At 46.2% G+C, this 72,089-nt stretch overlaps 2 protein-coding genes across 2 annotated transcripts in view; both read right to left on the bottom strand.

Annotated features, from left to right (window-relative positions):
* Window positions 1-7,586, bottom strand: part of phf12b (PHD finger protein 12b) — an 8,209-nt gene extending 623 nt beyond the window's left edge. The window contains exons 1-15 of the mRNA XM_068745787.1: window positions 7,521-7,586; window positions 7,043-7,224; window positions 6,027-6,099; window positions 5,482-5,926; window positions 5,257-5,377; window positions 5,034-5,166; window positions 4,794-4,958; window positions 4,505-4,645; window positions 2,883-3,954; window positions 1,728-1,832; window positions 1,488-1,634; window positions 1,298-1,393; window positions 886-968; window positions 652-790; window positions 1-519 (exon numbers count right to left, since the gene is read on the bottom strand). The exon at window positions 1-519 is cut by the window's left edge and continues 623 nt beyond it. Of these exons, the coding sequence (XP_068601888.1) occupies window positions 98-519; window positions 652-790; window positions 886-968; window positions 1,298-1,393; window positions 1,488-1,634; window positions 1,728-1,832; window positions 2,883-3,954; window positions 4,505-4,645; window positions 4,794-4,958; window positions 5,034-5,166; window positions 5,257-5,377; window positions 5,482-5,926; window positions 6,027-6,099; window positions 7,043-7,224; window positions 7,521-7,586 (3,390 nt within the window). The 3' untranslated portion in view covers window positions 1-97. The remainder of the gene's footprint in view (window positions 520-651; window positions 791-885; window positions 969-1,297; window positions 1,394-1,487; window positions 1,635-1,727; window positions 1,833-2,882; window positions 3,955-4,504; window positions 4,646-4,793; window positions 4,959-5,033; window positions 5,167-5,256; window positions 5,378-5,481; window positions 5,927-6,026; window positions 6,100-7,042; window positions 7,225-7,520) is intronic.
* Window positions 7,587-12,409: 4,823 nt separating this feature from the next.
* On the bottom strand, window positions 12,410-57,951 carry sez6b (seizure related 6 homolog b). Its single transcript, XM_068745786.1, has 16 exons — window positions 57,909-57,951; window positions 57,297-57,773; window positions 53,251-53,384; window positions 37,776-37,965; window positions 31,914-32,099; window positions 30,352-30,520; window positions 28,137-28,303; window positions 24,811-25,005; window positions 23,892-24,030; window positions 18,672-18,868; window positions 18,336-18,530; window positions 16,657-16,848; window positions 14,412-14,606; window positions 13,081-13,192; window positions 12,669-12,768; window positions 12,410-12,439 (listed from the first exon to the last, which is right to left on the bottom strand). Exons 1-16 carry the CDS (start codon window positions 57,949-57,951, stop codon window positions 12,410-12,412), a joined length of 2,721 nt encoding a protein of 906 aa, XP_068601887.1.
* Between the last annotated feature and the right edge of the window lie 14,138 nt (window positions 57,952-72,089).

Raw genomic sequence — 72,089 nt, 5'->3', positions numbered from 1 at the left:
ACTTTTCCCTGTTGACCAACCAGCTGTGCAGCTTTCCCTTCATTGTAACTCGGAAGGTGCAAATCAAGAGGAGTGAGGGCGGGACTTCCTGCGTGGGTTACGGAACAGAGTTGGTTTGCAGTACGGGCACTTGGGGAGGAACGGCGTCGCCGTGCGCCTCATCCGGGCGGGAGGGGCTGCTCACTGTGGCAGTACTGAGCGGGGGGGTGGTTCTGGTGGGGGGGGTGCTGCTGGTGCCGGTGGGCGTGGCGACCCGCTCTTCTTTGGGCTGCTTGCTCGAGAACTCCGTGATGCTGAAGACAAACTGGAGGCACCCCAGTTTGATGTAGCTGCCGTGGTGGAGCAGGGCGGTGCCCTCCCAGCCGGCGCCGCTGCCCCCGATCAGACTGGAGCTGCTCGCCTTACAGCTGCAGGAACGTTCTGATCCGGCCTGAGCCTGGCTGCTCATCACGCCGCCGGGAAACGGCAGACCCGGAGCGGCGCCGGGACCCTGGTCGTCCTCGCGCTTCCTACTGCGACCTGCGGAGGACAGACAGCGTTGGACACCCGTCAGGCTGAAACACGAGACGGGCCCGGGTTCTGTGTCCACTGTTCAACCTGCAACTCAAACGGAATGGACGGATGGTGTTGGAGAACCGAGGTTCCACTCACGTATGATGCCTTGGACTTTGGCCACCAGGCCACTAGGCGGCGACGGCGACGCTTTCTCCGAGAAGTCGCAGGAGTACAGGACGTTGTCCACCGTGGTGCCGTGCTCGCTGTAGTTCAGCAGCTCGTAATGCTTGGTGTTCTACAAAATAAGAGCGTGTTCGCGTTTAGCAGGCAGAGAGGAGCGGCTTCGGGAACGTCCTCCTCTCCTCTCCTTCTCCGAGCAGAGCGACGCACCTCGTCGTAGAAGATGCAGGCGTGCTTCCCCGACACGTAGGTGCAATGGCCGTAGTTTGTAAGGCACACGTCCATGTCAGCACCTTCAAACACACATCAAACGAGAATCAGCATCATACCGAGAGGCACGGTGCGAGAAGCTGCTGCAGCTTCGAGGAGCTTTTTAATTCGAAGCTTCCTGTCGGACATCGCGGTGATAAAAGTAATGGCGCAGACATACTGCAGTACTTTATCAGGGACTACCTTTCAAGGTAATCTTCATAGACAATTGTTATCCGGCACTCATTAACGGAACTATTTCATCATCGCCGCCACAAGTTTTAATTCAGCGACGGAACACGAGAAAATGGATTTTAAGAACGGACATTTTTACACTAATCAATCATGAAATCATTAAACAGCGCCGCCCTACCAGATCCTATGTATAGCGTCCTGTAGCACATGCTGACAGCCCCGCCTTTTCCTGTCAGAGGGTAGAAGACAGCACGGGCCTGGACCTTCTTCTGACCTGGGGGGGGGGGGAAAGCATCAAATCTGTCTGTGTGGTTTTTAACAGCGATACACTGAACACTAAATGTTAGCCGGGGGGGGGGGTGTCTTACTGTCGGGATGGGGGTGGGGGGCTTTTGAGGGCAGCTGCGGGGCTGAGGGGGGTGCAGTGCTTGGAGCTTTGGGTGGGAAGAGCTGCTGGATCCTCTGCCAGGCGAGGAACTTGATCATCTCCCCGTCGAGCTTGTCCAACTCAATCCCTGCACAGATCACAAGGCAGAGGCATCACTTTGGGTTCAGGCGTTTGTACGGCAGAGCCATGGGGGGTGGGGGGGGGGGGGGTCCACACAGACCTGCGTCCTCATGCTTTCCATCCTTCATGCAGCTGGAGAGGTTAGCGATGGAAGAGAGCGTGCTCGGCAGCAGAGCGTTCGCCAGGCCGAGACCAGCCTTCATTTCTGCAGAGAAAAGCAAACCGAGAACGACCGTCAGAGAACGACCGTCAGAGAACGACGGTCAGAGAACGACCGTCAGAGAACGACGGCCAGAGAACGACGGCCAGAGAACGACCGTCAGAGGACGACGGCCAGGGAACGACCGTCAGAGAACGACCGTCAGAGAACGACCGTCAGAGAACGACCGTCAGAGAACGACCGTCAGAGGACGACGGTCAGAGGACGACCGTCAGAGAACGACCGTCAGAGAACGACGGCCAGAGAACGACGGCCAGGGAACGACGGCCAGAGAACGACCGTCAGAGAACGACGGCCAGAGAACGACCGTCAGAGAACGACCGTCAGAGAACGACCGTCAGAGAACGACCGTCAGAGAACGACGGCCAGAGAACGACGGCCAGGGAACGACCGTCGGAGAACGACCGTCAGAGAACGACCGTCAGAGAACGACGGCCAGGGAACGACCGTCAGAGAACGACGGCCAGAGAACGACCGTCAGAGAACGACGGCCAGAGAACGACCGTCAGAGGACGACGGCCAGGGAACGACCGTCAGAGAACGACGGCCAGAGAACGACGGCCAGAGAACGACGGCCAGGGAACGACGGCCAGAGAACGACGGCCAGGGAACGACCGTCGGAGAACGACCGTCAGAGAACGACCGTCAGAAAACGACGGCCAGAGAACGACGGCCAGAGAACGACCGTCAGGGAACGACCGTCAGGGAACGACCGTCAGAGAACGACGGCCAGAGAACGACCGTCAGGGAACGACCGTCAGAGAACGACCGTCAGGGAACGACGGGACGGATTCACTCGTTCGTCCATGACTAGTGTTGAAGGATCTCTAAAGCTTCAGAACGTGATTGACACTCTGTAGGTGTTAAAATGACCACCAGAGGGAGCCGTTCATCCAAGCACTGCACATCAGATTTGTTGCTGATCACCTCTCGATCTTTGAACCAGACGCATAATGAAGTGTAAATGCTGCTGATGCCCCCCCCCCCCCACACACACACACACAGCGAGGAGAACCCCGGGTCAGTAACGTGTACCTGACGCAGGCGAAGACGACCCCAGCTTGGGGGGGGCGTGCTCCTGGTCGTCTTTAGGTGGCGGGTCGATGTGGGGGTCGATGTGGGGGAGGGGGTGTTTGTCGTCACTGCTCACGCCCTCCTCCTGACGCTCTGATTGGCTGCTGTGGTTCTGCCGGCTGCCGTGGGAACGTATCGTTGGGGCTGTGGGGCAGATCTGTGGGGGGGACGCCTCCGAAATGCTCTGGGGTTCCTTTTTAACCGTCTCTGCTCCTACGTGGTTCAGCAGCACGGGGGCTGCAGCCGGGTCGGGGGCCGCCGCGCTGGGCTTGGGTCTGTGATGCAGCGCCACCTGTCTGCAGGCGTCCGAGACGCGGTCGACGGGCCCGTTGGCTCTGGGAGGTCCATGGTCCTCTTCAGCGGCGCCATTGGGCTTCCTGCAGTTCTGACAAGGCGTCGCACTGCATTTGCAAACACCCAGCTCCAGTGACAAAGAGGCCCCCTGGGGGATACCAGGTGTACTGCAGGGCTTAGAGCAGGGCCCGGGAGAGCTTCTCTCTGGAGAGGCCCGAGTTCTCGTGTCGCCCGACGCTGCGCGTGGTTTCTGCTCAGAAAGCCGCTCCCCTGATGACGTCTTCTGCTCGTTGGACAGGTCCCCTGGTGACGTCTTCTGCTCGTTGGACAGGTCCCCTGATGACGTCTTCTGCTCATTGGACAGGTCCCCTGATGACGTCTTCTGCTTGATGGACAGGTCTCCTGATGACGTCTTCTGCTTGTTGGACAGGTCCCCTGATGACGTCTTCTGCTTGATGGACAGGTCTCCTGATGACGTCTTCTGCTTGTTGGACAGGTCCCCTGATGACGTCTTCTGCTTGATGGACAGGTCTCCTGATGACGTCTTCTGCTTGTTGGACAGGTCCCCTGATGACGTCTTCTGCTTGTTGGACAGGTCTCCTGATGACGTCTTCTGCTTGTTGGACAGGTCTCCTGATGACGTCTTCTGCTTGTTGGACAGGTCTCCTGACGACGTCTTCTGCTTGTTGGACAGGTGCCGCATGATGCTGCACTGGAGGGCGATAACATCCTGAAGCCACTGTGGAACGGAACAGAAACAAGTCTTACCATCGTCTCTTCTTACAGCGCGGCCCAATCAGGACGCTTATAGTTCATCTCTTTAGCAGAGATCATGAGAAAAACATTATTCCCATAACAGCCGGAGGGCCTAAACATTTCGGCTGCCGAGCTTTCTAACCTGACAATTTACAATTTCATTCCATCATTTAATGTAGTTTAAACAAAAATGAAATCATCAACATCAAGGCTAAGAACACAATCAGTGAAACCTCCTTTCAGCTAGGAAATAAGCTTGCGTGTCTTTTTCCAGAGATGTATACGTATCGCTATGTCCGGTGGAGGCGGGACATCGACCGCCGCCGTGCGACAGCACGGCTCCCAGCCCATCTTCAAACTGAACTGGTTTAACTGGTGAGGAGGGATCGCTGCTCACCCCAGCACCAAGTCTGTTCACTCTTATGTGAAAGTTCAGGTTTGAACATCGTATAAGAAACGTTGGACATTCCCCAAACTACCAAAGGGCACTTTTCATGTTGGGCAGGAGCTGGAAGAACGGGGTTCTGCTCTACCTCCTGCTGCTCAGCTTCTGTCGTCGGGCGCTTCGCCGGCTGGCTGGGAACGCCACAACAAACCAGCTCCAGCTGGCGCACCCCGGCAGGAAGCAGCATGGCGGGGGGGTTCTGGTACTGGAACTTGATGGCATCGGGCACCTTAACGAGAACGTCACGGGTTTGACTTCACACACCTTAGCAGCCGTGACGGGATTAACATTTGGCGTGACTGGAATAACGCCAGCTCGTGGAAGCATGAGAGACTAACTCCGCCTCCTCTCGCCGGCTGCTGCTGCTGCTATCCTACCTGAACGGTCTTCTTGTTGTGCCGGTGGGCGGAGCGCCGGTTGGGCTCGTTCTGGCGATGCACTCTACGCAGGAAGTCCAGCTTGACTGCATGCTGGGACATCCTGTCCTGGAACTGGTCAAAGAGCTGACAGCGGCCGGACAGGCTCAGGTTCCTCTGACCGAGCTGGACAACAGACCCAAATATAAAGAGACGGAGACGGAGACAGACTCCACCTCGAGCACAGACCACATTCCTTACCACCAAATGCTCAACATGGTTTGGACACATCCATTTGCCAGCAGGTAACGCTGTGAGGGGCGGGTCCAGACAGTCCATATGGAACAGAAGGGGACAATAATCGCATTGGATCAGTGGAGCCAACCGACAACTCCTGCGGGAGGAAATACAAGCAGAAAGACACATAACCTAAAACCGCTCAGCTTGAACAGCGCCGTGAACGGGCCCGGCGTGCGGCGCTGACCTGTTGCACGCGAAGCAGACTTTGACCGGAAGCGGGACCAGACCGTTGGAATCCAGCTCGTGCTGAGGCCTCCTGAAGGGCCTTCCGAGCAGCTCCTCCTTTCTCCGCCGCTTGCTGCTGCCTGGAAACGAGAACGGAAGCGGCGACGGTTGGGAAGCGGCGAGCGACACGCCGGCCCAGAGATCCTCTCGAGTCCTTCCTCGGACTCGGTTCTGACCGACTCACCTGGCAGCGCGGTGGTGCAGGTCAGCTCGCTGGGCAGCTGGAACTGGGTCGGGTTCCTCTCCATCGCGGCTGCTATCAGCAGCTGAAAGGGCCTCTTTAAGAGGCGCGGCGTGGGCGTGGCTGGCGTGGAACCCTCGAGCTCGGCTCCCTGAATGTCGTCCTCCGGTTCCGCCGCCTCCTCCTCGCCGTCATTCTGCTCCTCCGAGGGGGTCGGGGTGGACGAGGTGTTGGAGGTCGGCGTCCCGGGCCGACTGCTTGGTCTGCTGCTCGTCCTGCGCTCCAGGAGGCGCACCTGGGCGACCCGTAGCCCGGGCCCCGCTGCCCCGGCGCCGGGAGGCAGACCGTCCAGCCGCAGCGGGCCGGCGTTGAGCTCCAGCTCGACGGCGGGAGACGCAGAGCGCTTCGACGAAGGCCTCTCCGGGAGGCCGTTGGTCTGCTCTCGCTTCTGACCGCGGCGCGGGAAGACCAAAGACACAAACGGATCAGCGCCGTCACGTTCCGACGGCGGCGCCGGGGCGTGGCGCGGAGGAGAACCGGTCGCCCACCTTTTTACGAACGTTGCAGCGATGGCACATCCATTCCCCCGGAGGAAGCATTTCTTCGCTCAGAGGTGGGTTGCTGCGGGGAGAAGACAGAAACGCGAGAATGAGGGGCGTCCAGAGCAGGAAATGTTAAAGACAGTCAGATTTTGGATCGTATTTGTCTTTAATTTTATCGTTAACCACGACAGTAAACTGCAGGAATCACGCGTCATCATGAAAGGAGCAGATTTGACCATAAATAAAAAATATTAACAAGCTCGGATGGATAAATAAATAAAATAGTCAGAGCCAATTTCATTCCGAATCCAAAAAAATGGCACATAAACGCTGCAAGTACGAAGAGGAAGCCGCCAGCACGCATGCCCATATAAGGACGCAGCGCTTCTGCTCACAGAAGCGGGCGGATGTGGAACGAAGCGCCACGGAGAGAAACGATTCACGGAGACCGAACGCGACGCGACGAACACCGCCGCGCCGTCTCCGCACGCGATCCGCTAGTTCCGTTCGTGATGTTCACGGACGCTACGGCCTCCGCGCCGACTTTCATCGATGGGCGAAGATGGCGGTGGAGGAGAAGAGCGAGCGGCGAGGTCGCCATATTGTAAACAGAGGCCGCCTCGACTCCATTTCTAGCAGCCGTGAAAGTGCGCGGCGTCTCCAGAGCCGCTCAAAGCGCCTCCTCACCGACACGAGACGGAGCTTCCGCGCCCGGAACACGCCGTTCGATGCAGCGCAGGTTTATTTCTCATTCCGCCATTAGACGGAATCAATGACTTTATTAGGAAGGTACGACGCGCCGCACACGGCTCACTATCGCCCCCGTCTGGTCGGGTTAGTGTGACAACACCGAGTGAATGAGAGGAGGGGCCCCCGCTGACCGTTATAAATATATATAGTCCCCGAAACCCTGACGTGCCGAACAATGACGAACTAAACCCGTGTGGAAAAAACACGCACGCAACCAAATCACAAACGCGTAGCAGACAAATAGTGCCACATGCACGTCCGGCTCCACCTACCAGCACTGCAGGTGGAACGCCGCGGGGCAGTGGTCGCAGCACAGCAGGTCCCCCCCTTCCCTGCAGCTGTCGCAGGTGTCGTGGTTCGTAGCCCGGCCGCTCCTCCGGACGTCCCGCACCAACTTCCGGCTGCGCTTCTCCACCTCCTCGGACTTCGGCGGAGCCAGCAGCGTCTGGATTTGCTGTAGAAGTTGTGCAGATGTTTAAGTTCACAGTCCCCCGGACGCTCCGTGCCCGGTTGTTCACGGCGTCCGAACCACACGCGCACCGGTTCCGGTTGGGGAAGCGGGAACAGTAGATTGTGGCCTCCGTGCTCAACCACCGACTACTGAAGTTAGCTAACCAAGACATCACCGAGCAGCCAATCAACAGAACGGAAATCACTTAGCATTAGCAATAAGCAGCGTTAGCCAGAGGCAGCATTAGCTAGAAGCAGGACGCTTCACGACACCAAGGCCTCTGAACAACTCAGCCTCACCTCCATTAAGCCCCCGGAGGTATCCAAGTCGTACACAATCGTCGGGGTCTCCATTTTGTCCCACATTCATCCAGGCGCAGACGTTGCCAAAGTGAATCCGGTGATATAAATGCCTACGAGGCACAAGAACGAGAGCAGTTCCCGTAATAAAAGCCTCTTTTTCCCGAAGCGGGTATCTCGCTGAGGCGACGCTAGCCGAGGTTAGCCGCGGTTAGCTGCCGAGACGAGCTAACGACGACGGCAAAGACGTCAAGGTTGCAAAGCTAACGGGCTCGCTAGCCGGTGGTGCGGGTCGAAATTCAGCAGAGCCGACGCTCGACGTGTTATTAAATCACAGGCTTCGCGGCACCACCTTTTACACGCTGCTGGAAATGTTCGATTTAAGCGAAGAGTCGAAAAACCAACGCGCGGCCTAGCTGGCCAGCCAGGACTCTGGTTTCTGCTCCTGCAGAAAGGAGCCTGGTAAATCTGCAAAGCTCTCCGCTCCCATTGTCGTTAGAAGATGTAGCCACAGGGAGCACGGACAAAGAGGCGTCGTGCGCGGTCCAGCGCACGACGTCCGATAGCGTCCGAGATGCAGGATCCCCAAGCTAGGGACGTATAAATGCGAATTCGCTTGATGTTATTGTTGTGAAAAAGCCTGTGCATTTACACTGGCTGCTATCAACATCCTCTAGAGTTGGCGCAACCGCGAATCGCCTGGCGCGCATGCGCATTGGGGTGAAGCGCTAATTACGAGGTTAGCCTACATGCTTTTATGCAGCCTTTGAGGAGGTAGCCCCGCTAAGTGTTCCCTTCCAGCCGGTCCCAAGCCCGGATGAATGCCGAGGGTCGCTGCAGGGGCGGCATCCGGCGCAAAACTCGACCAGAATCAAGCACGAAATAGACGAGAAGGTTGATTTGATGTAGCGACCCCTGACGGGCCGGAAGAAGAAGAAGAAGCAGCAGCAGACATACTTGTAACGAAAGAGGACACTGTGCTGCTATGCTAACAGTTGTAACTTTTCATTTAGTCTCTGTGTACTGCTGCCAGGGGGGGTAATACTTTGTGTACTTGCTGCTGCTTGCTAACGAGTAATAATTTGTGTACTGCTGCTTGCCAAGGAGTAATACTTTGTGTACTTGCTGCTGCTTGCTAACGAGTAATACTTTGTGTACTTGCTGCTGCTTGCTAACGAGGCCTACTCCTATGCTAAATTGTGTCCATTTCATGAGAAGAGCTACTTCTGAAGCAGAAATGCTGCCCGCTTGTCTGAAAGTCACTGCTTCCTCCGCAACACAGTTAGAAACCACGAGCTGCCTGGTCCCAGAACACTAGCCCATTAGCCCAGTATCACCTGCTGCAGGTCAACGCTGGCAGGCAGAAGAACATCCGGGTTCAAGTTTAAGCCCCGCCCTTCAACAGAGTGGACGCAGTGAACTCTATTATACGGAACAAAGTCTATTATGAACTCTATTTTATAGAATAGAGTTTACTGGATGGATGATTTAAAGATAATAAATGTAAAATGGAGCAACAGGATATTATTGTGTCTTTAAAATCTGCCTTAATTACCTTCATTGTTATGTAATCGCCGGTGTGTGTCTGTCTGTCCATCCATCCGTCTGTTTGTTAGCACTATAACTCAAGTATATCTCAGTTGATTATTGATTGATGGTTATGGAATTTGACACAGTCAAACTGTGGGGGGGGGGGGGTGTCTATCTCAACAATTAAATGTTTTCTGTTAATCTGAGGAGTGTTTTATTTAAAATTACTGGAACGTTGGTCCAGATGTGGAAAAAAACCACCCCGTCTTTCCATTCGGAGATGCTGTAGGTCAGGGGTCCCCAAACCTTTTCCTGTGAGGGCCACATAACTTTTCCCTTCTCTGATGGAGGGCCAGGGTCAGTTTGTACAGGAAAAGTGTGACGATGGCAGGCAGGGGTGCCTAAACATTTATTGTTTTCCAACAGCCACCATTTAAAACGATAAAGGTGTCCATCTGTTCGTGGAATCACGTTTCTCTCCGAGATATAGTTTTCAAACACATCTCGTCCAGTTGACAAGAATTAGTCCTCAATGTGGAGGGAAGACGACACGAAAGGCGAGAAGGGACATCGTTGGTCATTCATAGGTCCTACCAGCAGAGGGCGGTAGCGACCTCTGCTGGTGTGGACGTGCTGGGACATTATTTGTGTATCCTTCTGAGACCCAGCCCGTTGAGATGCGTCCTCTGTAATGGACAAATGTCCACTACAGAGGACATACAATTCTGAAGAAAGAAATATTGCCAACTGAGAAATTGCATAATGTCTATTAAAAGAAAACTTTCTTTAATACATCAAACTAGTATACAGTACAAGAAATTATACAGCATATGTAACAGGGTGGGGCTTCTAGATTAAACAAAAAGGAAAAAAAAAAAAAGAGTTTGATTTGAATTGAAGCAATTATATTTCCTTTGACTTGTCAAAAAAGGCAGAATTTGTAATTAGTTAGTTATTACACTTGTAATAACAGTGTGTTAATTCAGCAATATTTTATGTTGACCTTCACTGTCAAATATCAATCAAGATTGTGGTGCTGCTGTAAAGCAGTTATTATTCTCCTTAAACATGTGAACAAGACACCAAACTGCAACGTTAGATCCTGATCAAATAGGAACAAGGATCCTGGTGATGATCTATTTCTATCTTCATCTTTGTTTTTATTTTATTTTATTTTAGACAAAAGGATCTACCCCGTCGTCAAACCCAACAGCAGAATTCTATCCTGCCAAACCTCAGGCAATGAGCAGACGCCCTCGAGGCTGCAGCAACAACGTCTGTGGAAAGATAAATGGAGAAGGAAGCTGTCGAGTTGAAGAATGGCTGAAGGGGAACTGAAGCGGAACTGAAGCGGTCCGGTGTCCAGATGACCTTGAACTTCTCTCTGGGACGTCTGCTGTTCTGGAATTACAGCTCATTGCTTCAGTTATACATAAAATAAAATACACATTTGAAGTCTATCTTAATTGGCTCTGTTTTTACTGCTCTAAACGGAGCGGGCCGGCGACCCACAGGATGACATCATCCACGAGGAGGTGGATTACAGTCGGAGTCAGATCAATTCATTGTGCCCATGTCTCTGATGGCAGCTGCTTCCTCCCAGGACGTTCCTGGCTTCAGTTACGTGGGAATGTTTTTCAAGTGTCAAGAAAAAAAATCCCCTCTTTCACAAAAGCCGTTAAAGGCTGCTCAGCGATGTGCTTTTACTTTGACAAACATGCCGAACAGCAGATGTTTCTGCATCGAGCAGCTAATGATCCGGAGGAATGGGTCGCTCTTCCCTGCTTGCCACACACCATTACTGGAGACAAGGTGGAGGAGGCTACAAACATCCCAGGTGAAGGTTCGTAGCCTCCTCCCTCTCCTCCCGAGGACATTCCTACACGTGTTTTCAGTGTGAACTGTCTGATGGGAACGGAACTCCTCATTTTGTTTGTAATGTGCAGTTAATATTTCTCATCTTAAAAGTATTTCTTTCACACAATGAAGCGGATTTTAACGCTCCTCTTCTCTCCACAGTAAATGAGACGTGCGTTCCAAGCATGCATTGTTTTCCTGAACAATAACCTTTTATTGAAGATGTTTGTAAATAGCTTTACGTACAATGAATCAAAAATAGGTTCGTTATCCTCTTCGTCATCACCAGCTTGCATGGATACATGGTATTGCAGTACAATATATTTCACATTAAACCGCGGTGGTTTGAGTGCAGGCAGCCGGGGAGCGATGTGGACGCATGTAAATTTAATGACGACTGAATTTTATTCACGCGAGCTGTTGATCAGTCGATCAGTAAAGGCTTCATACTGCTGAAACTATTGTGTTAGCAGTGATGCTACTTCATCGATAAACGCTGCAACACTGGGAATATGCTGATTTGCTGTCTGTATTAAAGTGAACTGGAAAGATTGATCTATTTGTTTTGTTTACAGTCAAACATAGCTGGTTAGCCTAGCTTAGAATTAAAAAACCAGAATGGTGAAACAGCTGCTCTGACCAGTCAACTATAACTGTAACCTAATGTACGTATATGCACACGCACACACACACTTGTGCGCACACACATGCACACACACACAAGCATAAATATTTGTTTTATGAAGATAAATAACAAATTATAAAAAAAATAAATCAAGTAAAATAACTTTAGCAGGAACACAACAACACCCTTCCGATGTCAATAAAATGAAAGTCTAGCTGTAGTTCTGAAACAATAAAGTGAGTCTTAGAGATGTTGAAAAAAAAAGGGCCTAAAACAAAAGTCCTGCTGTTAGGAGGGAGCTCGGTTTAAGTCCACAGGATTGTTCGTTCATTAATCAAGCGGTGATTGTTCATGAACTTCAGACTCAGGCTGGATTATGATAAGATGCTCTCCTTGGGAATGATCTTGATATCAATCTTGTCATCCTACTTTTAGAAAGAACACCTTTTCTAACTTACTCTTAATAGACATCCTGTGAATCCATTAACATTGTTCTGTTAATGATGGCAGAAGACATACAGTGGATCATGTACAGAGCACAAGGTTACATCGGTTATATGTTGCAGCTTTGCACAAGCTCCCTCTGCTTTGTTTGGTATGTTGCACTGAAAGTCCTCAGGATGGTGAGCACAGGGTTAAAAACTGTACAAACTGCTGCTGGACTGTTTCTGTAGAAGAGCTAGAAAAATAATCCAGTGGCTCAACCGTTCCAGGGCTGGTGGCAGGCGTGACGTCCTCTGCTGGGCAACTAAAGGGAGACTCATATTCGCTGGACTGAGAACGGCGTGGAGGCGTCACCAACAAGGTCAGTGTGACGACCTTAAAAAGGCCAGCATCCTTTTTGTGCCTCCACCCCGGAAGACAAGCCCCCCCAGCTTCAGATGGAAACCTGGTATTCCTTCGTGTCCTACGGAGAGAATGGACAGCCGGTTCAGGGACAGCGACGCCAAACATTTCCTTGTGGCTACAGAAAACAGAAGTGTTCTTCATTTATCTTGTCTTGTTGCTCTACAACATATAAATCTAATGCTTGGAAGAGACGAGCAGGGGACGCTCCGCTCGTTTGCAGTCTGTAACGTCACCACTAGATGTCACTAAATGCTTTGTGCAGTTGTCTGAACCCTCCTACGACTCACCGGTGTCTCACTGACAGAGCGGTCTAACGTGGATCGAGAGGCGATGTCTTCATACGGCACGCTGGAGGACAAGCAGAGTCGTGGAGGCTTCTTCTGCACCCTGAGCACAAAGACCACGTCAGATATGCACTTTCGTTTCCCATCAGGCTAGCGAGGGCGTGCTAAGAATGGTTTGTTCCTGAATATTTAATTTGTTTCCTCACCCTTTGCTTGCTAAACCCAGCCGGGGACCTGATCTGTCTTCTGATGTTAAACACATTAGAGCCCCTCCTCATTCTTCCGTCTGTCTCCCTATCTGTCTGTCTCTCTGTCTGTCTGTCTCTCTGTCTGTCTTTCACGACGACAACAGCGAAGGAAACGTTTCCTTTCATCATGTGAAAGTCTTCTCCTTTACTTTCATGCCGAAACCTACTTTGAAACGTAGAGGTAGCTCCCAGTGATGATGATGATAATGAGGAGGATGACAGGTGTGAGGACAGCGACTGCCACCTGCGCTCCCCCCAGTCTCAGGTGTGAAGTGGCTGCTGATGGAGAGGGGGCAGGATTTATTTTAGCTGCAGCTCAGCTCATGCAGCAGGTGCAGCTTAAATGAGCTTCTTACCATCTAGCCTGGGTTCGTGCGCCGCCGGATGGGCTGGGGGGGGGGGCAACACAGGGGTGAAATGAAACAGAGGTCAAAGGGCAAAAGGAAGGAACATAATACATGTATTAATTCAACACTTCTTGTACGTGTTTGCTTGGATGATCAATATTCACGTGAAATGAACTCCTGTGTATTTATCCTCCACCATGCGTGAATATAATGTTGCAATGATCTGTTCATTCATTGTTTGGCAGACTCACAACGATGGGGCTGAGATCCCAGAGCCGTTTGGGTGTTGTGTCCAGCGTGTCCTTACAGCACTTCCCCGCGCCTCCCTCCTTGCGCCTCCCTCCCTCCGCCTCCCTTCCAGCCTGCACTGGTTCCAGCCTCAGCCCAGAGCCGTTTAAAACAGCAGCAAAGAAAAAGCCTCTTCTTCTCTCACCATGACGGATTTCTGCTTTTTCAGACGTCTTAAAAAAGCATCAAGTCCTCTGTGTAATATTTAAAGGATCACATCTCAAACTAAAATAACAAATTCAGATCCATCTCTTTTCTTCTGTGTGACTGATCATTGTATCTAAATGATGTTTTTAAGACCAGTGGGCTTTGATTAATGGTATTTTAATTCATTTCTACCAAATACATTGAAGCTTATTTAGTCCTCGGCTGAGGGCAGGACAGGAGTACTGCTCCAGTTTTCCCTTTCATTTCTTTCAACAAGTTAGGGAGAACATTTTGGGGATCTAACTATGTATGTGTGTGTATATATATTTATTTAAACTGTATATATACATACAGTAATACCTTGACACAGGAGTACACGTTAATTTGTTCCTGGACCGAGCTCGTAACTCAAATCAGTCAATCAATCAATATTTCCCATATAAAATAATCATGGCAGCACAAGAACAGGCCCTGAACACAAGATCAATAGAGGGTGGGGTCGACCACACCAGACAGGACCCTCAGTGCAGGCTGTGCAGAGACGCCACTGACACACTGCAGCACATCACAGCAGGGGCAGATGCTGGCAGGCAAGGCGTGCATGGAATGACATTACCAGGTAGGGGGCCGAGTGTGATCGGGGCACTAGGGGCAGTAACCCAATAACTGGCATTGATCTGATCATGGCAGCCAGGCCCAGAGATGCAGTTCCTCACCTTTGCAGACAGGTGGCAGGCCACTCCACTGTGATGGGTGTCCAGGGATACAGCGGAGAGCAGGTTCACCCAGCAGCTGATGGCCAGCGAGGCAGGAGTACTGCAGGGTCGCTCCAGACTGGAAGTGAGGTTCACTGGAGCTGGGAATCCCGTAGGTGGGGGTTCCTGGGTGGGTGCAGGGCTCGAAGGTCTCGGCTGAGTTAAGAGGAGAAGCATTGCAGGTTTGTTAAGGAGACTACTCTGTGTACTCCATCAAGTGGAATGTGTACTCCATTAAGTGTAATGTGTACTCCATCAATTGGAATGTGTACTCCATTAAGTGTAATGTGTACTCCATCAATTGGAATGTGTACTCCATTAAGTGTAATGTTTACTCCATCAAGTGGAATGTGTACTCCATTAAGTGTAATGTTTACTCCATCAAGTGGAATGTGTACTCCATTCCACTTAATGCTGATGATTTAAAGATATGATCACGTTTTGACATTTTATATGAATATTTCTGTTTTCTGTCAGTAAGGGCACCAGTTCAGCAGAAGCTCTTAGTATTCTCTGCGTGCCAGCCATGACACGCGTGCCTTAGGTCGCCGACCCCTGCTTTACAGGATATTACATATTATTAGCACATTTATATGTCATGTGCTTTAACCGGCTGTATGATGGCTGAGGGCTGCACAATGCCCATCCTGTCAAAGTGTTGATGTGATAATTCAGAATCTTTTTACGTTTATTCATTCATTGATTTTCTTAAAGGGCCGCACAGTGACGCGGTGGGTAGCGCTGTTGCCTCACAGCAAGAAGGTCACAGGTTCGAATCTGACTTGCGGCCTTTCTGTGAGGAGTTTGCATGTTCTCCCCGTGCCTGCGTGGGTTCTCTCCCGGTTCTCCAGCTTCCTCCCACCAACAAAAACATGCAAATTGTTGTGTGCGTGTGTGTGGCCCTGTGATGACCTGCCGTGTTGGCCCCCCTCTTTCCGTTTAGAAAGACAGGGTTAGGTTAGGTGTTGGTGAATTTACCCGTTGTGAAAGCATCACAGAGGGCTTGTCATCACTTTGGAGCCTTAGAGGGTAGTTAATACATTTTTGCAATGGCCGCCTTGAGGGCAATTTATCATGTTTTCATAACGGAAAGGTCACGTTAGAGGGCAGAATATGAGAAGAACTGCCCTCTAGGATTCCTCTGCCAGGTCCATCATTGCTGAAAGGATGAACAATCAGAAGACTTTGTTCATACAAAGATCTCAGAGAGCACATATCTCTGACACTAAAAAGTCTTTCTAGAGCTCAAAGTGAATAGGTTGAAAGTAAGTTCTGCATCAGTGCTGTCCCAGAGGCAGCTCCACATGCACACCACGACAGGTTGCTCTCTGCATCGGAGAACGTCCTGCAGTCAGCTTAGCCGTTTTCTGACCACGTAATTGTCTTTTGCTCTTGATCTCCTTCTCATGAATAACAAGGGCCCGGTTTATCTTGCAAGTCATTTCCGTTGTCCCGTTAAATTAATCGTTAGTCAGCCCCGACACACAATATGTCTCCACAAAGACGGCAGGTGTGTATGAAACATTCATGCATGCAAATGAGGTTGATGCCTCCGAGGCTGTTTTCTTCAGGCGGATGTGGTCGTCAGGTATAAAGGAAACTAAGACGAGTCAGTAAAAGCCACTGAATGGTTTCATTCAAATCACCAAAGTGATGAATACTTAAATAAAATATCAAAAACATAGACGCAGCGCTCCGGTTTACGTTTCCGTTTTTCACATGCCGTAGAAATTATCAGACTTTGTGCAGACAAAAGGCTGATTCTTCTCAAATCTTGCTCCCAGATTAAAAATCCAGTTAACTCAGCACTAGATGGAGATCAGTCGACCTGACAGGTGGGGCATCGCAGCAGGGATGCTGACCAACATGATCATTGCACAATCTTTCTGTAAAGGAAACGGGGCGTCGCCAGTCACATTGTCAGTAGATCTGTTATTTCTGGCCTGGGTGATTCTCACAGTGAAGTTAAAGGGGGATCAGGCTTTATGAAGCAGAGAAGACATATTCTGAGACTCATCATCGTTCCAGGTGCTCGCAGGCAGGAGCTGTGGGTGCATGAAGCGGCGTTTACTGGTGCATTCACACGCATTGTTGAGCCACGGCTGTGGTTCGGCAGCTGGCGGTCAGAATGAAGTGGGATGGACTCTCTCTGGATTTACGCGGGGTGTCTGCTGTAAGCGTGCAGCCTCGGTGAACTCATACATACGCAGGCATCTCGGCAGCTTCTGGCTCCACCTGGGGCCCGGGGGTCCTCGGCTGAAGCAGGTTAGCAAGCTGTTTCCAGACAAAGTGAAGCCTTTGTTGCAGACGTACTGGATGGTTGAACCCACGGTGAAATGAGGCCCCGACAGCACCCGCCTGCTGTGCTCCACCTTCCCCGGGTCGGCACAAGACACCACTGGATGGACAAAGACGTACAACGATAGAGAAGGTTGGGTTGTGCCCTGACTTTTGTCTTTGTCTCACCTTGATTAAACGACATCAGGACACAACGCGTAATCTAAAGAACCCACGTCTGTGTTTCACCAGTGGAACTAACGGCTTTTCTTTTTCAAGTGAAAAGACATTGGAGAGAAAGTGAATTTTACATCGAAGAATATGAACACAAAAGTTCAGCATGATCATAACGTGGAAAACAGAATCCACTGAGATATGATTGTAAAATAAATCTGAATGAAACCAATGTAGAAAGTCGATACTATAAACAATAAGCACTGTAATATATTGCAAAATAAAATGATTGATTTAATATTGAGCATTAGCAGGTAGCCACAATGCTTCAATCCCTTGAACAAAGAAGAGCTCGAGTCTCATTCTTCATCCCCAGAGTCAGTCGCCTCACACCTCGCTGTCTCCTAGCGATCCATGCTGCCTGGTAAAACATGGCTGCCTCAGTGCAGGTTGGTAATCACATCTCAGGGGACGGAATCCGCTGACTGATCAGAGGTTATGTCGCTGACCTGCCAGCTAATGGAAGAGATTTAAACAATTTGTGTCTACAGAGACACGCCTGTCCTTGGTGCTCCCAGGGATCGCTGCTTGTAATGCCATTAGTGCTGTCGTTAATGAGGATTACTACTTCACCCACTGCATCCCAGCAACTATTACCGGATTTTAGGTCACACTTTTATCCATAGTTTGGCTGGTCCTGCGATTTATACTCAGGTGCGATTTATGTATATTAAAATATGTACAGGAAATCCCCAGTTTTTTGTGGTTCCAACTCTGTGCTTCGATCCATGAAAGTGCAAAATGCCATCCAATCAGCTATCGGCGTTTATAGAGGCAGGTTGAATGAGATAAAGAAACAGCGATCTCAGTTGCCAAATGTTTTATCCAGTGATTAAATTATTAATATAATTAGTAATAATTAAGTGGATTAAATACAACCTGTGTATAATTACGTTTTTAATACTTTTAATACTACTTTTAATACTTGGGTGTTAGGGGGTGATTTTTGGAAACGGAACTGATGGCGAGTCTGACGACAGCCACGCGAAGAGGAGACGGCCCTTCACCTTCCTCGTGACACTGAGGATGAAGAATTCAATGCATTCAGTGATGTAGAATGAGATTGTGAGTTTGGTGAACTTGCTTCCCGGTAACCTGCTTGTTATGCTAATTCTGCCTATTCAGCCCCCCAGGTGTTATTTATGCTATTGTGGAGCTGAATTACTTGTATGACCTGGCCTGCCTGATCCGGGAACTATTTAATGCATGCATCACTGGATGTGTTACACGCGCACACACACACACACACACACACACACACACATACACACACACACACCTACACACACAGTCCTCCGCCTCCTCCTTAGTTCTGATACGTATGGTATCTTTCAGCTGATGGCTCCATCAAAGCGGCCCTGCCTTTGGACTCACCTCTCTCACAGCTCGGCAGGTCACCGCTCCAGGTGAGGTCCCACTGGCACATGAGCAGCTCGGCACCCACCACCTGGTAACCCGGGTAACACTGGTAGGTCACCACGGTGCCCTGGACCAGCTCCGGGTGGGAGGAGCTCTTCCAGCCATTAGAGATCTCTGGAAGCTCTGGGCAGGTGTCATTACGAGGTACTTCTGCAAACGTGTGTGTGTGTGGGGGGGGGGGATACAGAAAATGTATCAGGAAATTCTTCCAGGTAATTATGTTCCCCTGATGATGATCCTTTTATACTCATACACCTCAGAGGATCAGCTCTTTCTATGCTGAATACTTACCAAAGAAGTGGACTATGAAGCCATTCCCATAGCCGTAAACATTTGTGGCGGGGTCGGACTGGAACTGGATGGTGGCATCTGCAGTGGAGGTGAACAGCTTAAAGCGGGGCTTCGAAGCGCCATACTGGCCGAGGACTTGGGCTGTCAGGTCGTCTCCGTCGTAGAAGGTCACCAGGTCATTCGTCCCAATGTTCAACCTGAAACAGGAAACACACGCTGAGTGTGTGTTCTCCAAGCTAAACTGCTTTCTCCAACAACAGGAAACAACACCGGTACACACTGCACTCACACACACAACAGCCCTGTTGCATTAATGCACCAACTCACCACGAGTTCTCGCGTTGCACAAAGACACCCAGAGAAGATTTCCAGAGGAAACAATGAGTTTATGTTTCTTAGTTTGTGTTGGATGGATGGGCCTAACCCTAACCATAAACCTTTGTAATAAAGCAAACAAAAGTGAAAATGAGATGTTGCATAGCCCATTTGATAAATGATCTAATCTAAAGCTGACCTACAACCTTTTTTAAATAGGTATACCAGACAGATTTCTATTTCAGTACCATCTAATTTCTTTTAAAATTGGTGTCTCTTCCATTTACGCAGGATGCAAAACAGCTACAGTGACTTTAATTATTTATGTCTCCCAACAAGAATCTAAAGTTTATTCTGTATTAAGTGGTTTAAATTTATTGGGCTGTGTTCAGAATGGCTTAATTTCACAGGATGTTGCAGCGACTGCAAACCAACAACCATCATAATTCAAATTCACCCCTGAGAGTTGTGCTCATTCCAAAAGGATCATTTCCTCCTCCTCTAGTGCTCATGTCTAATCATGCTATTTGGAGCACTGGAGATGAAAATGGCCATAATGGTCCGATAAAGTGAAATCTCAGATTCTTTATGTAATCCCCCTATAGGGAGGTGGGGGGGTATTTTTACAGTCTCTCTATCTCTATATTGCACACACATACAGGTTGGAGCACACACACATTCACATACACAAAGAACCTGGAGACATGCGACAAATGAATGGAGGACAGGGTGGGCAGCCACTTGGCCCTGGCCTGGGAGCAGTTTTGGGATTCGGAGCCTTACTCAAAGGGCTCCTCGGCAATGCATAGGAGATGAACGGACCCATTTTCATGGGTCCTCTGCAGCTACCAGTTTACACTCCATAGCGTGGTCCACCCTGGAACTGAACCGACCACCCTCCGGTTCCAAGTCAAATGCTTGTGGAGGAAGATACCCAAATAATAATCCTAAAAATAAAAGAACGGTGGCGCTGTTGCCTCACAGTGAGAAGGTCCGGGTTGTCTGTATCTGTGTGGCACTGTGATGCGCTGGCGAAGCATTCGGGGTGTACCCCGCCTCTCGCCAATAGCAAGCTGGGATAGGCTCCAACAACTCCCGTGTCCCGCGAAGCAGAGGAAGATGATTGATTGCACCATTAGTGTTAAATCCTGCTCTCAACAGTGAGCGAGGTTTGTCCATCTGAATGTCTCCGGCTGAGTCCAGGAACATGAGCGTTGCCTTAGCTTCTCACCTCCAACCCGATGAACCCAACCAAGGCCTTCCATGGCTCTGCAGAGAACGATCAATCACTCTCTCCGTTCCCCGACACAAATTTGATTTACCGTATTTTTTGGATTATACGTCGCTCCGGATTGTAGGTCGCACCAGCCAAAAAATGCATAATTAAGAAGAAAAAAACATATATAGGTCGCACTGGAGGATAAGTCGCATTTTTGGGGAAAATTTATTTGATAAAATCCAACACCAAACAACATATAGCACAAAGAACATGCTAACACGTTTACCAAAATATCAGGTTTTACTCCGAATCACGAAATCCAAGGAAATCTTCATCCTCGGTGTCACTTTTGAACAACTCCCCCAACTCGGCAGGTAGACAAGACGCCGCTTCCTCTTCTACGTCGCTTACATCAGACTCGTCGTCAGTTGCAGTTCCAATTATTCCAGCCTTTCTGAATCCCGACAGGATGGTTGCGGTTGTCACTGAAGCCCATGCTTTGTCGATCCATTCAATGACTTCCAGGAAAGTTGCATGGCGCATTCTCCCGGTTGCCGTGAAGCTGTGCTCTCCATCCGTCATCCACTGCTCCCACAGGTTACGCAAAACTGACTTAAAGCTCCTATTCACGGAGATATCAAGTGGCTGGAGTATTTTGGTTAAGCCTCCAGGGATGATGGCAGCTATGGAGTTGAAAACTTTTAATTTATTTTTTAACTGTGGTGTGATGTGCGCTCTCATGCTATCCATCACAAGCAGAGCTTTGCGTGCTCTAAAGAAGCCATCCGGTCGCTTATTGTAGCACTTTGTAAGCCACAAGTTCATCATTTCTTGATCAATCCACCCTTTCTCGTTCACGGCGACTTCAACTGAGGAGGATTGGATTTTTGGCATGGTTTTTCGTTTGAAAATGACCATCGGTGGCAGTTTTGATCCGTCTCCACAACATGCCAGCACCACTGTGAAGTGTGATCTCTCATGACCAGTTGTAACGATATTCACACTTTTTTGCCCTTTCTCTGCAACACTTCGGCCCATGGGGATGTCAAAAGTGAGGGGGACCTCGTCCATGTTAATAATATGATCCGGTGTCACGTTGTGATCACTTACATGCTTTTCAATGAACGCGCGGAAACTGTCAACCTTGGCTTGGAAGTCCGCTGGCAGTTTTTGGGACAGTGTCGTCCTAGCTCTGATAGAGAGGCGTTTGCGTTGCATGAAGCGGTAACACCAAGAAGGTCCTCCCGCAAAGCCGTTTATATTCACCTCCCTGGCAACCACCTGGGCATGGAGACGCAACTGCACCGTTGACAAACCTCTCCCAGCAGCACGTTGTTCAAGCACCCATGCGTGAACTCGTTCCTCCAACTGCGGCCACCTAGCTTGTTGCCCGCGATTAGCTTTCTTTGTTTTCTTCATTTCAGTAAGCGTAACCTCCGCTTTTCGCCAGTCCCTTACAAGTTTTTCGCTCACTCCAAACTTTCTTTCTGCTGCTCGATTGCCGTTTTCGGCTCCATATTTCACTATCTGAAGCTTGTAAGCCGCGGAATATGACTTTCTTTTCGGCGACATTTTCATTCAGCCCTTCTAATTTGTGTTTTTAGATAACAGGTGTGACAGATAACTCTGAACCTCCAGAAACCGCGACAGATTCTGACGGGTCACAGAGTTCCCTGTAACACCTGTTATAGAAATGTGTAGGCTACTGTCTCTGCGCTCACAGATTTTGTAAAAAAAAGCATATATAAGTCGCTCCGATTTATAAGTCGCACCCCCGACCAAACTATGAAAAAAACCGCGACTTATAATCCGGACAATACGGTAGTTCAATTTGAAAAAAATAATCCATCCATCCATCCAGTTTCTGCTTTATCCACCTTGTGGGTCACGGGTCTGCTGGAGCCCATCCCAGCTGTCTGTGGGCGAGAGGCGGGGTACACCCCGGACAGGACGCCAGCTCATCAAAGGCACCTTGTTTCCTCCTCCCTTCTCCATAAAGGTCATTCGACACGCTCTGGTGGTAACGTTCCTCCTTCCATTATGGAGTGGAAGTCAGAGATATGTGCACAGGCGTGTGTGTGTGTGTGTGTGTGTGCTGAGGGACCCTGTTAAAGGCGTAATCATCTCTGCACATTGTCTGCCCAAAGGGCTCAGAGCGAGCAGAGCTTCATTTAAATGTGGGAACGCCTTCCAGGCTCCTGTTCACACAGTGAGGAGGCTTTGTGCTCCTTTAGGGGGGCGGCCCACAGCGTGCAGACACCTCGTTTACTGCAGACCTTTTTCTTGAACAGCTGAACATCACTAAATGAGGTCTGAACGCAACAGTAACGTCTGAAGTCACTGTGTGCATGATCACAGATGTGGGTGGCGCTTGATCCGAGCACCAAGACTGGTTTAACACATTTGAATTTCAGCTTGTCAGTCGATCTCAGACGCGTCACCAGCGTTGGCGTCGTGTGCCCTTTGCAGAGGCATCATGCTTGTCCTCCTATTTGTATTTGTCTCTGTTGGGGACAGAGTGAGAGACGGACCGGTTCTCTGCAGCATCAGCAGACATTGTGAGGGGTCGCTGCCGTGGAGACAGAGCCGAGCCAGGAAGAGAGTGCCGGACTGCACCTTTAATGGGAAGATGATTGTTTATTTGGGCTCCCTCAGAGTCAGATCTTCTATAAATCATATTATCCAAAATAAACTGCCATGCTGTCGTCTTCTAACAGACAAGCAGCAAACATGATTGGCTGAAAATGGGGCCGTAAAAGAAATAACGCTGGAAAAAGACATTTAAGGACGAGTCGACTCAGCAGACTATGAAACCAGTTCTGTCGTCTGCAGGCTAAAATGGCCCAGAGTTAGGGTTCGACTGGACTCTATCTGGCCGTGGCCACATCCCATCATCCATATAGAAATGAGACAGATGATGGAAATGTAACCAAGGACATCCTTTTGGACTGATAAATGACGTAGCGTAAATACCCAGCCTGACATGAGGACCTGATCAATCGTCGGTTCAACGATTCTCGCTCCTTCATTTGGTCTTAATAAATGTTTTTGACCAAACGGTGTCACCTGCTGGAGGTATATTATGTTTCTACTCCCTTTCTGTGCCTCTGCAGCTGGAACATCACTTCCAATACTTCAATGAGCAACATAAACTCATGTGCTGTTGAGAGAGAGAGAGAGAGAGAGAGAGAGAACGCAATAAACGGCTTAAGATGCAAGCAATGCAAATTAACTTTCCTTAATTTGCTTGCAAATAGCAAATGCTTTTCTCCGGCTGACTGCTTTATCGGGATGAGACACAGCGGGGGGGTTGTTCTGCGTCTTCACCCCCCCCCCCCCCCCCCCCCCATGCTGCACACGTGTAGCGTCTGCGGCACACAGCAGCAGTGCAGGAGTGGGATTAGTGAGGGGGCTGATATAATTAGTTTCCTCTGCTGCACATAATTAACCTTTGTCTGTGCAGCACTTAGGCAGCTCGTTCACCAGCCGGCCGCGCCGCCATTAGCAGCGTCTCGTGTTCTCGCTGTGTTTGACAAGTCGGGGTGAGGCAGCGCTCGGTATCAACCAGCTTCTGCTGCGGTGCCATTTGGATGATGATCCATCCCGACACCACGGACGCAGCAGGTAACCGGCTCACCTCTCGCATCTCAGGGGGATGAACAGACACGGGACAGGTGGACACTCACACTCGAATGTCCAGCATGATCCTCTTGTCCTCCTCGACGTGGACTCCCCAGATGCAGTCCTGGCCTCTGTCGTAGGCCTCGGGCCAGTTCGGGGACAGGACCACCCCGGCTGAATCCGTCGTCTCGCCACTGCATACAGCTGAAAGCCGGAGAAGCAACAAAAGAGTCGACATGTAGATGGATCGTTTGGACAAATACTATTATGAAATACTTTTATCTGTTTTAAGGGTTTGGAAAATGGCATAGTATTCTGTGAAATGGGAATAAATAACAACAAGGAAACTATATCTAAAATAACTAAAAGATTCGTTATCATTAAAAAAAAGAAGCCCCATTGTCAGAATATTTGCCTCTGGCCTGTCACTCTTTGTTCCTCTATCTGCTCCTTCACATACTATATGACGTACTCTTCAAATAAACTTTATTGACATCAAAAGACACATTTTTAATTTTCTTCTGTGGGTTTCTGTCCTCTTTGAATTAACCTTTCAGTCTCTGTCCTCTTCTTCACTGCTTAGTTTCAGCTTGTCCCGTATCCTCCTCAGTTTTTAGTTGTCCTGCAGCGTCCCTCTGTGTCTCTGTCCTCCTCCTGGTACCTTATTTTCACTCTTTGCTTTCGCAACAGATTTTCTTTACGTGTCATTTTCAGTGCAAAATAAAACCAAATGTTTCTACATGGTACATTTCAACATGCACTTATTTTCTAAACACCCTCTAGTTTTGTCAACTTTCTGGTATAACGATTGAACAGCTAAAGTACTATTATGGCTCTGATCTATGGGCGGTTGTTGTATGAACTTCAGCATAGACTTTACTAAAACTGTTACTGTGATCGGATCCATGCAGCAACAATCGGTTCCACCCATTGCTGGCTAGAGCAGCAGCAATCATTCCTCTTGGTGGGATCACTCATACGAACCTCTGCAGGCTGGCTCCGTCTCATTCCACTGGGGATTTCTGGCATCCACACATTCAATGCTGATGGAACCTTGTTCCAGAGTATAGCCGGGGTCACAGGCAAATTCCACCACAGCGCCCAATGCCCAGGTGGTGTCGCTACTGGTCATGTTTCCGTACTTCACAAAGGGCTCGTAGCAGTGGCCTGCAGCGAAGGCTGTGGTAACAGGAAACTGCTTCGTTAGGCTCAATTATTTGCATCTTCATCAAAAACACGACCTGTCCTCTGTGTCAGACGTAGTCCACACAATCTGTCACGTTTATTTCACAGCTTTGTCCGTTACCAGGCTACGGGCGAGAGGAAAGGTACACCCTGGACAAGCCGCCAGTTCATAACAAGGCCACACTCAGGCAGACAATCATTCACAAACACACACTCACACCTCTGGACAATTTAGTGCATGTTTTCTGTGGTGGGAAGAAGCCGGAGAACCTGGAGAGAACACAAGCAGACCGGGGAGAACATGCATTTTGAACCTGCAATCTTCTTGCAAGTTACAGTTAGTTTTATTTTAAATATGCATCAGTCTAACCTGAGGTCACATCATCAAAACTCATCACAGTCAGAAACAGAACCGTTTTCATTTCACACAAATGCATTCAATGAACACAGTGACCAAAAACCCATGATGTCGTTTCTACCGCCTGCTAGACACTGAAGTGATGCAGCACTGATCAAAACACAATCAATCAGAATGATGGGAAAATGTGCAGCAAAATGTATAGAAAATATAAACTGCTGACCATGAAATGAAATAATAATCATTCCAACAGCTGAGCGCACTTTTCAGCAAACCTGCCAGGTGACTGTTTTTGGCCTCATTACTGTAGTGAGCAGATAAAAGCGGACAGCTTCTGAAAGCTTTGATGACACATGCATCACAGAAAGCAGGTCGGTGGAAATAGAAGAGTGGCGGGAGAGGAAGAAGAGGAAGACCAAGAACTGTGAGATTTGAGAGAGGCCTCTTTAAGGCTGCAGCCCAACTTGCAGCTTCAACTTTTGCATCAATATTCCAAATTTTCTGGCAAAACTACAGATGAGGCGTGTGTGTGTACCTCAGTGCTGATGCCGTGATGGCAAAGTGTGGAGATATTTCTCCTGAAGCCTGCCAGCATTCGATCAGACTCGTAGGAGACCCCATGATGCTTTGCCAGAAAAGGCAGAAGAGAGAGAGAGAGAGAGAGAAAGAGAGAGAGAGAGGGGGGGCTGGAACTCTAAAGTAAGTCAGGTGAATTGAAAGTTTCGAGAATTTTCTTTTTTTATCTGTAGGCCATTTTTATCAGAATAAAAAAGTTTGTGGAGCTTTACAACGACTGAGGCTGCAGTCAGAGCGTCAACTCGTCATAGGAAAATAAAGAATGCATTTTATCTTTGTTGTTACTGTTGTGTAGTTCTGCGTGTTAATAATGCAAGAGAAGTGTGATGTGTGTTGGTGTGAGACAGGTGTGATGTGTGTTGGTGTGAGACAGGTGTGATGTGTACTAGTGTGAGACAGGTGTGATGTGTGTTGGTGTGAGACAGGTGTGATGTGTGTCGGTGTGAGACAGGTGTGATGTGTACTAGTGTGAGACAGGTGTGATGTGTGTCGGTGTGAGACAGGTGTGATGTGTGTGCCTATCATCTTGTCACAGTTCCTCAGATCGCTACGCTCAGCCATTTTTCCTGCTTCCAACGCTCCGAGGACAAAATGTTCTATCGCTGTCTAACGCGTCCCGCCCACTGACAGGTGCCATGGAAACAAGCTAATCAATGCTTTTCCCGTCACTCACAGTGGTGATCACGTTACAGCTGGGTGTGTGTTTGGGTTCTTTGTAAACTCATTTATTTCTGGTAGTTTTGCATTTTGCTTTATTTTTGCGCTCCTTTGTTCTGTTGCTCGTTCAGGACGTTTCATCTGTACCTGTCCTCCCAGCAGCAGGTGAGCGCCCCTTGAAGATGTCGCCATGCTGAAATGATGGAACCCACGTTTCTAAAAGCGTGGCAGGTCGCCTTTGTTTGGCTGAACAGCACGGGAGCTTCACTTTTTACTTTTTACCTCACTAAAAGCTGCTTCCTGGATCGCTCTCTGCTGCTCGCTACGATCTGTAACGAGTCTGATTTGTGGCAAAATAATAATAATTATTCATCATTATTGTTATATTACATAACTGGAGGTTCCGACGCGTGTTACTAACGCAGGAATATATCAGGGCATCGAGGGCACGATGACTGTCCGCTTTAAATAAGAGGAGTCAGCTAGTATCTCAGATACGTTGTGGTCATGGAAAATTATACATTCACAACAATTGACTGACATTTTAGAATTTATATAGGGCCAACTGCAATAAATCCAAGATTAAAGATGAATTTATAAATTCCAGAAAGGTGCAAATTGAAGACAGGATGACAGAAAGGCTAAATGGAAGTTCAGGAATGAGGCTCACTATTCATCAAAGCAGGACGTTCTTCATCAGGATAAAGGAGGGATCATCAAATTTGCTACAGATGAGCTGAACTGCATTAATTTCTGCGAATGGCCATAATGAGAGCTGACGCTCCCATCTGTGGTCGTGAAGTGAAGGCCCAGACAGATTATGGTGATTGTCTTTCCAAGTGGTCCTGGAGGACATGAGAAGAGATGGCGATTTGATGGCGAGCGATGAGACGAATGTGACGACATCTCACCTGAGCCATGAGAGGAAACTGCGTGCCTTAAAGCAAGTCAAAAGGATTCTCTATTGTGGGCAAAAGCAGCAACAATAGAAGAATCAAAGGCTTTTGTCTTTTATTACATCGTTTCTTCGTCAATATTTGTACATGATTTTCTATAGATTTCAATGCGGCTGCAGCAGAAATGCACTTTTTTTCTCTCTCTTATTGGTGTGAAAGGAATGAAGAGATTAACATGCTGCTGGTTGTTCCACATCCACGTCTGATCCTCTGACTGTGTGAACGACCGTGACGTTGAGACTTGAGTTTAGATCAATACACAGTAACAACTGAGACAAACCGCCATTAGCATCCGGGCCAGCTGTGGCTCAGTGATTCAGTCGCTCAGCTTTCATGGGGTCATGTGGACATGTCCATCCAGAACAGTGCTACACGAAGGATGTAGAATATTTAAAGGTTTGCTGAAACCTGCAGGGAACTCTATCATTTTATAATCTTACATAATATGGAGACTTATGCCATCAGTGCTACTTATGAGGTTTGGTGTCATCATTTCTCCAGGTTTGAACAACTTCTGGCATCAAGTAACACGCAACATGCTTAGCTCCATGTCACCATGTGCCCTGTCTAGTGGTTACCTTGGAACCTGATGGCGAAGCCTGTGGAGGAGCCTGCCGCATCCGTGATCAGCTCAATGAAGAGATGCCTGGACAGGCTGAGCAGACCTTCATTAGGCAGGTACTCCACCTCGAATGAATCATACAGCGTGGCTGCATGTATACTGTCCCCGTTCTTGATCAGTAGTCTAGAAGATGGGAAGACAGAATGAGAGATGAGATCCACACCTGGGCCCCTGCAGTCAGGGTTTTCGTGTAGTCAACTGTTTGAGCATCATCATGAATGGGTGTAGGGGTGTGCGAAAAGAAGTGAATTAATACCTCAACATAAGAGTGCTTTAACAAATGAGTGTTTCGAGATACGAGCATTAAAATGAGATAAGAGCATGAAATTGAGATACGGGCATTAAATTGAGATGCATTAATGCTCGTGCCTCAATGTAATGCTTGTATCTCAATTCAATGCTCGCATCTCAATTTAAATTCAGATACAAGCATTAATATGACATATGGGAATTAAAATGACATACGAGCATTGAATTGACGTACGAGCATTGAATTAATATACGAGCATTGAATTGACGTACGAGCATTAAATTAATATACGAGCATTAAATTGAGATAGGAGCATTTAATTGAGATACCAGCATTAAATTGATATACGAGAATTAAATTGAGATACCAGCATTAAATTGATATACGAGCATTAAATAGAGATACGAGCATTAAAATAAGATATGAGCATTAAATTGATATACGAGAATTAAATTGAGATACCAGCATTAAATTGATATACGAGCATTAAATTGAGATACGAGCATTAAAATGAGATATGAGCATTAAATTGATATACGAGAATTAAATTGAGATACCAGCATTAAATTGATATACGAGCATTAAATTGAGATACGAGCATTAAAATGAGATATGAGCATTAAATCGATATACGAGCATTAAATTGAGATACCAGCATTAAATTGATATACGAGCATTAAATTGAGATACGAGCATTAAAATGAGATATGAGCATTAAATTGATATACGAGCATTAAATTGAGATACCAGCATTAAATTGATATAGATGTTGATATAGATGTTGACGGTAAACGTCCGAGCGCTGCGAGCGCTTCACAGGTTCAGTTCAGGTGTTCTCGTCTCCTCTACGTCTCTGTGCTGTGTTTCAATTATTGACGTGATTTTGGCTCTATAAATAATTTTTTGTCAAAAATAGTTCAGACATTAGAATCAGCTTTGACTTGAAAGAGCAAACGGGTGACAGCAGTCTGCTGGAGGAGTTGGTATAGGCTGATTTCTTTTTTTGGAGATATTTATTTCATCTCGTCTGGAAGCCATTGGAGTTCTAAGGCCTTCCTGTCAGACCCGAGCTCATTTCACAATCACCTTTGCTTTCACCCTATTGTCGAGTCTATCTCCTCCTCATGACTCCCACATTTTCACAGACTTCTTTTTGAATGCTTGAGGAGTATTTTTGTAACAAAAGCCCAGAGCGGCTATTGGCTACTGCACAAAAGTGAATATTCTGCTAATTGCCTCCCCCCCCCCCCCCTCCCCCCCCCGGGCTCTTCTCTTCCGTCCTCTGTAACGAGTGCCCCATACTGCTGAACGACACTGTACTTTCACAGCGATGTAGCACTGACAGGCAATCATTACCCTGCAGAGTCCGCGGAAGCCCTGCGCCGTATTCCACACTCGCTTCTCTCCTCCTCATTCCTGAGACACAATCTTTCAGAACCACAGATAGACTCATCCACCAAACTGTTTGCACCTGTATGCTGAAAAGATGTTCTAATAACCTCCTGATCTGTTTCATTTGGAAGACCAACCCTTATCTCCAAACAACACAAGTATCCTGAGTTTTGAAAGAATGATGCATCCCATAGGGGCGATGCAGCAGAAGAAGGAGGGGCTTATGAAACTTTTCACGCTGGTGAAAATGCAGACAGAGGAGGTGACGGTTACACTAGAGAGCAGCAGCATAACTAAAAAGCTGCTGAGCTCTTTGAAAAGTCCATGATTGTTTCCAGACATCTGTTACGTCCTTCCTTTACAGCAAGGCTCCGTGATTGAAGTCACTGATTTATCTTAGCTAGCGTCACACACAGGAAGCCTACAGGAACTACAGATGTTAGCTGCATGCACAGCTGTTTCTTCCTAGAATTGATTTCAACCAGCAACTTGGAGGTCCACTCAGCAGCTGCATGGAGGTCCTGCTTACCGATCATCGTCCTCTGCCAGTGCCACCTTCTCAAAGTGGATGTGAAGTCTCTGGCCTTCAGGGGCCTCCAGCAGCCAATGGCAGGTCAGGTTGTTGCTGTAGTTACTGGGAAAGCCAGGGGAAACGATCCGGCCCGCTGTGACGTTCCTCATCAAACCCCCACAGGCAGCTGAGACGGGAGACAACGTGCAAAGCTGGGTTTGAGAGCTCATGTTTAAGTCATCTATCCCCATCGATCTACTGGCCATGATTTACATTCATTGCCTTCATTAAACTCTGATCAGTACAGGGAGGACTTAATCAGGCACGGACCAACCAGCTGTGCCAGTTTGAGTGTATTAGTGTATTCAACTCCATAAACATACACTTTATGACTTGGATTTTTGGTGAGTGAATTGAATGTACGTATATTTTACGAGATATGACTTTTTGGAAAAAGCCACCATTATAATTAAATGGGAAAATCTGGATTTACTTTGTATCGAAACAGTATCCACAATCCAGATCCGATCCGGATGAAATTCAGCGGTGAGATAGAGATTCCATAAACATCAGTCAATAATCATCCGAGAAATTAAGGAAAAAATTGTGACTGCAATGGTACTGAGAAATTCAAAGTAATCCAGAATCCTGGATCAAGGGCAAAGGTTAATCATCTGTGCCTGGTAACATTCCCAAAATGTCCTGAAAACTTCATCCAGATCCGACTGTAATGTTTTGAGTTATGTTGCTCAAAGACAGACAATACTGTCTGACAATTACTGCCTCGTTCATAGAATAATGACAATAAAGGTATCTTGACCTTGACTTGACTTTGACAAACAGACACACAAACCAACAGCGGCGATTACGTAACAAATGTGATCCAAGAATAATTCTGCTTCTGTTATGTAGAATAACTCTCACTGTAAACGCTTTCCCCTGGATTAGCTTTTCAGGAAATAAGTAAAGTCCATCTGAAAACTGCTAACAGTGTCAACATGCTGATTGATGCTTTAACTTGAGGAAACACTTATTCAATAGGTGGACTGTCACACCTGTCAGCAAGCAGACGCTAAAGTCATTTATAACTCATCCATCACCTCTAACTTTACAGTCTGGTCATGAGCTCAGAGCAAGCCAAGAAATAAGGCTATAATTAAATCCTTCTTTAGCTATAGGACAGTGTGTGTGTGTAGGTGTGTGTGTGAGAGTGTGTGTTATTTCTAAACTGATCGGGTCAAGGTTGCTCATGCAGACAAAGCTTAATTAAAGTCGATCAGGAAGAGTAAACCCAGTGGCATCCTGCCCGGCCTTCAGTAAGCACACCTTGATACACCTGCTGACACACACACACACACACACAAACACAGAATAGATGGCAGACATGCAGGGGCACGGCCACGTGAGAGTGGTCACTTTTCTCATTATTCATCAGCCAGCTTGCTCAGAGCGAAGATAAAGAAGACCATCTCTCATTCTCCCACCGCTGGGGAGTCCTGCTCTGGATGTCTTTGATATAACATCTCTATATGAAATAGCCTTTCTAAGAGGCCTCCCAGCCCTGGCTGTGTGAGCCTCACCCAGGCAGTGTGGTTCCTTGCCACTCCAGTAGGGGGTGCTGGCATTACGGCAGCTCAGCACACTGGGACCTTGGAGCTGGTAGCCGGTCAGACAGGAGAAGAAAGCCTCCCCTCCAGAGTGCAGACCGCTGACGGAGACGTCGCCGTAGAGCGGCCGCGTAGGGAAGACACAGCTCAGTACGAAGGCTGCATGGGACACAGAGACGCAGGGACGAGTTGGTTGAGAGGGTCAATGAGGAGGGGTGGAGTGAGGTCACATTATACACACATGATGCCACAATACACTTATACCTGTGCTTTTATTAACATATAGACTTTAGTTGTTGAAAACAGGGCAATGAATAAGTCAAAGGCTCGGCCTGGAGGACGTGAGCATGTGTAACGGTGAAAATGTAAATGCACTGTGGGTTTAGTTTAGTTTATTGAGGGAACACCAGCCGAGGTCAACATCAGTCTCTTCCTTTAAATCGCATCTGAACACCTATTTTTCTTTGATCTCTTATTGATCCATTGCACTCTACCTACCTTCGCTGCATACTCGACATGCCTGCAAAGCTTTCAGTAAAGTTCTGCAAAAGTAAACTCAAGTTTTAAACTATACTAATAATGAAGCACAGACCCTTCACTGGTAACACTGAATGAAGCAGCCACCTCAGGCGGAGGCGGTGAATGATCAAACAGCGGCTGCTACCGGCGTTCCCAGACCAGTTAACTAAGTGGCTGCTTTATCACCACTGATGTGTCTTCCTGTAGCTCAGCCAAACACAGGGAATATATATTCCTGATGAAGACCCCGATCCATCTCACTGTAATTGTCCTCGTTTTATCGTGAGCCCTCGGATGGCTTGGCCGTGTAGCAGCTATTGATTCTGTCTGTGAGGGACGGCGCTCCGCCTCAGACGAGGAAATATGTAGGGGTATTAAATAGGGCAATAAATGACAAGCTACGACTTTGGCCACTTGCAACACTCTGTTAGTGCTGAGGGACGTTCGCCAGCTCTGTAATGGCTAACAGAAATCAAGATACAGCATTTCTCATTAGAGTCAGCTCTCAGACGGGAGCTGCTGCTGAAGCTGCGTCCCATCAGTGCCTGAGCGAGTCATTACCATGTTCAGCTATTAATATAAGGACAGCCGAAACCTGCAGAACCCAGATCCCCACTGGGGGCAGCGGAGAGTTAAAACCTGCGGAACCCAGAGCCCCACTGGGGGCTGCGGAGAGTTAAAACCTGCAGAACCCAGAGCCCCACTGGGGTCCGTGGAGACATAAAACCTGTGGAACCCAGAGCCCCACTGGGGGCAGTGGAGAGTTAAAACCTGCAGAACCCAGAGCCCCACTGGGGTCCGTGCAGAGATAAAACCTGCAGAACCCTGAGCCCCACTGGGGGCAGCGGAGAGACACGCGGTGCTATTGTAGCAGCAAGGAGCTGCTGCTAACTGGAGCGCTCACAGAGACAAATTGCCTGCGAGCAGTAAAACGGCTGCTGCATCACTTTGTTTTGTCTTCCTGGGGCTTCTGGTCATTTATCATTTTGTGGTTCTAATACAAACCTATGGATAAGCTCCGCCTTTATTATTTCTCTGTCACAGAGAGCACGAGTTGACCTGCAGCGTGACGTCCAGCTTACCGGATCACACGGAGTCTCCAGTCCTCACAGTTTCTGAATTCCTGCAACCGTTTCACCTTTACTGGATTCCAGGGCTCTGCTCTTTATGCATGCAGCTGAACAGCACCGAGCCAAGTTGGGCACGGTGTCCCGTTGTACTTTATCTTCCATTACAAACGGCACACACACCCCGGTGCTCTGTTTGCGTGAGCGGGGCGGCAGCTCTGTTCAGCTAAGTGTGGAATTATTCCTGTGATCTGACATCTGATGTCAAATAATCACATTAATGATGACAGAATCATTCTGTGTATTCAGGAAGGAGCTGCCCTTATATCCGAGGGGGGGGGGGGGGGGGGGGGTTGAAAACCAAACACAGCCCGACTTATCTGAATCCCTCACATTTTGGTATATTGCCCTCATTTTTACTGTGATCAACGCTCTCAGTCTTGAAGGAGAGAAAAGCAAAGAGAAAGACGCAGGCAGAACTGTGCTGATGAGAATCCACTGGGGTTGCAAGCCTCTCCTCTCCATCCTCAAGAGGACATGAACGATGATAAACAGCCGGCAGGAAGAGAGAGGATGGCAGCAGAGGAACGGCACATATCGATCATTCATGAAGCAGATGCAGCGCAGATGATACGGAACTAGCCGAAACGGAGAGAACGAGGCGAGAAACAAATTGCTGGCCGACAATGGCTGAACTGTTGCAGTGAAAACACAGATCCTGATTTTATTCGTCCACTCCCTGAACGTCAATGAGCCAGAGAGGCGGGCTTGGAGCATACAGTTCATCCCCCACCTCTGCAATCCATTTTATTCCAGCTTTATTGCAGCAGCCTCTCATCTCGGGGGGGACGTTCCAGAAGACACAATTTTTTTCGTTGAATTTTAACATGTATCAAGGTGAAAGTGTAAAAAACAAACATACTACTATGCTCAAATCCCATATGTAGATCAACTCCCCATAAACCAAAGTGCTGCTGCTGCACACCCGGAGAGGTTCAGTGTAAACTGGCTGCGTTTACATGGACAAAATATCTTTAATCCGATCAGAGTTCGGAGTAAAATTGTGATCGGATGCACCGTGTTCATGGACCCTAAAAATATTGATCCGATTAGGACTTTGCGTGTTCATGCATCATACTTTCAATCGGAAAAAAATATTTTGACATGCGCAATTTACACCAAATATACCGGAAATAGTAGAGGAAGAAGCCGTGGTGACTTTCGTTGTAATTTATTTACAAGCTTTTCTTGTCATTTATTTACAACGCAAGTTGTTTTCTGCCCTTTTCTGCTTGAAACGTCGGCGTTATTTAGTGTGTTTTTCCCGTTTGCGCTGTTAGTTTCCTCCTTTAATATCTTCTGCAACATGTTTGTCTCAGATATTGACCAGTTCTGTATTTTGCTCGCTCTGCTTCAACAGAAGCGCGTTTAGCTGACGTCACAGACATGCGCAGTAACGACTGCTTGTACCGAAACATCGGAATAAGTGTTTTCTTGCGCCCTGATCGGATCATCGATCGGTATAAACCACCCCTCTCGATCGGGATAGAATCCTGATTGGATTGATCTTGATCGGGTCAGACTAATCCTATTTGGGTGTGTTCATGAAGCATTTTTATTCCGATCAGGCTTTTAATCCGATTAAATGTGTCCATGTAAACACACCTGGTGTTCACTAAGCTTTTCTTTTCCTGGTCCATACTGATGTTAAGTGTATGTATCTATCTGTTAAAATGCTATCATGAAATAAAAAAGTCAAAGTACTTGTAAAGTATTTTACATTCTGCACTTTGTCCATGTTTCCAGTCCCAGTCTTCTAAATGAAGTTGCACATCTGAACTTTCCTCTCTTGCTTCCTGACAGCCCGGCAGACGCTCTTTATTTATAGCGCCATGAAATTCCCTTTTGCTAACGGAGATAAATGGTCTATTAGCCGTCTTGCATTTTACATGGCCTGATGAAAAATAGATACGTCTCCTTGTGTGGTTGGACATCAGTAAAGGAACTGACAGAGTATTCATTCATGTCTTACTCATCAGGGCTCAATGAACATAACTGGGCATGACAGGCTTGTATGGGGCCGCACACTGTTGATGGGAAATATCCTTCAGGAGGGAAATTCAATTTCACACAAGCGTAAACTTTGCCATGAGGGACGGGGCCGGCCGATGAAATGAGTTTGTATGGAATTACGGTGTCCTAGACAGTTGACTCTGGAAAAGCTGCCTATAGTTGAAGTATGGGCGGGCTATAGAATTACAATTACAGCAGCTAACATAAATTCAACTGTGGAACCCTGTTTCCAACGGTGGGGGGGGGGGGGTCTGTAGTCTAAGCTAGATGGGGTTTGATCCCTATCCTATGTTGGAGCTGCCTTGGACAAGATGCCCAAGAATGTTTCCTGTTATTCATGCCGATATTACACGGATTTGAAGCAAGAGAGAAATCACACAATTAAGGGAAAATCCTGCATTTTCACATTCACAATAATTATTCTACACATGTCCGTTTTAAATGAATTGGTCTGCATCTCAGTGGCTTATAATTATCGTGGAAACAGGATACACCTGGTGCTCCATACTCCAACAACACACCTGTCATGCAATAATTGAATGAAGCAATGGTATGGATGAGATTATATAGATAGTTCCCACTGGAGGTTCAGTTAAATGTGGATTTTATAGTGCCCCCGCCATTAGACTCCCTGAATGTGAGAAGACGAAGCTTTTGTCAGAACAAAGAAGGAGATTCTGGCTGACTCGGATCAACAGGAAAGATGCTCCCTAAAGCACGCTGGAATTAGCCCAGAGCACTTTGTGTCAGGTGTGTATCTTATTCTTTGTTGATTTACACTGCATGAATCGGGCCAACATTGAGACCTTAAAAAGCATTACGAAGCATTGACTGGAGTTCCAACTGACAACAGGGATAATGTTCTGTAGAAACGTTGGCGTTGCTTTTTCATTTTTGCTGCATAAGTTCATCAAAATGCAAAATATATCAGTCCAAACTTAACACGTTTAACTGTTGAGCCATCGTACGCAATTATTTGCCCAAAAGTTGTCGTGTCCAATTTGCTTTTCAATATCCAATTTTTTTCCTTATTTCTCTGTTTCATGGAATATTTTCAAATCTTCAGAAATAAACAATTGTTCTGCAGTTGAGGCATTAAATTATAGATTTTGGACTGATGATATTAAAAGGCATTAAATTAGACTTCCTGCAACCAGTTTAAAACCTGAAGATCTAGACTCTAGACGGGGGAGACGAGCTTGTTCTCATCAGGGTGGAGCGTCTACTGCAGCAGCTTCTACTAACTCTTAGACCACCGTCATTAAATGCACAAAGAATCACAGTCAGCTTCATTGATTGGTTCATGTCCACAGAGCATTGAGTGATTCTGACTCCTGAATGATCTCTCACAGGGACGTTTAGAACCTCTATTTCAAAGTAAACTACAGTTATGTGATATAAAGAAAAGCCCGTCTGTGCAACAAATAGAACATTAAGAGGCAGGCCTTTCAAAGTACCAGCGTCAAACTGTCCCATGTGTCAGGAACCCGGGAACCCGGCCAGAGCTTCCTGCTCCACGTAGCTCCACCCTCCTGCCTCACAGCTCTAATCCTGATTCTGATTCTTGTGCGCCAAACCTGCTTGGTTTTTTGATTTCCATCTGTTGGCCTGCTCCTCTGGATTGGTCGGATGACCTGGTCTGTGACCTCTGCCTGTCACCTGGAACTCGTCTACTGCCTGCCCCATTCTGACGATACGCCCGCGTGTATATTAAAGTTGTGTTTGTCCTGTCGTGCGTTTGGGTTCGCCCTGTCTGTGCCCTAACGCCATTTATTAACACGTTTCCAGCATCCTGTTTGGTACAACGTTGGAATCAAGCAGCTGACTGACTGATGAAAACTGTGTGTGAAAGCAAAGAGCACATTGATTTCACCTTTGTACAAATTTATTTCACTTGAATCATCTGAGATCTTACAAAAGATGTGATCAAGTGTTCAGTAAACTTAACTGACTATATCAGTTGATCCGATGCTTCTGTATTTTATGCATATATATATCCTCCTGAGACCTATCCCATATACATGCGTCCTCTGTAGTGGACAAAATGTCAAACGGCAGCAGCAAACACAAGAGAAACTGTTCAGCATCTTGTTAAAGGCTGATTCATGTCGACATGGCAAATCAAACTACCAACCTTACAATAACTGGCTCCAAACTACCGACCCCTTAGACTTACCTTGGTATCTGAGCAGCACTGCTCCCAAGCGAGGCGTCCGGCTGTGGAAGTGAATGGAGATCTGATTGCTGTGGCTCCTTATAACCAGCCCCCTCATAAGGATGGACTCATTCGCCAGCATGGTGTTCTCCCCGTGGCCCACATCTTCAAACGCCACCATGTCTCCCTCAGATAGATTAACTTTCATCACCTGAGGAAACAGAGGAGGAATTAAACCCTTTCTGTGTTGTAGAAAGCAAAAAGAATAAAGACCCAGATCATATGAGTGGAAGCAGCAGGCCAACTCCGGTTGTATAGTTACTGATGAGTTGGTTGGGGGTCGCATGATCTCGTTCTACACACCCATCATTCAGGGTAAGATTTACATGGCTGGAAAAACTGGTTTACAATGACGAATTTGTATTTGCCTCTGATTGAATCCACAATGGATTCAGCTAAATAACAGAGTGAGCCTCTCAGGACATCTCAGGACATCCGCTCCTGGCCTGTCTGATAATGACTTCTAGAATTGCTCAGTGGTGAGAGCTGGCATCAACCTTAGACTTTGACCCCACACCAATGCCCCCTTTGCCCTAGCTATTGGCTAGGATAGCGTGTCCCTGTTCTTTAGGGCATAGAGGGGCAGTGTCCATCTAGACGACCCTCATCATCAAGGCGAAAATGAAAGATGGCCACCGCTCCAGTGAAGAAGTGCAGAAATGTTATAACTTCATAAATAACTGTGCAAAAATGTGTGATGTGTGAACCTGGTGTTTTCGGATAATTCTTTGTTATGGTTGGATGAAAGCAATAGAAACAATGACCACAAATAAATCCATTGCACTTTTCAGAACACAATGGCGGAAAGCAGGAAATAAAACTACTAATAAAATATAATAGGCTAGTCTGCTAAGAGGGCAGGTGACGGTCACAATAAAAATAAAATTGCATAAAATTTACGTCATGTATGTTGTCACTCTTGAGCACAAATGCAGACAAGTTAATAGGAGAGAGACAAAAAAAAAAAAAGGAGGGGAGCGAGCTGCTTGGCGGAGGTTTGTGCTCTCTGAGTGACTTTCTAATTACAAGTTGGAGTTTTATTTGTGAGGCCACTCGGAGATCAACAACCTCCACCAAACCAGATTACCTGTTACGTTATTGCCTGAAGGAGCAACAATCCCATTACAGTTACATTACATTACAGTTACATTATATTACAATAGTACATTACAGTTCTCTTCATAGTATGACTGAAACCAGCCCCTTAGAATCATGTTGGTACCATTTCTAGTCTCCTCAGACTGGACCGAAGCCTGTGGTTGGATCCATCTGACGAGTCCAGCTGCACACACACTACTCACATTCATGCTGCTCAGCCATCAACCAGCACAGCCCCCCCCAGTGTGGACTATTGAAGCTGCAACATCTGCCGCTCTGCCTGTCAGGGCTGCTGCTCTGCATGCACGCTGCTGTCTGCACAGAGACCCTAACCGAAGCTGAATAGGATCTGGTCTTCACGCAATACCTCTGCGTGATTGTTTTGGTTTGATTTTCAGGTAGACAGGCAGACAAAAACACATCCTCCCTAGTGGAGGTAATATGTAATGGATAAACCCAAATATTTGCACATGACTGGATGGAAAAACTCCAAGAACTAGTCGAGTGAAATGAAATAACTCTTTGCTTTATAGTCACTACTGCAGTGATTTAGTACTGTCATATTCATGGGAATATCTTGTAATTCATCTACTGTTGTTTTGTAGGTACAGTGTGTACTAAATACCAGGAGGTGGGATGTGTTTCTAGGCTTTGTTGCCTACAGCTATTAAACACTAACATCATCCAAGACAATAAATACACGTCAAGTCATCATTAAATAAACCGTGCAGCTGATAAACTGCATCCAGGCCAGCGCTTCACTGTGACGCTCGTCACTCACACAGACGCTTCAACACTTCATGAGTGCAGCTGTCAGGTCATCCAGCACGGCTACTACTCAGCTTTTAGATACGCATATTTAGGGATGGAACAAGTGTCGCCCTGATTAGCTTTGCCCTACAGATATGAAAACGTATTTTCTTAAACTCCATTTTCACCCACTTGGATGCTCTCAAAGGTGGCATCGTGACTTCTGAAGGTTCAGAAGACGCTAGCCAACCTGGTTTTCTGAGATTAGCCTTCAGATTGTTGGGAGTAAGCTGCTAGTCGAAAGCAGGTGCAGCGAATAAGCTTCCGCGTACTATTTTTACAAGAGCAAAATAGATCTTTCTTTAAGGTGAAATCATTTTAAAGTCTAAGGTTCCACTGTGCAGCATTTTACCAGTTAGCAGCTGAATCTGGACTGTCCATACCACAAAGGTCTTAACATCGCTGGAATTTAAACGTTTGTCATCAAAGGGATTTGGAACAGGCCTGGTGCATCCCTCAGTAATCTATGCATGACTGCTTGCTACCGAAGACTGCCAAGCAGCCTGGTGCAGAGTTGTGTCTGAAGTGAAGACGTAGAGACCAGGATCCTGCTGCACCAGATGTGTCTCTGAAGTGTTGAACTCTATCCTGGTGGAGATTACCCGTTCAGAGCTGAGCATAAAGAGCAACAACCTGGCAGAGGAGAGACGGTGACGTGAGAGGAGCTAGAACAGAGTCAAGTGAGCTGGGACCCGAGCCAGGTGAAGAGTCTTTCTCTCCACTGATACACCAACATGGGAAGAGTGCAGAGCTCTGTCTGCAGGACCGACGTCCCTGAACAAGCCATGGAGGCAGCAGGCCACGTCCGTGAGTGGACGAGGGCAACAGGAGGCTGATGCAGGTGCTACACAGGACTTCACTGATGAGCACCATCATCAGCTATCAGACTGCAGAGGGGCTTGCTCATATGCATGTGATTTGGGAGATGTGAGCTGCTTTTTAAAGTTTAAATTCATCCAAAAAAGGGTTTATTTACTTCCCTTTTGAGGATGTCATATTTTAAGAGCAATGTATTTACAAAAAACCCTGGGATACGGTGATAACTAATGGATCAAAGACCGTGTGTGTGTGTGACACAAAGGAGACATGGAACAAAAGAGGAAGCGATCCAGTGTAATGTAAAACAATGCTGCAGATTGGGTTCCAGGATTATAAAACGATGACTGCAGAGAACAGAGAATTCTTTATGAGCACAAAAGACTGATTGTTCTCAGATTTGAAGGCCTAATGTGTCCGACTGTAAAGCTGAGTGGGATCCACAGCAGATCTGGAGCAGCTTCACCGACGCTCAGGGAAACCCGCTCTGGATTATCTGCTATCGTGAGGTTTTATCGATCCGATTTCATGATTGATTAAGATCTTGCAGCGCCGCTGAGCCCAGCTAAAGGGAGCAGTTCACCTTTGGCAAGATAATCGATCCACCTGACAGGTGACATATCAAGGTGCTGAAACAACAGCACAAATACTGCACAGGTGCGTTTCGGGCTGGTCCCAATAAAAAGCCACCGTTTTATCTCTCAACACAAAACCACAGATGTGACAGATGTTGAGGGAGCGATTAGTCTGTAAGAACGTCGAGCGCAGCTGCTGCTCATGAATGAAGCGATCATTTTACCACCATGAACCGTCTTCTCGCTGATTGACTGGACTTGGCAGCACATCCCAAAGGTTCCGCCTTAATGATGGCATCAGAATGCACAGGAACCGGCGTGCTGCCGCGTGATGACTCATGGAGGCGCTGCATAAGCCCGGGGAGGTGAACGCATCTCACCTGGTGCAGCATGCACCAATGAGCACGCGTGTCGTGGGGTTAGACACAAACATGTCACCAGTCTGGTTAGTGGAAACGTAAAGATGGGCAGGTTTATGATGGCTCTTTCTGCTTTTGGTTTCCTATTGAATAGAAATCGCTTTTCAAACTCATTCATTTAGTTCATCCAAACAATACGCCGAAAATGTAAATGTTTTTTTCCACAGAGGTGAAATTAGAAAAATATAATTGAATAATTCTCAACTCTCTTTAACCTTAATGAAACCGAATGCAATAAACAGATGAGATTTGATGTTCTAAATGTTTTCAGTTGAATGATTTTGAACCCATTTGAGTCTGGAACCCGGACCGGACCGTTTCCTCTGGTGTCGGTACTTGGATCTAGCTGCGCATTGTCTTGCTGATCAGCATCTGCATATTAAGGATGGGAGTGCATTTCATCTCTAAACCTGTGCGTACCTTTCTGAATGCATCTGTCGGCACCTTCATTCTTCCATAAGCCCTTTATCTCGACATCGCTGGAGCAGGGAGTTGTACAAGTTTCCACAACGACAACTATGGTTGGACTGTTGGGAGAATGTGATACCTAGTAAATACAAATATGGAGATGCTCTTGCTGTACCTTAACAAGCACTGCTCCGTGTTTTACATCACATCGCTGTCTGAATGCGCCCCGAAATCCAACATGATTACATTGGCTACTAGAAAGTCACCCAGAGAGCACAGACCTCCCCCAAACAGCTCGTTCCCCTCCTAACTGGATCTACACCGTCCACATGGTGATCTGGATCAGCACCAAAAGGTTCTAGATCGTTCTTGATAGCTTTAATCACCAACCATGAGAAGTCAAAGTGAATCAGTTTATGTGTATTTTTAACTGATTTAGACTGAGATAGAGACCCCCCCCCCACACACATGACTGTCAGATTCCATAAACATCGATCAATAATCAACCAAGATATTGAGGAACAAATATTGAAGCTCCATTGACTATAATGTTAACGAACATTTCAAAGTGATCCATAATCCAGGATCTCTTCTGCATTATCATAAAATCCAAATTCAAAATTCAACTGTTCCCGGTAACATTCCCAACATTTCCTGAACATTTCATCAAGTTCCATCCTGAAGTTTTTGAGTCATCTTGCTTACAGACAAACAAAGCAATGCCTGTGATGTCACAACCCCCGCCTCAGCGGAGATAATGAACTCAGAGACACGCAGAAGGGACTGATGAAGACTGATGAAGGACCTTTCTTCATGATTAAATAGGAAGAAATTAATCTCTGCATGAAGGTTGAAAACCCCAAATATCTTGCCGACATGCTGGTCGAACGATTGCCCCTGGGGCAGACAGGCCTACTGATGACGACCCCATCACTTCATGGACGAGGGCATCGGAATAACAAACGACTGAGGACATAAGCTTGTCATCCTCACTAGCAGCTCTGAGCCCGGGCCTAGCGAGGAGGATCGCTCCGGTTAACTCTAATTGCTTGCATCCTTCAAATCATCATGCAGTCCAGAATAATCGGTAAAATGATAAGGCTGCCTCTTAAGTGCATAATTTTGGTTTTATATTCAAGATATATCCCAGCTCCTATCATGAGCTGAGAACACTTTATAGTCTGTGTGTTCCCTCAAGGAGACACATTTGTGTGTGTGTGTGTGTGTGTGTGTGTGTGTGTGTGTGCTAATTAACGGCAGTAATTAAGAGGGAGGCTGGTAAATGATGGAGTCGAGGGAACATCTGCTTCACCAGGAGAAGTGGGCCTCAGTTGAGCGAGATCAGAAAGACTGAGGTGTTCTGGAGGAGCAAACCTCTGATGAATAAATACTCCTCCCTTCCCCCTGTCCGCCTCTGTGTGGCCCCGCGATGTGCTGGCGACGCCTACGGGGTGAACCCCGCCTCTGCCCATAGGAAGCTGGGATAGGCTGCAGCGACTCCCGTGTCCCACAAAGCAGAAAAAGTTGCAAGTCCCAAAGTTCTGTATTTCTTCCTTCATTATTCGTTGGTATTTTGGGTGCAATGCAACAGATGCCTTGGTATCAAAGGAGACCCTGCGTAGGACAGCAGTCCAGTCTGTCACCATACGCCTACCTAGGACGGACCTACGTTTCCTGTGCACTGCTTTTACAGTAGATTTCAAGACCGGTACCTGACAGGAACTTGAGTCCACGTCCAGGTTTATTTTTGTGGATTCCCTTTGATTGACAAATTCACCGAGCGAGATGGTCGAGCAAATTACAAGGTCAAGAAAGAAACAAGCATCCTGAAAACAGGGCTCTGCATTCTATTCAGATGCGTCATATTTTAATATATTTCACACGGAAGCCACCACAACTACATCGATACGTGGTAAAAGAAAAGTGTCTGCAGCAAATGCCATGACTAAATCACCTTTGGAATGGTTTATCTGGCAATTGAAGTTTGGATTCCTATCCAGTGTGCATGCTAATGGGGTAGCAATGAAAAGGACACAAGGTGGGCACAGCTTTCTTTTTATGTATAAATCTACCTTCACAAACCCGTCCTTGAGCCGTCCTTTAGTTTCAAGCTGCGCCACGGCAACACACAAAAGAGAGACGACCAAGATTAGTCTGGCTGTTTGAAAGGAAATTCAACATCATGTCGCAGCGGCCAGACGAGACGAGTTGTGTCACTTTGTTTAATTCTTTGCCCCCCCCCCCCCAGGACAGCGAGGTAATCAGTGCTTCAAGGACAGCATGAATGCAGATGGACGAAAAGTTGTCTGAAGCAGAGGTGCTCACACAAGTGGAAGACACATCTTTCTTGGACAAGTACAATCGCTTAAGTGTTCTACCATCTGCTGTACGCCGTCTGGTCCACGTATAACAGGGACAAGACAGTTTGAAACGGTCTTGATTGAAACATTATTGAACGAGCCAACAAACTAATCTGCTAACAGTTTCCTGGAGGAGCAACAATTACTTCACTATTTTCAACGCTGCCTGTGATGGTGAAGTATTGCGCTGTCAGCTCTGACCAGCCTGAGAAGATAAAGTATTCTATTCATTTCTATACACGTCTCCCGCTGCATGCATCCAGCAGAAAAAAACAAGTCTCATTTCCCCAAGCAAAATAACAACCGCTCACTTCATGGTCTGCACTTCACTCGTTTCAAAATTCACCTCGCCTCTTGCTGCTTCATTATCACCATAATCCCTGCATGCCTGTCAGGAAATTGGTTTTATCCAACATGCCTGAATGAGGAGTGAAAACAAAACAAATCCCGGCGCCACCTGACAAAAAAACGCAAGTAATAAGGAGAAGGTGTAAATGAAAAAAGTATTTGTATGTGCACTGCAGTGTACTGTGTGAGCAAATACAGAAGGGACATGGAGCTGAAGAGAATAAAATCCACAGAAGGAGATACTGTATGAACTGCTCTGAGAAAATAGATAACAATACGAAGCAAAGGTGAAACATCTGATAAAGGTAAGACATCACCGGAATAGGAAATGATGCAGGTACGAGCAAAACACACAGCTGCAAGCTCTTCTAATATTCTACACAAATGATCTGCATCTCTGGTGGACTCAACACCATCAGACAGCAGGAGGAAGAGGACAGCTCAAAGTCTTCATCACACAAGTCACAGTGAACGAGTAAGGATCAGGACTCCATTAAGAGTCATTATATATAAGATGCTTTATCAATCATTCTACTGAACGCTGAAGCAGGTTTTAAACTGCAGCACTAATCCATACAGAGAGTCTTTCTGTCGCTGCTGTATCCATCGAGTTCAGGGGTCGGGAACCTTTTTGGCTGAGAGAGCAATGAACACCACATATTTTAAATGTAATTCCGCGAGAGCCGTACAATATGTTTAAAACTAAATACAAGTAAATGTGTGCATTTTATGTAATAACACTTTTAAAGTACAATAAGTCTTTTTTAATAACACTGTTATGCTGCTGCTAACCAATGATGGATATTTCTTACCATTAATGTGAGAATACATTTTTACATTTAAATTTAAAATTATGTATAAGCAATATTTAGCACATGAATCTGCATCTGAAAGAGTCAAGGATGAGAGTCAGGTATTTATTCCATCTACCCATCCTTCACATTTAAATCCAATACAGTGCCGGAGCTTTGTCAGAGGCGCCTTCACTCCTCACGCAGTTTTCCACTCTGCGCAGTGTTTGTGAGGTTTCTGTCTTCTTGTGTCAATAAGATGTTTAAACATGGCGAGCATTAATCGATAGAACAAGTCGGAACAGAGAAGAGCCTGCAGGTACCTTTACTTACACCGCACTGTCGGTTCGGTGCCGCTGCAGCTCTGCCTTGAACTCTGCTTCTTGTTTGATCTTTCAAGAGTTATTGTTCCTCATTCCATTAATTATCGCTCTGTCACGATGAGTGAAGGAAAAATGACATTGTGTGGTTTTGTTTGTATTTATATGTATAAATGATCCCCTGGAGTTAACAAAAAACAAGTGAAGAGTGCAAGAAGAAAGTGAATATGTGAAAAGTAGCTGCACTGCGCTTTATGCTCTGCAAAGTGTACATGTTTATACAGGAAGTGTGTGTGTGTGTGTGGTGAAGGCCTTATGTGCAGGGCTGCAGAGAGCTGATAGCTGACCCATCAAGCGTGGCCCACCTAGAGCAAAGCTAAAAACAGCACATCAGAAAAAGCCCCAGTGGATTTCATTCTGCACAGGAGCAATGTGCAGACTTAAAAGGGCCGCCTCACAAACGCACCTCAGAAAGGTCCACCAACAATGGACGCCGACAAAAAGGTTTCTACTTACTACTTTGCTATTTACTCAATAAGTTATCAACACTTCCTGTTCAGATATGTTCTAAAACCCCAGAATGTAATACAATAAACACCTGTGAGCATCTGGTAACTCCTGTGCAGGTTCCATGCAGGGACGTCAAACTCAATCAATGATTGAAGAATCACGGATGACTGTAGGAGAGATGATCGTGAGCAAAGGGGGGGGGGGGGGGGGGGGCAGCACCTCATGCACTCACACAGAAGTATTTTGTATTCATAGATTTATAAAAGCAAATTGAATCGCACGCTTGATATGAACATTGTGTGAACCAGGGTTTAATGATCAAGGTTGCTCGTTTGCGTTAATGACATGTCGCTGATTTTAGAAAACCCAAAGTTCATAATTGTACTCAATAGCCGCTGCACCATTCATTCAGCTGTGACGTGTTTAAAAAGACGTGACTTTCTGAGGCAATTCAGAATTTTCAGCACACACACCCACACACACACACTCACACACACACACACACACACACACACACACACACGCACACACCTATACACACAACCACACACATGCAGAGCGAGGCTTCACTGTAAAAGGAACCGTACCTGTTCCCGCCTGGGTGTGGCCCGGCTGCCGTCTGAAAAGCGGATCCTGGCCAATGAGCTCGTGACCGGCTGCTGTGATCTAATCAACCCCTCCACACCTTTCATCGTCCAGCCCAGTCTATCGCCTTCTCTAATGTCCTCCGCTCTGACAGGCCATTTTAATAGCTATTTGGCAGAAGGCACTTGAAGGCACCACGGGCTCAGCGCAAGGCTGTTTCATTAGGTGCAGCACGCTGGGTGCCAGAGGCGGAGGAGGACCAGTGGATGGAGGGTAGCAGTGACCTCTCTGCTGATTAATAACTACAGCCTCCACACACACACCGACCCTAATGCCGTGCATAAACACCATGTCCTCTGATTCATTTGAGCTCTTGTTGGCCCCCACTGGACACATAATAGAGGAGTAATCACAAAATCTGATGAGAGGGGCCCTTGGACTGCAGAGAAGGTGATTGGACATGAGAACGGTTTTACAGTAATGGCCGAGCTCTGTGTTCAGTGAGAGCCTCGACATCGACCAGTGCTGGTCAAGCTACTTTGGAAGCGTATAGTCTGCATTGACCTGACTGACAAATCCAAATGCCAATGCTGACTTTCAGGCTTGGCACGAATTGCCATGTTAATGAAGGCAAAGGCTTTTGCATGAGCATCCTCCTTCCTGACCTCTACACAGCCTCTGTGCACTAAAACGTCAGGTGCATCTCCAATGTAACCCGACTGCCTGTTTTGTGGATGCAGAATTTATAATGCAGGAGAAACACTGGCAGCCTCCTAATAGTGCTCAAAGACTGAACAGCTTTCCTTTCCACAACCGGGACGCTCTGCTGTACAAACACAGGAAAATAATGGATGCCGTTTGCTGTGCAAAGTTTAGCCCGTGGCTACAGTCTCGTGAATTTGTGCTCTGCTGGTTTTTTCCAAGTGCAGCCAATGCAATTAACTCTTTGAAGAAAACCTGCGCCAACCTTTCTGACAGTGCAAAAAGAATGCCGAGTCAAAGGGTAAAGAGATGCATGTTTAAGGAACCGAAGTTCCGGCACAGTCTCGCATTGCCCTGCAGCTTTAGTGGAATTAATTATCCGCTGGGTCTGTCATTACGCTCGTTTCTCAGCGCCTCTGACAGTCAGCATGAATGGGATTACTGGTCTGGACCGCAGCACGAGGAACCCACTGGCCTGCAAACAGCGTTTAATGGTTTCACATTCACAACACGCAAGCTCCAACATTCATTATGCAAATAAGGAATCATTATTACAAAACTAACCACTAAGCAGATAAACTCAAACTGTAACGAATATCTTCATCGTTTGCTATTGAGCAGGAAAACATTTAAAAGTGATGCAGCCGCCGCCCCCCCAGGATGTGAACGCACGCTGCTGGAAGCTGCCTCAGCATTGATGGATGCGTCCAATCAATGGCTGTCATCAGTACAGATGGGGGCTGAAGATAGAACTGTGCTTTATCGAACTGAGGTGGCGTCTGGTTCAGCTAAACCAGTCGAGGGTATTGATTGATCAGTCGATAGCCTGAGCTCTTCGTAACCAGACCTTTGCTTACTGTATCTGTTTCACGGAGACGGCGACACGGCCATGGCTCTGATCTGTGTATGGTCAACTTGGATTCGTGCTCAGGCTGCCATTAAACAAGAAGACTGAGGAAGGAGCAGCAGCACTGGAGAAGCCGGTGTGTGCGGCACGTTTCAAACTTCATTATGCACCGGGGAGAAATATTTCATATGAGTGACCTTTTAATGCAGTAAAACAGACTTATAGGACTGCCTACTTTCATTTGCACAAGATTGTACAAAAGTGAATCCATGCATTCTCACTGCTTCCGTGCTGGATTACTGTGTTTCCCCATTAGCAGCCTGTCCCAGTCTCTAAAGACTAGAGGATTCAGAATGCAGCTGCATGCTGTGTCCTGACTAGCTCTAATAGAAGAGTTCACATCTCTCCGGTATGGTCTTCACTGCACTGACTCCCTGTAAAACCCAGTCAAGTGTAGAATCTTTCTCCTCACGTACAAACGCCTGTAAGGCAGGGCCTGCGATAACGTTTATGATTTGGTGCTATACAAATAAAATAGCCTTGACAAACATGCTGCCTTCTGCTTTTCTCTAACGAAATCTGAGGGAGCCCCTTAAATCTGCCACTGACTCCCCAGGGCTCTGGGGTTGGGTCTTTAATCTGCCACTGACTGTCCAGGGCTATGAGGGTTCAGATGCCTGAAAATATCTGAGAGTATTAGAGTCTGTTTCTTGAACTGGATAATCCAAATCCATTTGGACCACAAAAAACAAAGGGATTCTTTTATTTTATTAATTATATGCGTTTCTGTGCTCTTCATAAATTCAGACCAATTAAAATGTAATCCCCTGAGCCTGGTCTGCCTGCATCAAAGGTTGCTCTGTGAAAAACAATGCTTTTTCATTCTCGTGGACTTTTACTGTCTTCCATGTTACTTTATTAACTGTTTGCTGTCCTTTTAAGAGTTTTGGGACTTGTTTAAGATGCTATATTATTATGAGCTAGTCCTCAAAGTTGTTTTCTCCACTACTACTACTGCTAGTACTACTACTAGTACTACTACTACACTTTCGGCTTGTCCCTTGAGGGGTCTCCACAGCAACCCAACCTTCTCCACTTCACCCTGTCCTTTGCATCGTCCGCCTCAACACCAGCCACTCTCATGCCCTCCCTCACTACGTCCATGTATCTTCTCCTGGGTCGACCTCTAGCCCTATTCCCTGGCAGTTCCATCCTCAGCGTAAATACGAAATAAATACGAAAATGAATATAATTAAATATCTCTGCTCTTATATTTATTTTTTTCATGCTGCAGACCAAAAATGCAGCAAAAAATGTTATTCAAATGAGGGGGCGGTCTTAAGTGGGTTGAACTGTTCACCTATTGGTTGATTGACATGTGGGCGCAGAAATCGACAAGGAAGTCGCCACACGACTCAAGTTGGTCGTCCATCGCTGGAGCTCTCCATGCAAGCCGTGGAGACTGAGTTGTTGTTGTTGATCAACCAATAGGCAAACAGTTCAACCCAAGACACACTTAAGACCGCCCCCTCATTTGAATAAAAATAATTGCTGCATTCTTCGTCTGCTGAATGAAAAAAATAAATATAAGAGCAGAGAGGTGACAAAAGGAAGAGGTGCAGTCTGTGTGCGCCAAGAGATGTAGAAAAATGTGTGCAAGGCACGTGCAACAGCCTGCAAAATGTGCATGAGAAGTTTGAGTCAATCCACTCCAACTTTAGAAGCTGGATTCTTTACAGTTTTCAGGTGTCTAAGTTCTAATTAAAAACGAGCAGTAACCTTGAAGCTCAAACTGTATTCACTGCCATTGTGCTGTCTGTGATTCCACCGTTCCACTTTGAGACTCGAACCAATGGTCCCGTCTTAATCAAAGTGCTTCATCCGAGGGAATTCTGGCTTATCTTGTTCGAAAAGACACTCAAATGTGCCCCCCCCAGGGCTAATAAAGACCTCTGAAGCCGATTAATGAGTGTGATCTATTGATAAGACAAATTACAAGCCCACCTTTTAGTGAATGAAATGCTTCGGTTGAGCTCCCGGTCCGCCTGGCTTATGTGATGTATCACAGCATTACTTAAACTCTAAAAGGCAGCGTGTGTCTGTCTATCAGGAGAAGAAAGGGTTGCGTCAGTTGAGTTAAAAGAAGGAACCTGGAAAGACACTTTGGCTGAGATGCATTTAAAGAGGTCCGTAAACAAAGCGAAGTAGAGGACAGATAATCCATGAGCCATGAATGAACTAGTGCAGCTCAGCAGCATCCGGACAGCAGAGCCATGTTTAATAATGGAAGTAAGTGGGAGAGAGAGGACTGCATTCATTATGCCTCTGGTAGTATTCCACTTATCAGCTCTTCTTCTCCTCCTCCTTATCTTTCCTTCCCTGCTCTAAGCATCGATCATCTCTATGTTCTCTTGAGATGATTTTCTCCTGAGTCTGTGGTGGGGGTTTCCTCATGCTCCCACTCCCATTGTAATCCCATTGTATTTTCATTAGGGCATGATTTAAGTTAATGAACGACGGCTTTATCATCAGGTCCAAGCAGGGCCGTCAACAGACTTGCTGGGGCCCGGGACAAGCAGGAACCATAAGCCCCCCCCACCACCAAATAATACTCCACAACATCTAGCCATTCGTTTAAATCAAACAGCCACACAACAGAAATGTTAAAATTATATAAGAACATTACAAGAACTTCACAACAAATTTCAATTAAATTGAACAAAAAAGTTTACTGATGCAAACATTTGACTATTGATAAAGACTGCAACAACAATAATAATATATATAATATAATGCCCTCTGATTCTAATTACCTTCAGATTAAGGGATGATTCCTCTGCCTCTCACTGTAAGAGTCGCTGTTGTTGATTGACAAAAGCCCATCACAGCCTGTGTAGTGTCAACCCCAGACTAACTGGCTTTCAGTTCCTCTCTTCACCCTAGTTACTCTGAAGGAAGATAACCTCCTAACCTCATCCACAAAACGCTGAAAACAGCTGCCAGGCCGCTCCAGACCGATTGGACTCAAACACGTCTGAAAGTTGGCCAGCGATTTAGAGTTTGCTAACAAAGTAGAATTCCATTCTGTAAAGTTTAGTTCACTCACAAACATTCTCACTTGTCTTGTCTTTGAACCGATAAATGGAATCCCTTTCTGTTACGGGCTTTATCAACACCAGTCTCAGTCTCTCCTAGTGAATGCATGCTGTCCCGTTCCCCTGCTTGATAGGGCGTGTTGCCCGTACGCAGATCAGCATGCACTTTAGAAAGAGAGTTTAATTAATTCCATCGCATGCTGTGTGGTCATCCGTGATGTGAAGCCAAACTGTATGGATTGATTATCAAACCGCAGATTGAGTGTAGGACGCTGCCAACGGGCCTGTGTGAGGACAGTTCTGAATAAAGAGTGGTTAAAAGGCTCCTCCAGGTCAGACGGACGGGTTTTCGGCAGCAGAGGGTTCACCGTACATATTAAGTAAAAATGTGCTGCCGTTGTTCTCATTCTCTGTGGAGCGAAAAAAAACAAATGTCTCGGCCACTTTGGAGGGAATCTGTGGGATTCAGTGAGGGAGATGCTAATGAGATGAGATGTTAGTCTTCCCATCTAAATAGCTGCAATTCCCCCTCTTCACATGGAAGAATATTTGCACATATATTCATTCCTGCCCTCATCATGTCTGTTCATTTCCTTTTCTCTCTCCACATCCAAGACAAAGCAGCTGGGAGATATCATTGAACAAGATTTGCAACCACATATTATTATTTTATTTTTTTAGCCAAAATATATTGGGCCAGGCATCTGGAAGGTCGGCAGCAGAATGGCCATTGTATATTTATGAGCAGCAAGAAGCAAAGCTCTTGGAGTTAATCATGTGGATGAGGCCGTTTTCGGGTAGCGACAAGGGCGCTCCTTAAAGCATCACGTCAGCCTCCCGAAAAGGTCAGACGCTTCAGAATGACACTGAATGGCCAGAGTGGGCAGAGTGGCTGTAATCACTTGGAGCACCTGTCATCATATACGGGCCAAACACTTTCACAGAGGTGACATTGGGCGTCTCGGTGCATCTCGGTGCGCAGCAGCATGCACCGCTGCTCTGTGTGCACACTCACGTCGTACGATTGATATGCTCAGAATCGGTTTTCATTCAGCAATGAATCACGTTAGTTATTTCTTAGGTAAATCTAGTCATTTAGTGTTTCTGCGGTGAGTTATCGCTGGCCATTGTTTCACTGTGAGGAAACAGACTTCTGGCTCCTAACCCACCAAATGAATCATTTAAACGGGACAACAATGAGAAGGTCGTCATCCATTCATACCCCTTCTTCTGAAATACCATAGCAACCCTTGGAGATGTAAGAGCCTGATGTTAACCCATCACCAAAGAACAGTTTTTCTTTGTTAATTTGTCTGAGGTAATTCTTCTCCACTGTATGGACTGGAAGAACAGATTGAGTCAGGCTGTGACACTGAGGCTGGTAACAGCGATGAAATAAAGCAAACTCATTCAAGGTGTGACCCTATAAAACACAGGTCCAGGTGACTTCTAATAATGCACTCAGAGAAACAGTCCCATGCAGAGGCAAAGACACAAACGAGATCCAGTATGGCGGGAAGGTCAACAAGACACAGGTCGAAATGGACAGTGTTGCCATGGCAACGCGATGACCCGCCCTCATCTTCCACTGGCACTACTTGGAATGACAACGACTTTGCATTATGAGGAAAATGTCCTTCATACATACATCTATCGGATAAGCCTCAAAAATAAATCACAATCAACTCTCCAGGGAGAGAGAGAGAGAGCGAGAGGCAGGCAGACAGACAGACAGACAGATCGATCTCTCACCTGGACCTCCACGCCGTAGCCCATACAGACAGTGATGGTGTAGCTGCAGTCTACGGTGGCGTGGAAGGCGGAGCCTGAGAGCGGGGGCGCCTCCATGTAGCCTTCTGGTCCCGTCAGGTTCAGCTGACAGGGAACTGCAATGAAATGGTTGACATATAAAAGTAGTAAAGTAGCAATCTGTAAGCCTGGAAGCTGCTCCCATGCGAGCGTGGAGCTGATACGTGGTCCTGATTTCATCCAGGTAAGCAGGAACAGCTTCCTAAAGCAGCAGCATTTAGTTTAACTGTGACCTTTGTCTCACCTTAACCAGCTGATTTCAGGAAGTGGGTTGGTGTCGTTTGTCATTTGTATTTTCCTCTTTGAAAATGAGGGCTTGGGATTTATTAAGGAACAAATATCATTTTTCAATGCAAAGTCATTGCTTGTTATTCATGCAGCATTCTGAAGCAACACATTCATGCAGCTTGTCTTTTTATGCAATCAAAAAAAAAAAAGTTTTGCAAACAAAAAACGGATTTGCAACCAAAGAAAAGATTTGCAACCACAAAAAAAGTTTGCAACCAAAATTAATGGATTTGCAATTTAAAAAGATATTTGCAAACAATGCTATTATTATCTATCAACATCATTATTTTTGCTTGCAAATCTTTTCTTTGGTTGCAAATCCTTTTTTGGTTGCAAAACCTTTTTTTGTTTGATTGCATAAAAAGAAACACATTTCTCTCCATAGAAGTGTGGCAGTCGAGTGCGAGTTAGAAATGCAACGGAGTATGCAGGAGAGATCCAGGATGCTTCGACATTTTAAATCCCCTGTGTAAAGATGAGGTTACACTCAGAGTATTTGTGAGGAGCGATCCACCAATGTGTGCGTCATTTGTTTTTACCTCTTACCGGTAAAAATAAATCATTTAATTTTTTTAAACTATTCCGTTCAAGAAAACATCTCCGCTGTTATTGCAGCAGAATTTAAAGAATGAGCCTGTAACAAAAGCTACTCTCCTGTTCATGTCAACAGCTGCACTTTACATTTTTTAGATTGTTAATGTAGTCTGCTCTATAATAGAAAATATATCTTGAATACTTGGCATGTAATATTATTCAAATTTATTCAATCTCGTGAACTCAATCTCGCGAGGTGTCTCGTCTGATGGAATTTGTGTCTCGTCCCACCCCTAAGAGGTTAGCTGAGAAGAGGTGGGACATTGCGAGGACAGAAGAGAGTAAACAGGAGTACAGGGAGATGAGACGCAAGGCAAAGGTAGAGGTGGCAAAGGTCAAACGGAGGGCATATGAAGTGAAGAATCGTGTGCAGGCAGGCTGGAACGGGTGGAGGAAAGAATCAGGTGTGCTCTGTGATAGGAGTGTCAGCGAGGATGAAGGGAAAGGTCTACAGGACAGTGGTGAGGACAGCCATGATGGACGGCTTAGAGACAGTGGCTCTGAGAAACAGACAGGAGGCGGAGCTAGAAGTGGAGGAGATGAAGATGCTGAGGTTCTCCTTGGGAGTGACCAGGTTGGATAGGATTAGAAATGAGACAATAAGAGGGACAGTGAAGGTTAGTCGTTCTGGAGACAAGGTCAGAGAGACCAGACTTTGATGGTTTGGACATCAAAAACAAAAATATAAATTATTGTAACTTTACACATACTTTTCAGAGGCAGACACTCCACCTAACTCTGTCTGAAGGCATCTCAGCTCTGCTATTGGACAGCTCAGGACTAAATATTTCCTTCTGCTGCTCTCTTTCTCTCTTTCTCTCTCAAAGTTAACTTTTGCTGAAGTTCTTCCTTAAGAGGAATAGCATCATGTCTGTGGCTCCTCCATACTTCATTATTAGCACAGCACAGTGTTTCCTTCACCCCGTGCTGTCTGTGCTGCGACCAGCCCCCACCCTGCATACAGATGCAATGGTTAATCCAGCTGCATCCAACACTCGTGACGCCGGGTCCCTATTTAGATCTCTTGATGCTGCGGTAATTTATTTCAGCCCCATGTCTCGATCAAAGAACACGCTTTGGTAAACCTTGGGTTTTTTTTTTCTCATATAAAATTCCTGGTACGTGTCTCACGAGATAAAGACACATTTATCTCATTTCATTCCTGACCTTTCCTTCACTGACATACAGATGACATCTTCACAATGACAAAGTGAGCTGACATTCATATTCTGAGCTCCCCCATGGAGGCTCGACTGTTCAACTCAGGAATGTGAACACGAATTCACTCTCACAAGAGTGAATGTGAGCAAGTTCACAACATGCATGCACAAATAGTCAAGTGAAAATGTATTTATGTGGAACATTTAAAAACAGCAGTAACCCCCAAGCTGGGTGCATGGCTCCAGTCGTGAATGGGGCACTACGGGCAGTAACCCCCAAGCTGGGTGCATGGCTCCAGTCGTGATCGGGCACTAGGAGCAGTAACCCCCAAGCTGGGTGCATGGCTCCAGTCGTGATCGGGCACTAGGAGCAGTAACCCCCAAGCTGGGTGCATGGCTCCAGTCGTGAATGGGGCACTACGGGCAGTAACCCCCAAGCTGGGTGCATGGCTCCAGTCGTGATCGGGCACTAGGGGCAGTAACCCCCAAGCTGGGTGCATGGCTCCAGTAGTGATCGGGCACTAGGAGCAGTAACCCCCAAGCTGGGTGCATGGCTCCAGTCGTGAATGGGGCACTACGGGCAGTAACCCCCAAGCTGGGTGCATGGCTCCAGTCGTGATCGGGCACTAGGGGCAGTAACCCCCAAGCTGGGTGCATGGCTCCAGCAGATACCAGGAACAACGTCCAGAAGAGGGCAGTCCGAGGGACAGCTAAGATCCTGCTAGAACCCTGAAGGTCCCAGGTCTCCGGTAGAAGACTCGAGCTGGATGGAGGCACTGTACCACCCGGGCGGGTGAGATGACAATTTTTTATTAATAAAAAGATAGCCTATTAAAGGTAATGTGCTAGACCCAACTTGATTAAATGTCTTTCAGTAAATGAGCAGGAATAGTATCGAGAGGAGTTGTGTAGTTTGCAGATGATGAACAAACCTCTGATAATAATTAGAACGCCATGGACTCTGATGGAGGAATGCTTGGTGTGTATGGAGAAGAGGTTTGGATTCACAGCATACATCTAATTATTAAAAACTCATCATTACTCAGCACATCACTTATTGGGCTTCCAGGATCCACACTGACTTGTGATCCCGAGAGTCTCCTGAAGTAGAACTGGAGTCAGAGCCTTTGGGGAATCTGGCTCGTCTTCCAGTGTGGCTCCAGGACACGCTCTCTACATCTGCGAGCGGCTCTGACTTCTGGGAGACTTATTCAAATGCGCTGAGCAACTCTTTTCACCTTTCACTCTGTTTCAAGTTATTTCGATAACTTCATCCCTGGAGACTTTGTGCTTCATCATTCCACAGGTTACCGTGGATTGTGATTGGATCTCCTGCTGGGATCATGGCTTACAGCCTCTGACATCATCATGATCAACCTTATTATTATTAATCCAAAGAAGTGGAAAGAGAAACTGTTTTAACCTTTAGTTCCCACCACTGCTCTTTCTTTCTTCTATGTTTCTGTGCTCTTATTTAACATTCTGAGGTCCATTGAGGACTGAGCAGTTAATTTTCACTAGTGCTGTATGCGATAAAAACATTTGAGTGATTCATTAATTATGATCTGTAATTAATTTCCTCACCTTGTCCCGCCCACCTACAATGGGAACCTATCAGCTTGTGCTAAACAAGCCCAAATGCAATGACAGCCAATCAACGTCCACTTAAGAGTGTCACTGACTATTCCACCCCAACAACCCCGACACAAAAAGCCCAGCGCATAAAATGATTTTATAAAAAGGAAATACAGAAGCAGCAAAGTTAGAGATTAAAAATTAGATTAACACAATTAAAAAACATAACGCGTTAAATAGGACTGTAATCAATTAATCGCAATTAACGTGATAAGTTGACACCCCTAATTTTCACATCATCAAACTGATAATATTTCTAAAACTATGTGATGCGTCTAAAAAGTAATACCAGTAATAAGATTGTCTTTTTACCTGCACTCTGCATGCTGCTGCTGGTGCTGCTGGTTGTCTCCTCTGTGCTGTCATGTCTCACAGCCTGCTTCATTCCTGTCTCCTGTGGACTCACATGGACCCTTGAGGCAGTAGCAGAAGACGGCATGATGCCATTGTGTTCCGGGTCTTTTAAAGCCACTGGGAGAGGGGCGTGTGAGAAAGATGGGGCAGCTACTGCGTGAGTTACAGGGGTGAAAGCCCCCTTATCCAGTGGACTCCCAGGAAACATGGAGAGGGTCTGCTCAAAGTTGGAGTGTAAACTGGATCCTTCACTGTCTTCAAAATCAGTTTGTGGACTGTGAGGGCGCGGCTGGGTCTGGTGCTGGGGAGGATCCCTATAGACGGGGTGAGATGGGGCAGTGGTGACCTCTGCTTTGCCCGAGTAGATGGTGGGATGCAGATGGGCCGGGCTTTCTGCAGGGCCCTTCTGGCTAAGAGGAAGACCATCTTCAGAAGCTGCAAGGGAATGATAGATGTGTTAGAACACACTAGGATTCATGAATGAGTGAATGTTTTTATTTTTAAACACATTTTTTGAAGAACAGTCATTCCTGACTGGCACAGTGATTTAAAAAAAATATTTTTTCTTACTTTTGTTTTCTGAAAACACAGTGCTCTTTCTCAAGTCATACATTTTGTCCCTGACTTTGAAAAACTTCTGGATACTTTGTGGTAACTGGCTATTTTTTTCTTTTTCTTTTTTTGCTTTGTACATTATTTGTATTGTTTGGTAATCTATTATGTCATTAAACTTCAGAATGACTTCAAATTTAGCTGGATGAAACGTTTGTTTGTGGATTCTTCCATCCATCCCACCTGGATGTTGGCACTGCCCTGGCCAGGATTCAAACCCCCAACCAGTCAGTGCTGTTACTTTTGCAATATGGCTGCCTTTCCCCCAGACCTTGACACAGTAGGTCATGTATGAAACTATAAGTGAGTAATATAATGCTTATAGGGCTTTTGAACAGACAAAATGTTGACCTTTACATAATATTGCAATGGATTGCACTGATTCAATTTTGACATCATTTTTTACAAATCTTTCTATATAAGTATGGAGTTCGATTTCCAAATGTTATGCATTTTGTTTGACTGGTATGAAGAGATATATTATTTATATCCAACCATTTGTTTTATTTTTTTAGGCAGTATCCAGAAGTTGTTGTAAATGTCCCCCACTATGGAATATTGCTGTATCATCACATTCCATTTCAAAATCAGGACAGAAGGAAGTGATCATCTCTCTCTCGCTCTCTCTCTCTATATATATATATATATATATATCCAGTCATCAGGTGACTTATTTCATGAACAATACAAGCTTCATAGCTTTTCACAGCAGAAAGTATAACTTCCTCACCAGCAGATAAATGTAACGTTCAGCTCGTGTCTTTATCTTTCCTGTTCACGGCTCTGCTTTGCTACACTTCGCTCTGACAGAAGGAACCCGTCTCATGCTTATGAATGGAGACCGAAACTCGCAGAGCTCCACTGTACAAAGTGGAAATTTGGATCAGTGCTTTTGTACCAAAACGGCAAGCAGTACAGCCCAAACAATTGCCGTGAATTGCTCCCATCATTGGCCTCTTCCCTTCTAGCCCTCCTCATAATGAGGCTTAATATTCCTTCCTGAGGAGATCTGATGAGCTGCTATAATCCTCCCAGCGGAACGATCAGCGCTCACCTCCTGAGTGCACCTGTGAGATCTAATCAGAGACCGCTTCAGGAGGCCATCATCCACTGTCTTATGTTTCTTTAACAATGCTTCATTTCCACCGTAATAGCTCACACCTTCTGTTGTCTAATAGCTATCTGCTTCAGACAATCAGGATTTATTGTAGCCGTTTCTCTTTCCATCCAGCACATTGCTTCTACAGGAGAAATAACAAATGAGACGGCATTCCGGAATGAAAGACTGGAGCTCCAGCTGAATAGCGGCACCACTGAAATCTATGGACTCTGTGGCTTTATGTCTAAATTACTCCGTTTGTTCCGGATCAAGGTGCAGCAGCTGCCGTACTTTCATGACTCTTACTGCATCATACTTCTACAGCCTGTAACTATTTCTGATTATATGACAATAGTTTACCGAAGAAAATATTAATAGAACTTACTAAATATACCTTTATAGTTTACAATTTGGTCTAACAATCAATAATGCTGCAGAGTAATACAAACATCCCACCGATAAGCTTGAAGTCGGGTGCTAATTAGTCGAAGCTAATTAGGGAAGTGAGTAAACCGGACACCTCCTTCCAGTCGTTCGGGGTACCGGTCGTCATGGTTACACAAGCCATGACTGCGACATGCAAAACGAAGCACTCTCGGGTGGTTTGTCGGACATAAACAGATTCACGAGTAGCCCAGAGATGATGTGCAGCGTCATGATTGGTCTACTAAGTCATGTGGGTGTATCAGACGGAAAGGTCAATTCCTCACATGGGAAGATCTTGTGGGGTACACAAGCATGCTCTAACGGTCTAACCAATCTGTCCTCTGGCATGTTGTTATTTTTTCATTCGTATCATTTTCGAGTGGAGTGGGATTTCTCAAGTGAATCATGACACCATGTGTGGTTTCCTGTATTTAGATGTGTTTTTGGCCTCGTCAGTCTTTGTACTAAAGACGTCACCGTGATCCCAAATCTCAGCCACTAACTGGACTTATCAAAACCAACTGGAGTGAAAAAACAAGGGGAATGAATCCCAGACTGAAACCGTTCGGTCTGGACTGCCAATGACAACCTGAGTGGGACTTTGTCGACGACTCCATTGAAATCCTCCCTTCTGAAATTCCTTTCTTTCTTCTCCACCTCTCTTTACATCTTCGCTTGTTCCGTCTCAAACATTCGCCCTTTAGCTACAGATTAGCTATGCCGCTTCTTTGTGGAGCTGTACAAAGCCTAAGCAATTAAAGGCTCTTCTCTTGCTTACTGAGCTCTAATCCAGACATGCTTTCATTGCATTTGATTTTTCTCGCTGCCTCTGCCAAAAGTGCTGCGAGACGGGGACACTGCTCTTCCTCTAACGATAGTAATTATCAGTAAGGAGTCGAACCCTGCTCAGGTCCTGGCGGCTGTCACTTTCCCAGCCATGTCTGACCTGCCAAAGGTGCACTCAGACCCGTAGAGATGATTGAACACTAACTGGGTAGAGATTGATTAAAGGAGACATATTAGACCCTTTTCCACAAGTTAGTGCAGTCCTCAGCCACATACTAGAACTAGATATAAATCAGAGAACCTAACAAGCAAACAAACAGAAGACTGGCAGCCATCACCTTCACAACAAAGGACGCATGTCGCCCGGTCTCCTCTTGAAATAAATCAATGTTAATCCATACTCCAACTATGTTGAAAAGAACCACTGGAACCTGTTTAACTCGCCATTGCTAACTTAATTGACAGAAAGGCTATTCTGGGTGTACTTGGGCGGATCTCAGCGAGTTCTGTGTCTCGGTTATATTTACTGAATCTAAGATTCCGTAAAAGATGTTAACATCAGCCATGAAAGTCTGCTCCGAAAAACTCATCCTCCCTGGAGGACAAACAAAGACTATCTGTCTTAATCAGGGAATGGAGGGGTACGTAAAAAAAAAAGAGAGAGAGAGAGATGAAGCATGACGAGAACAGGCAGATAACAGAATGGAGGAGAAGATGGGAAAACAAAATATGTATGAAAACTAAAAGGTGTCAGGAAGCCTGAGGCTCAGTGATCAGTGGCAGAAGGGCGTAAACGTGGGGGCGGGGGGCGGGGGGGTTCCAACTCAGAGGAGAAGGTGCAATCCAATTAGATGAAGAAATATGAGGGATGCGGGACCATCATAGCTGCAGGGAACATCAGCAACAGCTCGGCTGCTAACCGTTGGCAAACGCGATAGATTACCAGGCACACACACACACACACACACACACACACACATACACCGCATCACAGCCCATGCTAGCAGCTGACTACAACATTCTTGCCACCATTTAAAATGTTGGTATAAAATTGCTTTGTAAAAGGTAAAACACACACAGATGTGCAGCCTGGTAACACGTGTGATTCTTACAGGCTGAATCTGTTGTGTGTTCTCATAATGTAATATCAGACAATGTTGTCCCGGAACTTCGTGACATCATCGATGTAAATAAATAAATCAAGGGGAAAAGTAAAAGGCTGATGATTTGTTTTGATTAATTCCTGCATTAAATCATTTTTTAATTAACCCTGCATGACAGCTGCTGTTGTCATGCAGTGCAAAGTAGAGGAGTTATAAAGGCGAGCATGGACTCGATTATTTTAGGACAATGAGGCCAATAAACAAGCCTGAGAGTCGACAGTCATGCTGGTAGAGCCGTGTGGCTATGCTCCGAGCGGTGCTGTGAGATAAAGGCAAGCGTCACCTTTAATAATATAATAAAGTCGTAGCATTGTTATCACTATAAGCTAATAAAAAGAGAGTCCTTTTCAGGACACTGACAAGACTTCACCAAAGCAAGGCCTGCTCATGCGTTTCATTGTCTATTGCTTTTTTTACTCTTCATACCCCGGTCCATTATAAATAATTCAAAAATATAAAAGACAAAAATAGTCCTTGCAAGAAAAATAAACCGACTTGCAAGAGAGAGAAACTGTTTTAAATTATTCCAAAGAGAATAGAATTCCATTTGAGGAATTCTACACAGTAATTCCCCTTTCTTGATTCCCAGCCCCCACCGGCCCCCCAGCCTCCAGTCCATGATAGAGCTGCTGTCATTAATTCTGTAGAATGGGGTGAAGATGAGAAAGCCAGCGAGTCGCAATCTCCGCAGCCACATGTGTGGAGCCGGCCCCCTTTTCATCTCTGCCAGACAAAAAAACAAAGATGCGATCTCCATGCCTGAAATCCATTTCTCTGTGGCACCAAGAGCTGAACGAGGTTGGAGAACACGCGGCCTGCAAATATCAAAGCCTCTTGCCTATGTGTCATTAAGGGTTTGCCTGAAGAATCAATAACCACAAACTGGGCATACCGATTAGTAGAGGGATTCTGAACCAGAGAATGTGATTGTATGTTGCCCATCCAATAAATACAGTATTTATCCGACTCATATTTGTAAGTCAAAAAGTCAAAGATTACTGAGTTAATTTGGTCTTAATTATGTTCAGCTTATCAGAGACAGACTTGATGTATGACCTCCAAGTGCTCAAGTTGCTTCAGAACTTACACCCAGATTGCGAGGTTCAGCTATGAGCCTGTGGCTCAGTGGTCGTGGGTTAGAGGCTGCGCCGTTCGCTTGATTTTCCTCCTTGCAGATTCGGAGGTTTTTGTATCTCCATCAGTCAGCAAGCCTCCATATATACAACTAGAAAACGACAATCAGAGATTGCAGACCCTCGCCTCCAATCGACTATTCGATCTTGTGAGACAGTAAACAGGGCTTCCGGATCAGAGGGGCCAAACCTGCTCTAGCTTGCTGCTCCGGAATGTACTACAAGCCATCTTCTGGACTCTTTTTCCCATCATGCCATTCGTGTCCCTCCCTCTTAAAGTGGCAGTTTACAGCACAGGCACAATTCCAGATGTAAAAATAATTCTAGAATCTGGATCCAGATCCGGATCAACGCCATTCTCGGGGAGGACCCAGCCACGGACAGAACCTTGCTTGTGTACAAATTTCAAGTCGATTGGGTTACTAGTTTTTGAGTTATGCGCTCGGACAGACAGACAAACAAACAAGCTAACAAACAGACAGACAAACAAACGCACCCAATTGCAATACCCTCGCCTCCTGTTCGGCGTTACATACATTTAATATATATGCTAACACGGGTCTAACGTGAGTCTGAGTGACTGCTGCTCTAGCCGCCGGTCGCTCTTCGCTTAGAGCGCGGCTTGAGTGGCACATGAGAAGTGCTGACAAGTGGCTCAAGAAGAATATTAGTGCATTCTGTGCTCACAAGGAGTCAAAGGGAATTGTTGATGGGACAGAGGACTCGGAGGTGGGGGGACAGAAGTTCCACCAAGGACCAAATACTTGTCCCTCTGCTAGATTTAGTGCCAGTACTGCATGGATTATGGTTTTTATTACCTCCGAGGAGGAGGTTATGTTTTTTCCTGCGTTAGTCTGTCTGTCTGTCTCCCAGCGAGATAACTCAATAAGTTCTGGACAGATCTTGATGAAATCTCCAGGAAATTTATCTCATGAATTTTTATTGTATTGTACTCACAGTATTTTATGTGGCATTTTTTGGGCTGTCTTGTCCTGTAAATGTTGGTGGAGCTTTTTGTTCTCCCTTTTCCAATGTGGTTTATACTGCAACTGGCAAATAGACTGAACTGAACTGAATGTTGGGAATCTTACCAGGAACAGTTGACGAAATATTGGTGATGATCCACAGGGAGATCCTGGATTCAGGGTTACTTTGAAATATTTGGCAACAATGCAGAGCTTCAAAAATCTCGGTTGATTATTGACTGATGTGTGTAGGGTGGGAATCTCTAGCTCACCACCGAGTTTCATACAGATTGGATCTGCAATACGGATTTTCTCATTTACTTATAATGGAGGCTTAAAAAAAAATCACGCCTTGTAAAATTTGCATTAAATTCACTCACCAGCTGCGGAGGCATCGTTGAACTGAACGAGACGCACCTGTTACACATTTCACCTGATCAACTCCTGCCTCTCTGGACAGTTCTCTGCCAGAATATCCTCTCTGGTTCCTCAATACTATCAGGTTCTCCCGTTCTATGTGTCGTCCCGTATTCCCTAGTTCTATCTTTTCTATCCGATTCTGTTTTTGGACCCTTTCAATAATGTCTATCTTAGGAGGTTCTGTTTCCGCTGCCTTCATAAACAAACGGATTTGTTGTATCATCGAAAGCTCTGGATCTATAGATCCAGAAGAACCCTCCATTACTGAACGGCTGCTTTTTAGTGAATAACTTCTAAACTAGTAATGATATCAATGTGAATCTAAATGCTAAATGTGTGTTTTCATGGTTAACTCATGGAGTGCCAGCCATTTTAAACTCGGCTATATGCTGAGTGCCCCAGTTTTCACACATTGTGCCCGATTTTCCAAGCCACACAGAATATTATTTACTGCCAAACCAACCAGATGAAAGATGAAAGTCTCCTCTTTCACCAGGAAAAGAAAGTGTGTTCCTACCTTTTTTTGTTTCAGAGTTATTGGCCATTGAAGAGATACAGATTTCAAATTGAGGGTTGGCAGTGAATATTTGGGTTTCAAAAAACATCTTTCGACGTTAATGGTATTGAATGAATTGGCACACAACGTAACACAATGTAACATTGACCACATAAGAAAGCGGCGTTGTAGCAAAGATGCTAATTTCCAATTGTAGTTCCAGGATATCACCTGACGTGGGTGAGCGAGAGAACAGAACAATTTAAAGTGAATCCAGACTGATAGTTTAATTTCTCTCTCAGAGAAAGTAAATACTTTTTGTCAACGTAAGCACTGCTTCTGCCTATTCCTTTTTTTGGTTGTAATATATGTTTTGTTTAAATTGTATTTATTGTCTTAATCTGAAAACCAAAATAAACTAATCAAACTAAACTAACTAAACTTAAAGTGTAAGGTGACTTTCCCTTGAAGGTTGCGTTGCACCTGTTTTATTCCAAATGTAGCACATGATGCATAGCTAAATGTTGACACACCAGAATAACATGTAGCAGCCGCGCCGCGGTTCTCTGTGGGCTCCCACAGCCCTGAAACCGGCTCCAGCTCCACTCCTGGGAACGCTGTGCTGCGTTCCACTCGGCTGCCCAGCTTCACCGAGCTGACAGCCACAGAAAGGAGTGTTTACTACTCTCCGGTAGAGCAAGATAAGCCCACAGATGGGCCTCTCCACTCCAGCAGGTCAAGTGGAGAGCCATCTTGAAGTGACAGAGGGTTGGGGGGGGGGGGGGGGGTCGGGGTGATGGAAAGGCAGAGGGTGGGTAACATGGTGCGAGAGCTTCTGACCAACATGCTATCATATGTTCATATGACATGTTAGATGAATCAGAGCTGGCAGCCCACAGGCCACGCCCACTCAGGAAATGAATGAGCTTGTTGTGAGCCTGACAGATGCTCACAGGAAGCCCAGTAATCTGCAGATCACGGTTCCTCAGATCCATGATCACGGAGTGGCTTCAGCTGATCAGACAATCGTCGAGCTAATCCATCAGACAAGAGAAGCACCTCGCTTTGGCCATTGTTGTATTCGGTCTCAAAATAGAAAAAAAAAGACTTTTATTTGAACATTCACCAACTTTTCTTGGGGATCAACCAATCGATCTATTTGTTGGGTGTGTGTTTGGTGTGTGTTTTGCCTGGAAGCCTGACTGCCTCCTCGGTGGGGGTCAGATAACATCGAGGTATTAGGATGGATTTCAGCCATGAAACTAGCATTCATCTGTAAGAAGGTAAACGTGTTAATAGTAGCGTATTGCAGCAATGTGCCCAGGCAGCAATTCAGCTTTCCCTTTTAAACATTAAACTAGAGAGAATGGTGGTGGTGGTGGGGGGGTTACACTCAGATGGCGTAGCCATTTGAGAAATCAGGCTGCCTGACAAAGTGTGAAATTTGAGTGAAGTCAGTGGAGTGGAATGGAAAAGACTGTCAACATCTAGCGACTCAGAGCAGAGAGCGAAGGGCCTGGATGAAGCACTGGTGCTGCAGACCCCCCCCCCCCCCCCCTAAGACAGAAAGAGACGCTGGCAGCCGTGTGCTGATGTCATACAAGGTTTCAGTGTTTGCTCACCAGCCAGAAAGAAGGCGAAAGCAAACCGTGTGTTCGGTGGTGAACCCAGCCATCGCCTCCAACTACAGGAATTGAATGTGTTTGTTTAGAATTGAAAAGAACAGAGGAAGTATCTCAATCCGGTGTGATTAAAATACTCCCCCGCTCAGCAATCTACATATCGGGAGAGTGACTGGAATTCTTAAGCTATTAGAACACAAAGGGTGGGTGCATGTCTAACAATAGCTTTTTAGTTATGAGAAACGGAAGGGGACGATCAAGGACGCTTCGTTTTCCTCCTGTCAAAGTGGAACCCAGTGGCTGTCGGATCAAGCGGTGGACTTCCTGCCCTTATCAAGGCATTTGATGAAACTGCACACCGCTACCTGACACTCCCCAGCGGATGGGAGATAACACACTCCTGCAACACTGATCAAATCAGAGATGGACACGCACTCTTGTCCCTCATCTTGCTGCTACACCGGAGGGGGGGGGGGATAACAGCGCTGTGGAATCCTGCTGCAGTCTGTGTGGAGGCATTTCAATAGGGTGCCGTTTAATCACAATTTGAAAAAGCACAGCTGTAAGAGATGAAAATAATGTTGTGTGACAGCTGGATCAGTGCCGACAACGTGCACAAATATCTCGTTAAAATAAAAGACATCTGTGTCAGGAAGTCGCTGCCGCCTCACATCCGTGTTGAGTGAGTGTTATGAGAAAGGTAACGCTTGCATTTTGCTACTCTCAGACATTTTAACACGAACTGTTGGGAGGATTTGATTCACATAATTTCACTGAAACCTGTGAATGTGGCGTTTGAATGCCACAAAATGAAGTCAGGGTTTCAAATGTTTGCTGTCCAGTGGGCCATGGCTGCTTTAGAAGAAGGCACGCTTTACACACACACACACACACACACACACAGCACTCACACTGAGGTAATGGAGGCATTACTGTGAGTGATGGGGCTCCTACCCTCCGTCACCTGCCCATCTCAAAGACATCTCCATTTGCACCCCACACCTCAGCAACCTTCATGCAGCGAAGAGAGAGAAGAAGGAGGCTTAACTCTGCTGTGTCCAGGAGAGCGAGCTGAACGCAGCATGCATTCTGTGCTGTGTCGCATCTCCAACCATCTGCTTCTAGAGCAGGGGTGGGCAATCGTTTTTTCCATCGGGCCACATGAGAAACAGAAAATATTCTGGGGGGCCGGGCCAAAAGGATGAACTCATTTCTGCATAATATTAATTGTATTTCTTTATAAAAAAAACAGTAAATAGCATTGTTTTGACATGCTTGTAAGAGTATGTGTTATAATAATAATAAAAGCAATGAAATGTCATTTATTCAACAAAACAATGGTAAAATAAATGTGAACATTTTACGATGTGTGGCTCACATTAGTGAACATTTTCAGTCACATTCACTCTAAAACACATTTTGAGTTTAATATACTGTTGGGAAGTTGTGTGAAGGTTCTTAGCATCCCAAAGACAAAGACAAAGAAAGATGCATCATATTGAACTGTCCCTGAATGCAGTTTCAGTCCATGCATGTGGTAAAATTTGAACATGTGTTTATTGTAATTTCCAATCAACCTTAAACGGGCCAGTGTTAGAATATTTTTTTCATATTCATTGTCACATAGTAGAGTCACATAGTAGAGTCCACAGGCAGAACTTCATAGTTCTGCCTGTGGACACCAGGGACACCTTCCTCTTGCATAGCGCTGTAGTTTAGCTTTTTATTATCGCCGTTATTTTATGTTACATGTTGCATGATTGCACGGAGAAATATTCCTTGTTTGTGAATCCTTTCACTGACAATGGCGAATAAATTGATTCTGACTAAGAATATAACTTTGATCCAATCATAGCGGCCAAATGGCAACAATAATCTATAATGCATCACCTGATGTCCATGCTCGAGAATGTGCTGATGCACCACAACAGCCATTTCTTATTAATAACAAATGGTGGAAAGGCTTTTCCATACATACTGATTCACTTCCAGGGAGCAAGGAGAACATTTTGAAATAAATTGGATTCTCCCGTCTTGGGCGAGAGAGGGCCTTGCAGCAAAGAGGTAATCAGCTGCTCCGTATCTTTTCACAGATATGCAGCAAACACAGAAATCCAAACAGCAAAGGTGTTAACTAAGGCCACTGCTTTGTGTCAGGAAACACAGGAGGCTTAATAGGGTTTTACGATTATCCATCCAGCCTACATGCTGCAAATCTGCTACTTGTCCTTTTTGGATCGGCACAGGTGGAGAATATTAATGCAAACCAGGTAAGATGCAGGCATTCACAGCGGATCTGAGCAACATCCCAGCATCTTCACAGCAGCTCTGAGCAACACCCATTGGAGGGTGAATGTGTGTGTGAAATGTGAATGGATGAATGTGATATAAGCTATACAAGTTCAGTCGGGAACAGAGAAACAACACTCCATCTTCACTGGAGACCCTTCATGTTCTCCTGCTACGGGACTTAAAATGCTCAAATCCAATGATCCTGCGCCTTTGAGCAAACCTGAGTCGACAGATGATCCGTTGTGAGCCAGCAAGGGTGTGGAGTTAGCGAGAAAATGCAATAAAACTTAGGCAAGGATTGATGAAGAGGCTCAGAAGAAGACCACGATGAGAGGCCAGGGAGGATCAGACTCTAAAAATGAAACCTCAACACGGGGACAGAATAGAGGGTGTTGGAGGAGGAGGAGTTTGAAGTTGTATTTTTGTTACCATTCCTGGTACTGTGTTTGTTGGAGTGGAAAATTTACTCTATAGTTTCCTTTGGACTCTGATGATCTCCATGAAGATCGTGTGTTCGATTTCAAGTCCAACATTTTGACAGATGCTGAATGGATGGATATTTGCCTGACCACACAAACTCGAACAAATGATCATCGCTGTCACCGTCCTTTCACTCCCATGAAGTCCGATTCCACATCTTGCAGCAAGTTAAGGGAGGAAAATGTGCAGCACGCCGAAGCCTCTTCTCCTCGCTCCTGTTTGTCTAACCCGGAGAATTTCCACGGAGCCATATCAGGAGTTTGGTTTGAAATCCGGCCGCTCTTATTGAGCTGTGTTTCAGGTATTAAGTAAAGCCCTCTGGATCCAGCCTCTACAATGATTACCTTTAATTAAGGTGTTCAATGAGCTAACTGGAGCTCTCATTGGGGGGGGGGGGGGGGGGGGGGGGCGGCGCAGGTCACAGTGGCTCAAAAAGCCAAACGCTGCCACACGTCTGACTTTAAAGCTTTAAAGCTAATTCATCCAGCACAAGCCTTTGCTGGGAGTGTCCGGAGGGAGCGGCAGGGATCTGAGCAAGTATTCCTTCAAGCAATATTGAATCTGAAATCTCCATGGAGCAGCAAAGCCCCTCTTGAGTCCAATATTTGCTCGGTGAAATCAAAAGGGGTTTCCTGCACTGAGCCTTTTAGGACACACTGGAGCTGTAATAGTTGAAACGAAGCCTTTTCAGGAATTAGAACATGAATCTAAACTGAACTCGTGCTGCATTTAAACAAATCAAGAAGAGACCACCTGATTAAATATCATACCTGTTGTGTTTCACATCCCTGATCTGGAAGGCTTCAAATCCAGCGGGAAGAATATCTGATCTGGCATAACAAATGTCTGACATCCTTTTGTGGCAACATTAAAGTACCCGTGCTACACGAACATAAACATGCATGTGAGAAATGCGTGTGTGTGTGTGTGTTGAGTCATTTCTCTGCACTATAAGCTACCTTGTGTGACGAGCGCCAGGGAGGCCTCCATGGAGACTGCAGCCGTCTCTCTCTCGCTGGTGGCCAATCGAAATGGTGCGACCTTGAGATCACGGAAGTCTGACCTCATGTGTCAGCCGAGGACCAAGAGGGGATTTCACATTCCTAATGGAAAGTTTCCCAAGAGGCGCCTGAGTGATAGCTCTGTGTATCATACCATCTATCTGGATTAATGTGACATTAGAACGTCTACCCTCTCGAGCAGGCAGAATATGGGCAGGTACACACAGAGCCTGCCCCCCCCCCCCCCCCCCCCCCCCCAGAAAACGCACCAGCTCTCAAAACAGCAAAATTCATCCCATGTGATTTCAAGCTATTGAAACCGATTCATTAGAAATGACTAAAATAGCCTCCAGAGAGACGTCTCAGCGGATCTTTGCGTTACTTCCAGCTGGATTTTGAGACTCTTCACTCTCAATGATCATTTAACAGAATCAAATGACAACATCTGCACGTTTACTGGAACGTCACACATCCAGCATCGGTTGTGCAAAAAGGATGCCGAAAACGATTCTAGACAGAATTCGAAATATAACTTCATGAAATATGAAACTAATTATCTTATTTTAAAAGTGGTTGACTTAAAGGTATATGTTTTTAAATCTTGCTTATTTATTTCTAGACTGACCAACTGGTTTTAAGATTTATTGATGAGTAAAATGACCTTTCTTCATGGATAGACTCTAATAGAATCAAACCACTTCATCAAATTCAGAACCAAATTCTCGTACATTCTTTATACTGCAAATGCACCACAACATGGATGCACAGAGACGTGTGTTCACGTGCATGGTCTGTCTGCATTGTGTGTATCTTCATGCAACAAAAGTCAATTGAACATCAACCAATTAAAACCTGAAACCAAAGCTCACCTGTGACTAATTACACATGATAGAAACATCACAGTGCAGACAGACAGGCAGGCAGACAGACAGGCTGCAGATAGACAGATATATACAGGCAGACAGACAGGCTGCAGATAGACAGATAAATACAGACAGATAGATCCTACTCGCTCTCTCTCCTCTTTAAGTGACACCCAGCTCGTTGCAGGCGGGGCACTTAGACAGCGATCCATCAGCCCTAATAGGTTTGACAGGACCGATCAATAGTGCAGTACAGTGTACATGAGCTAAGAAAAGAAGCTCTTGAATGAACGTGAGGCAGAGAAGAGCAGAAGTGCCTGAAGCAAAGAGAGGACATCTCCCGACAGACTGTCCTTTATGCCTTCCACTTGCATCCGTTTAGACTCCGTTCAAACCTACAGGGAAATTAAGTCCGGATCGTGTTGCATGACAAACATATTGAAGCGGCCAATAGGGTTCGTGCTTGTGCAGCTCTAGTGCTGCAAACAGCTTTATTTGGGAACAGGTAAATGAAGGCTTCCATCAGGGCTGATGATGTTTTCCAAAAACATTCTGCAATGATAGAATAAATGGCTCATGGTGATTGGAGCCGCGTTACCCACAGCCCCACCAATCATAATCAAGGCATGGCTGATTAACATGCGGCGCCCTGCATCAACAAGCCGCGGTGTCGGCTAATGAACGTCAGAACTGGGCATTAAATAACAATTACACTCCAGGGGGCGGATTCAGCTGCTGCGCTCGGTGACATTTGCAGCATCATAAATCTGCAGATGTATTTCAAGTGTCGACTCAATTTGCGTCCTCATTTTATCTATTTACTCTTTGTTACTTTAAAAGCATGGACTCATTTTTCCGCACCTTGGTTTGTGTAATATTGCAGGCAGTAGTGCTGAAATGCAAATGTGTCTGACTTTAGGAAGAACCTTTCAGCGGAACGGGTTCCGTAGCAGCTGTGAGCAAACAAAAGAAGAATTCCAGGTGGGTCTCTGAATCCGAACGGCAGCACATCGTCCGTGGTGCGAGGCGTCGACTCCGAGCGCTGCAGCAATTCCATGTCAGATATCTCACGTCTTCAGCCATGTTCATGTAAATGAATGAAACTATTACACACGATTCATTATGTCATGCATTTTAACGACAATATTAATGCAATATTGTAACAAAGGTTTGTTTCTGGTTTGTTTCTGACATGATGTACTCTTCATCTTATCGTTGTACACTCGTCTTTAAGTATTAAATGATGGATAATCCGAAGGGATACTTTGTTCTTGTTGTCATTTAGAAATCTGTGCTGATTTCCGGTCGGCAAAAGGAAGAATACAAACTTGAGGTATTTGTACTTAGCGATATCCCATTTTAGGATGCCGTTCTCCTCCCCTCACTATTTCAG

This window comes from Brachionichthys hirsutus, chromosome 11, assembly GCF_040956055.1.
Source record: "Brachionichthys hirsutus isolate HB-005 chromosome 11, CSIRO-AGI_Bhir_v1, whole genome shotgun sequence".
NCBI classification, from domain to species: Eukaryota; Metazoa; Chordata; class Actinopteri; order Lophiiformes; family Brachionichthyidae; genus Brachionichthys; species Brachionichthys hirsutus.
This window is presented reverse-complemented; position numbering and strand designations above follow the sequence as displayed.

Excerpts from the sequence above, each read along its gene's own strand:
- sez6b (XM_068745786.1), bottom strand. The coding sequence starts at position 57,951 with ATGTATGACTTGAGAAAGAGCACTGTGTTTTCAGAAAACAAAA. Across the intron at positions 37,966-53,250 it reads GCTACGGCGTGGAGGTCCAG|GTGATGAAAGTTAATCTATC; the intron begins GTGAGAGATCGA and ends CTGTTTCCTCAG. Across the intron at positions 13,193-14,411 it reads CCTGCCACCTGTCTGCAAAG|CAGCCACTTCACACCTGAGA; the intron begins GTGAGGAACTGC and ends CCTCTCCATCAG.